Here is a 72,089-nt window from a genome sequence, read left to right as displayed (position 1 = left end):
CTGACTTTACAACATGAACCGTTACACTGTCCCCCCCTTACTGAATCCCTCGCCCCGAGGGATCACAAACAAAGTCCCTGAGGCGACCCGGGGGCCTTTTCCGTCTCCAGGGCCGAGTCGTCACCCCTGGCTATGCGCTGGGTCTCCGCCAGTGTAACAGGGACATGGCAGAAGTTGTCCCGAGTGAGTCCAGCCCACCACCCTTGCAGACTCAATGGTGTCATCTGCTTTTGGAGGGAGTGGAGCCAGGTTCCCCCGTCTGTGTTGCTGGGCTCCGCCGTCCGTACACGGGGCAATGCGGGACACAGGGGCAAGGGTCTGCATCGTCCCGTCTACGCAGACCCTGGGCCGTTTCCCTGATCATCAGCCCGCCTAGGGCACCTCACGCTGATGTGGCCAACCTGGATTCACTTGAACCGCAGATCTCACAGCAGGTCCACCGCCATTGTGGTCACATCCTGCGGGCCCTCCAATAATCTCCCTCTCCAACGCCAGCTCCAGCGCCTCCTGCAGAGTGCGGGGGTGCGCCAGCTGGGTCTGAACACGCAGCTCCCTGGGTGTTATGGCACGAACACCACCGCACCACCTCCGCACCACCCAGCCAGCCCTTTGGGTTTGGGTGCGCGTGCGTGCGTGTGCATGCTGCTATGTTGGTGTCAGACGGATGGACCACTCGGACCATCCAACCAACTCGCCCTCCTATCTAAAGTGCATGTTTTGATGATTGTGGGAGGAAGCCGGATTACCCGTGAACCCACACCTCAAGGGAAGAACATGCAAACTCCCCATAGAGGCCCCCCTGGAACACAAGGCCCCAGAGAGTTCTTTTAAATTTTTGGTTTGAAAGAGCCTCTACTTATAACCTAGGTTGGCTTGTTCTGTGACGTCAAGAGTCACGTCATTAATCAGCCTGCAGAAAGCCTCTGTACAGTCTCAACACGTTGTGACGTCACGCTCCGGCTCCAGTATGGTCTAAAACCGATGGGAGGTGGTGCACACATAAAGGTGCTCCTAAGTTGTGACATCACTAAAGCAGTCCACATTTCAATGCTTTAATGAGCCAAACTTAAAGAAAGCTTGTGGTGAACGATCAGCTACTTAGAGGAGCTTACCCATATTATAGAAGATTATTATTAATACTGTGAGCCATATCGATAAGTGAGATGCTATTATTTGACGGCATCTTATAATGATGTGTCTGAACCTAATGATGTTTCTCACAGACTGGGAGGGGCTAAGAGAGTTTAGTGCAAATCAAATAAATGTCTTTAAAATAATAAACAACAACATAACATCAAACACGACTGCAAGATGTGCTCCAAATTATTTAGACTGGCTGTGAATCATATTTTGTTGAGCATGAATGGGTGACCTGTGTATAGTCACTGAACTATTTCACAGTGAGGGCAATAAACTGATGAAGTAAACAAACAAAGTATAGAGAATAAATACATGTGTAACCTCCTGCCTGATAAGAGGGGGACACGTTCTGTCCTTAACAATGTCCGAACATCAACAGAACTTTCCATATCTTTCATTATTCATACATTGGCACACCTGGCTCCACCTATACTGTTACAGTTCTGAATTACAAACAAAATATTCAAAGCAAACAGATTTCTCAAACCGAGATAAATGAACAAGTAAAGCCCAATTAGCTCCAAACAGTATTATCTATCTTTGTAAATATCTCTTTAGTCTATGTTTCTATAGGCTATATGTTGGTTTGCATATTTTGTACCTGTGCTTCCGTGCGCGTGTATCTGTGCTTACACGTACAGCTATTTGGTTGGATGGTCGGATTCGTCCGTGCGCGCGCGCACACACACACACACACACGCACACACACACGCACACGCTGCACTCTATGTTGGTGTCCGATAGACGGACGAATCCAACCACCCAACCAGCCCTGTGTGTTTGGGTGCGCGTGTGTGTTTCGTCTGGTTGGTTACATGGTCGGATTCGTTTGTCCGCCTACACACACAAGCTGCAGGCTGCAAGTTATGTTGGTGTCAGACAGATGGACCACTCGGACCATCCAACCAACAAGCCCTGTGTGTGTGTTTGTGCAGGCTGGTTGGTCTGACGGTCGGATTCATCTGTCCGTCGCACACCAACATAGCCTGCAGCCTGCAGCGTGTGTGTAGGCTCCAGGCTGCAGGTTATGTTGGTGTCAGAGGGACGAACTACTCCGACCATCCAACCAACTAGCCCTCCTATCTAAAGTGCATGTTTTGATGATTGTGGGAGGAAACCCACGCCTCAAGGGAAGAACATGCAAACTCCCCATAGAGGCCCTGACCCCCTGCAACTCAAGGCCCCAGAGAGTTCTTTTTAATTTTTGGTTTGAAAGAGCCTCTACTTATAACCTCGGTTGGCTCGTTCTGTGACGTCACGAGTCACGTCATTAATTAGCTGCGCGTGCAGAAAGCCTCTGTACAGTCTAAACACGTTGTGACGTCACGCTCCGGCTCCAATATGGTCTAAAACCGATGGGAGGTGGTGAAGTAAACAAACAAAGTATAGAGAATAAATACATGTGTAACCTCCTGCCTGATAAGAGGGGGACACGTTCTGTCCTTAACAATGTCCGAACATCAACAGAACTTTCCATATCTTTCATTATTCATACATTGGCACACCTGGCTCCACCTATAGTGTTACATTTCTGAATTACAAACAAAATATTCAAAGCAAACAGATTTCTCAAACCGAGATAAATGAACAAGTAAAGCCCAATTAGCTCCAAACAGTATTATCTATCTATCTCTGTAAATATCTCTTTAGTCTATGTTTCTATAGGCTATATGTTGGTTTGCATATTTTGCCCATGTGCTTGCGTGCGCGTGTATCTGTGCTTACACGTGTATTTGGTTGGATGGTCGGATTCGTCCGTGCGCGTGCGCGCGCAGACACGCACACGCTGCACGCTGTGTTGGACTGCGGTCAACGACAGATGAACGAATCCAACCATCCAACCAGACATGCGTGAAGTTGGCCCCCACCCCACGCAAAACTTCGGGGTCAGGTACCTGATTTTTGTCGTCTCCTTGGTTTGACTTGTCAGTTAACAGGTGGACGGAACAGGACGGGCTTTCTTGTAGTCGTGATGCAATGATGGAAATAAAACTGTTTTAATAACAATAATAATATTAAAATAAAGATACGGTGAAAAACCAATTCAGTATACATAAATAATTATTTTTTTAAAAATAAATAAAATATAAATAGAGCTACAAAAGGTTTTGAACTCACAGTGACAAAAATAAAATAAAAAAGCTGGGAAAAAAACTTTGAATAAGAAATGATGAGTTAAAAAATTAAAATGACGTGATGAAATAAAAAATAAATATACGGAAATTATTATTAATGTATAAAAGAATAAAAGGAAACTAAAATAGTCAATAAAAGGATAAACTCAAACGGAAATCAAAGTGTGCCAATGTCACTACTTGTACGAATTCTTTTCTGACTTAAGGGGGTTCTGGTCCTCAACTGGTGAGTGGGGCCCGAAAGTGGCTCATGACCATGGACTGTAAAATGACCCATGAGTGGATGGCAGGAATGTCCATATCGCGAGTGGCTCCTGTTTTCTTTCATTAACGAGTTAATTTCTTGAGGAAAAAAACCCAGATTTGACTTAATGCATGAAAGCCGGAGTGTCAACCCAGAGATAAATTATAATAATAATAAAAACAGGAATGTAGCGGTCACAGGAGAACACTGTACGTTTGTCTGCTTAGGGGTCAGTACTTTATGTAAATGTCATTAAAATAACTTTTGTTGTTTGAACAAATACGAGAGGGTCGATTTGTCCCGTAGAGAGTGGTTCACACGAAACACATAATCAACTACTGACTTTACAACATGAACCGTTACACTGTCCCCCCCTTACTGAATCCCTCGCCCCGAGGGATCACAAACAAAGTCCCTGAGGCGACCCGGGGGCCTTTTCCGTCTCCAGGGCCGAGTCGTCACCCCTGGCTATGCGCTGGGTCTCCGCCAGTGTAACAGGGACATGGCAGAAGTTGTCCCGAGTGAGTCCAGCCCACCACCCTTGCAGACTCAATGGTGTCATCTGCTTTTGGAGGGAGTGGAGCCAGGTTCCCCCGTCTGTGTTGCTGGGCTCCGCCGTCCGTACACGGGGCAATGCGGGACACAGGGGCAAGGGTCTGCATCGTCCCGTCTACGCAGACCCTGGGCCGTTTCCCTGATCATCAGCCCGCCTAGGGCACCTCACGCTGATGTGGCCAACCTGGATTCACTTGAACCGCAGATCTCACAGCAGGTCCACCGCCATTGTGGTCACATCCTGCGGGCCCTCCAATAATCTCCCTCTCCAACGCCAGCTCCAGCGCCTCCTGCAGAGTGCGGGGGTGCGCCAGCTGGGTCTGAACACGCAGCTCCCTGGGTGTTATGGCACGAACACCACCGCACCACCTCCGCACCACCCAGCCAGCCCTTTGGGTTTGGGTGCGCGTGCGTGCGTGTGCATGCTGCTATGTTGGTGTCAGACGGATGGACCACTCGGACCATCCAACCAACTCGCCCTCCTATCTAAAGTGCATGTTTTGATGATTGTGGGAGGAAGCCGGATTACCCGTGAACCCACACCTCAAGGGAAGAACATGCAAACTCCCCATAGAGGCCCCCCTGGAACACAAGGCCCCAGAGAGTTCTTTTAAATTTTTGGTTTGAAAGAGCCTCTACTTATAACCTAGGTTGGCTTGTTCTGTGACGTCAAGAGTCACGTCATTAATCAGCCTGCAGAAAGCCTCTGTACAGTCTCAACACGTTGTGACGTCACGCTCCGGCTCCAGTATGGTCTAAAACCGATGGGAGGTGGTGCACACATAAAGGTGCTCCTAAGTTGTGACATCACTAAAGCAGTCCACATTTCAATGCTTTAATGAGCCAAACTTAAAGAAAGCTTGTGGTGAACGATCAGCTACTTAGAGGAGCTTACCCATATTATAGAAGATTATTATTAATACTGTGAGCCATATCGATAAGTGAGATGCTATTATTTGACGGCATCTTATAATGATGTGTCTGAACCTAATGATGTTTCTCACAGACTGGGAGGGGCTAAGAGAGTTTAGTGCAAATCAAATAAATGTCTTTAAAATAATAAACAACAACATAACATCAAACACGACTGCAAGATGTGCTCCAAATTATTTAGACTGGCTGTGAATCATATTTTGTTGAGCATGAATGGGTGACCTGTGTATAGTCACTGAACTATTTCACAGTGAGGGCAATAAACTGATGAAGTAAACAAACAAAGTATAGAGAATAAATACATGTGTAACCTCCTGCCTGATAAGAGGGGGACACGTTCTGTCCTTAACAATGTCCGAACATCAACAGAACTTTCCATATCTTTCATTATTCATACATTGGCACACCTGGCTCCACCTATACTGTTACAGTTCTGAATTACAAACAAAATATTCAAAGCAAACAGATTTCTCAAACCGAGATAAATGAACAAGTAAAGCCCAATTAGCTCCAAACAGTATTATCTATCTTTGTAAATATCTCTTTAGTCTATGTTTCTATAGGCTATATGTTGGTTTGCATATTTTGTACCTGTGCTTCCGTGCGCGTGTATCTGTGCTTACACGTACAGCTATTTGGTTGGATGGTCGGATTCGTCCGTGCGCGCGCGCACACACACACACACACACGCACACACACACGCACACGCTGCACTCTATGTTGGTGTCCGATAGACGGACGAATCCAACCACCCAACCAGCCCTGTGTGTTTGGGTGCGCGTGTGTGTTTCGTCTGGTTGGTTACATGGTCGGATTCGTTTGTCCGCCTACACACACAAGCTGCAGGCTGCAAGTTATGTTGGTGTCAGACAGATGGACCACTCGGACCATCCAACCAACAAGCCCTGTGTGTGTGTTTGTGCAGGCTGGTTGGTCTGACGGTCGGATTCATCTGTCCGTCGCACACCAACATAGCCTGCAGCCTGCAGCGTGTGTGTAGGCTCCAGGCTGCAGGTTATGTTGGTGTCAGAGGGACGAACTACTCCGACCATCCAACCAACTAGCCCTCCTATCTAAAGTGCATGTTTTGATGATTGTGGGAGGAAACCCACGCCTCAAGGGAAGAACATGCAAACTCCCCATAGAGGCCCTGACCCCCTGCAACTCAAGGCCCCAGAGAGTTCTTTTTAATTTTTGGTTTGAAAGAGCCTCTACTTATAACCTCGGTTGGCTCGTTCTGTGACGTCACGAGTCACGTCATTAATTAGCTGCGCGTGCAGAAAGCCTCTGTACAGTCTAAACACGTTGTGACGTCACGCTCCGGCTCCAATATGGTCTAAAACCGATGGGAGGTGGTGAAGTAAACAAACAAAGTATAGAGAATAAATACATGTGTAACCTCCTGCCTGATAAGAGGGGGACACGTTCTGTCCTTAACAATGTCCGAACATCAACAGAACTTTCCATATCTTTCATTATTCATACATTGGCACACCTGGCTCCACCTATAGTGTTACATTTCTGAATTACAAACAAAATATTCAAAGCAAACAGATTTCTCAAACCGAGATAAATGAACAAGTAAAGCCCAATTAGCTCCAAACAGTATTATCTATCTATCTCTGTAAATATCTCTTTAGTCTATGTTTCTATAGGCTATATGTTGGTTTGCATATTTTGCCCATGTGCTTGCGTGCGCGTGTATCTGTGCTTACACGTGTATTTGGTTGGATGGTCGGATTCGTCCGTGCGCGTGCGCGCGCAGACACGCACACGCTGCACGCTGTGTTGGACTGCGGTCAACGACAGATGAACGAATCCAACCATCCAACCAGACATGCGTGAAGTTGGCCCCCACCCCACGCAAAACTTCGGGGTCAGGTACCTGATTTTTGTCGTCTCCTTGGTTTGACTTGTCAGTTAACAGGTGGACGGAACAGGACGGGCTTTCTTGTAGTCGTGATGCAATGATGGAAATAAAACTGTTTTAATAACAATAATAATATTAAAATAAAGATACGGTGAAAAACCAATTCAGTATACATAAATAATTATTTTTTTAAAAATAAATAAAATATAAATAGAGCTACAAAAGGTTTTGAACTCACAGTGACAAAAATAAAATAAAAAAGCTGGGAAAAAAACTTTGAATAAGAAATGATGAGTTAAAAAATTAAAATGACGTGATGAAATAAAAAATAAATATACGGAAATTATTATTAATGTATAAAAGAATAAAAGGAAACTAAAATAGTCAATAAAAGGATAAACTCAAACGGAAATCAAAGTGTGCCAATGTCACTACTTGTACGAATTCTTTTCTGACTTAAGGGGGTTCTGGTCCTCAACTGGTGAGTGGGGCCCGAAAGTGGCTCATGACCATGGACTGTAAAATGACCCATGAGTGGATGGCAGGAATGTCCATATCGCGAGTGGCTCCTGTTTTCTTTCATTAACGAGTTAATTTCTTGAGGAAAAAAACCCAGATTTGACTTAATGCATGAAAGCCGGAGTGTCAACCCAGAGATAAATTATAATAATAATAAAAACAGGAATGTAGCGGTCACAGGAGAACACTGTACGTTTGTCTGCTTAGGGGTCAGTACTTTATGTAAATGTCATTAAAATAACTTTTGTTGTTTGAACAAATACGAGAGGGTCGATTTGTCCCGTAGAGAGTGGTTCACACGAAACACATAATCAACTACTGACTTTACAACATGAACCGTTACAGTGTCCCCCCCTTACTGAATCCCTCGCCACGAGGGATCACAAACAAAGTCCCTGAGGCGACCCGGGGGGCCTTTTCCGTCTCCGGGGCCGAGTCGTCACCCCTGGCTATGCGCTGGGTCTCCGCCAGTGTAACAGGGACATGGCAGAAGTTGCCCGAGTGAGTCCAGCCCACCACCCTTGCAGACTCAATGGTGTCATCTGCTTTTGGAGGGAGTGGAGCCAGGTTCCCCCGTCTGTGTTGCTGGGCTCCGCCGTCCGTACACGGGGCAATGCGGGACACAGGGGCAAGGGTCTGCATCGTCCCGTCTACGCAGACCCTGGGCCGTTTCCCTGATCATCAGCCCGCCTAGGGCACCTCACGCTGATGTGGCCAACCTGGATTCACTTGAACCGCAGATCTCACAGCAGGTCCACCGCCATTGTGGTCACATCCTGCGGGCCCTCCAATAATCTCCCTCTCCAACGCCAGCTCCAGCGCCTCCTGCAGAGTGCGGGGGTGCGCCAGCTGGGTCTGAACACGCAGCTCCCTGGGTGTTATGGCACGAACACCACCGCACCACCTCCGCACCACCCAGCCAGCCCTTTGGGTTTGGGTGCGCGTGCGTGCGTGTGCATGCTGCTATGTTGGTGTCAGACGGATGGACCACTCGGACCATCCAACCAACTCGCCCTCCTATCTAAAGTGCATGTTTTGATGATTGTGGGAGGAAGCCGGATTACCCGTGAACCCACACCTCAAGGGAAGAACATGCAAACTCCCCATAGAGGCCCCCCTGGAACACAAGGCCCCAGAGAGTTCTTTTAAATTTTTGGTTTGAAAGAGCCTCTACTTATAACCTAGGTTGGCTTGTTCTGTGACGTCAAGAGTCACGTCATTAATCAGCCTGCAGAAAGCCTCTGTACAGTCTCAACACGTTGTGACGTCACGCTCCGGCTCCAGTATGGTCTAAAACCGATGGGAGGTGGTGCACACATAAAGGTGCTCCTAAGTTGTGACATCACTAAAGCAGTCCACATTTCAATGCTTTAATGAGCCAAACTTAAAGAAAGCTTGTGGTGAACGATCAGCTACTTAGAGGAGCTTACCCATATTATAGAAGATTATTATTAATACTGTGAGCCATATCGATAAGTGAGATGCTATTATTTGACGGCATCTTATAATGATGTGTCTGAACCTAATGATGTTTCTCACAGACTGGGAGGGGCTAAGAGAGTTTAGTGCAAATCAAATAAATGTCTTTAAAATAATAAACAACAACATAACATCAAACACGACTGCAAGATGTGCTCCAAATTATTTAGACTGGCTGTGAATCATATTTTGTTGAGCATGAATGGGTGACCTGTGTATAGTCACTGAACTATTTCACAGTGAGGGCAATAAACTGATGAAGTAAACAAACAAAGTATAGAGAATAAATACATGTGTAACCTCCTGCCTGATAAGAGGGGGACACGTTCTGTCCTTAACAATGTCCGAACATCAACAGAACTTTCCATATCTTTCATTATTCATACATTGGCACACCTGGCTCCACCTAGTGTTAGATTTCTGAATTACAAACAAAATATCCAAAGCAAACAGATTTCTCAAACCGAGATAAATGAACAAGTAAAGCCCAATTAGCTCCAAACAGTATTATCTATCTATCTCTGTAAATATCTCTTTAGCCTATGTTTCTATAGGCTATATGTTGGTTTGCATATTTTGTACCTGTGCTTCCGTGCGCGTGTATCTGTGCTTACATGTACAGCTATTTGGTTGGATGGTCGGATTCGTCCGTGCGCGCGCGCACACACACACACACGCACACACACACGCACACGCTGCACTCTATGTTGGTGTCCGATAGACGGACGAATCCAACCACCCAACCAGCCCTGTGTGTTTGGGTGCGCGTGTGTGTTTCGTCTGGTTGGTTACATGGTCGGATTCGTTTGTCCGCCTACACACACAAGCTGCAGGCTGCAAGTTATGTTGGTGTCAGACAGATGGACCACTCGGACCATCCAACCAACAAGCCCTGTGTGTGTGTTTGTGCAGGCTGGTTGGTCTGACGGTCGGATTCATCTGTCCGTCGCACACCAACATAGCCTGCAGCCTGCAGCGTGTGTGTAGGCTCCAGGCTGCAGGTTATGTTGGTGTCAGAGGGACGAACTACTCCGACCATCCAACCAACTAGCCCTCCTATCTAAAGTGCATGTTTTGATGATTGTGGGAGGAAACCCACGCCTCAAGGGAAGAACATGCAAACTCCCCATAGAGGCCCTGACCCCCTGCAACTCAAGGCCCCAGAGAGTTCTTTTTAATTTTTGGTTTGAAAGAGCCTCTACTTATAACCTCGGTTGGCTCGTTCTGTGACGTCAAGAGTCACGTCATTAATTAGCTGCGCGTGCAGAAAGCCTCTGTACAGTCTAAACACGTTGTGACGTCACGCTCCGGCTCCAATATGGTCTAAAACCGATGGGAGGTGGTGAAGTAAACAAACAAAGTATAGATAATAAATACATGTGTAACCTCCTGCCTGATAAGAGGGGGACACGTTCTGTCCTTAACAATGTCCGAACATCAACAGAACTTTCCATATCTTTCATTATTCATACATTGGCACACCTGGCTCCACCTATAGTGTTACATTTCTGAATTACAAACAAAATATTCAAAGCAAACAGATTTCTCAAACCGAGATAAATGAACAAGTAAAGCCCAATTAGCTCCAAACAGTATTATCTATCTATCTCTGTAAATATCTCTTTAGTCTATGTTTCTATAGGCTATATGTTGGTTTGCATATTTTGCCCATGTGCTTGCGTGCGCGTGTATCTGTGCTTACACGTGTATTTGGTTGGATGGTCGGATTCGTCCGTGCGCGTGCGCGCGCAGACACGCACACGCTGCACGCTGTGTTGGACTGCGGTCAACGACAGATGAACGAATCCAACCATCCAACCAGACATGCGTGAAGTTGGCCCCCACCCCACGCAAAACTTCGGGGTCAGGTACCTGATTTTTGTCGTCTCCTTGGTTTGACTTGTCAGTTAACAGGTGGACGGAACAGGACGGGCTTTCTTGTAGTCGTGATGCAATGATGGAAATAAAACTGTTTTAATAACAATAATAATATTAAAATAAAGATACGGTGAAAAACCAATTCAGTATACATAAATAATTATTTTTTTAAAAATAAATAAAATATAAATAGAGCTACAAAAGGTTTTGAACTCACAGTGACAAAAATAAAATAAAAAAGCTGGGAAAAAAACTTTGAATAAGAAATGATGAGTTAAAAAATTAAAATGACGTGATGAAATAAAAAATAAATATACGGAAATTATTATTAATGTATAAAAGAATAAAAGGAAACTAAAATAGTCAATAAAAGGATAAACTCAAACGGAAATCAAAGTGTGCCAATGTCACTACTTGTACGAATTCTTTTCTGACTTAAGGGGTTTCTGGTCCTCAACTGGTGAGTGGGGCCCGAAAGTGGCTCATGACCATGGACTGTAAAATGACCCATGAGTGGATGGCAGGAATGTCCATATCGCGAGTGGCTCCTGTTTTCTTTCATTAACGAGTTAATTTCTTGAGGAAAAAAACCCAGATTTGACTTAATGCATGAAAGCCGGAGTGTCAACCCAGAGATAAATTATAATAATAATAAAAACAGGAATGTAGCGGTCACAGGAGAACACTGTACGTTTGTCTGCTTAGGGGTCAGTACTTTATGTAAATGTCATCAAAATAACTTTTGTTGTTTGAACAAATACGAGAGGGTCGATTTGTCCCGTAGAGAGTGGTTCACACGAAACACATAATCAACTACTGACTTTACAACATGAACCGTTACACTGTCCCCCCCTTACTGAATCCCTCGCCCCGAGGGATCACAAACAAAGTCCCTGAGGCGACCCGGGGGCCTTTTCCGTCTCCAGGGCCGAGTCGTCACCCCTGGCTATGCGCTGGGTCTCCGCCAGTGTAACAGGGACATGGCAGAAGTTGTCCCGAGTGAGTCCAGCCCACCACCCTTGCAGACTCAATGGTGTCATCTGCTTTTGGAGGGAGTGGAGCCAGGTTCCCCCGTCTGTGTTGCTGGGCTCCGCCGTCCGTACACGGGGCAATGCGGGACACAGGGGCAAGGGTCTGCATCGTCCCGTCTACGCAGACCCTGGGCCGTTTCCCTGATCATCAGCCCGCCTAGGGCACCTCACGCTGATGTGGCCAACCTGGATTCACTTGAACCGCAGATCTCACAGCAGGTCCACCGCCATTGTGGTCACATCCTGCGGGCCCTCCAATAATCTCCCTCTCCAACGCCAGCTCCAGCGCCTCCAGCAGAGTGCGGGGGTGCGCCAGCTGGGTCTGAACACGCAGCTCCCTGGGTGTTATGGCACGAACACCACCGCACCACCTCCGCACCACCCAGCCAGCCCTTTGGGTTTGGGTGCGCGTGCGTGCGTGTGCATGCTGCTATGTTGGTGTCAGACGGATGGACCACTCGGACCATCCAACCAACTCGCCCTCCTATCTAAAGTGCATGTTTTGATGATTGTGGGAGGAAGCCGGATTACCCGTGAACCCACACCTCAAGGGAAGAACATGCAAACTCCCCATAGAGGCCCCCCTGGAACACAAGGCCCCAGAGAGTTCTTTTAAATATTTGGTTTGAAAGAGCCTCTACTTATAACCTCGGTTGGCTTGTTCTGTGACGTCAAGAGTCACGTCATTAATCAGCCTGCAGAAAGCCTCTGTACAGTCTCAACACGTTGTGACGTCACGCTCCGGCTCCAGTATGGTCTAAAACCGATGGGAGGTGGTGCACACATAAAGGTGCTCCTAAGTTGTGACATCACTAAAGCAGTCCACATTTCAATGCTTTAATGAGCCAAACTTAAAGAAAGCTTGTGGTGAACGATCAGCTACTTAGAGGAGCTTACCCATATTATAGAAGATTATTATTAATACTGTGAGCCATATCGATAAGTGAGATGCTATTATTTGACGGCATCTTATAATGATGTGTCTGAACCTAATGATGTTTCTCACAGACTGGGAGGGGCTAAGAGAGTTTAGTGCAAATCAAATAAATGTCTTTAAAATAATAAACAACAATATAACATCAAACACGACTGCAAGATGTGCTCCAAATTATTTAGACTGGCTGTGAATCATATTTTGTTGAGCATGAATGGGTGACCTGTGTATAGTCACTGAACTATTTCACAGTGAGGGCAATAAACTGATGAAGTAAACAAACAAAGTATAGAGAATAAATACATGTGTAACCTCCTGCCTGATAAGAGGGGGACACGTTCTGTCCTTAACAATGTCCGAACATCAACAGAACTTTCCATATCTTTCATTATTCATACATTGGCACACCTGGCTCCACCTAGTGTTACATTTCTGAATTACAAACAAAATATTCAAAGCAAACAGATTTCTCAAACCGAGATAAATGAACAAGTAAAGCCCAATTAGCTCCAAACAGTATTATCTATCTATCTCTGTAAATATCTCTTTAGCCTATGTTTCTATAGGCTATATGTTGGTTTGCATATTTTGTACCTGTGCTTCCGTGCGCGTGTATCTGTGCTTACATGTACAGCTATTTGGTTGGATGGTCGGATTCGTCCGTGCGCGCGCGCACACACACACACACACGCACACACACACGCACACGCTGCACTCTATGTTGGTGTCCGATAGACGGACGAATCCAACCACCCAACCAGCCCTGTGTGTTTGGGTGCGCGTGTGTGTTTCGTCTGGTTGGTTACATGGTCGGATTCGTTTGTCCGCCTACACACACAAGCTGCAGGCTGCAAGTTATGTTGGTGTCAGACAGATGGACCACTCGGACCATCCAACCAACAAGCCCTGTGTGTGTGTTTGTGCAGGCTGGTTGGTCTGACGGTCGGATTCATCTGTCCGTCGCACACCAACATAGCCTGCAGCCTGCAGCGTGTGTGTAGGCTCCAGGCTGCAGGTTATGTTGGTGTCAGAGGGACGAACTACTCCGACCATCCAACCAACTAGCCCTCCTATCTAAAGTGCATGTTTTGATGATTGTGGGAGGAAACCCACGCCTCAAGGGAAGAACATGCAAACTCCCCATAGAGGCCCTGACCCCCTGCAACTCAAGGCCCCAGAGAGTTCTTTTTAATTTTTGGTTTGAAAGAGCCTCTACTTATAACCTCGGTTGGCTCGTTCTGTGACGTCAAGAGTCACGTCATTAATTAGCTGCGCGTGCAGAAAGCCTCTGTACAGTCTAAACACGTTGTGACGTCACGCTCCGGCTCCAATATGGTCTAAAACCGATGGGAGGTGGTGAAGTAAACAAACAAAGTATAGATAATAAATACATGTGTAACCTCCTGCCTGATAAGAGGGGGACACGTTCTGTCCTTAACAATGTCCGAACATCAACAGAACTTTCCATATCTTTCATTATTCATACATTGGCACACCTGGCTCCACCTATAGTGTTACATTTCTGAATTACAAACAAAATATTCAAAGCAAACAGATTTCTCAAACCGAGATAAATGAACAAGTAAAGCCCAATTAGCTCCAAACAGTATTATCTATCTATCTCTGTAAATATCTCTTTAGTCTATGTTTCTATAGGCTATATGTTGGTTTGCATATTTTGCCCATGTGCTTGCGTGCGCGTGTATCTGTGCTTACACGTGTATTTGGTTGGATGGTCGGATTCGTCCGTGCGCGTGCGCGCGCAGACACGCACACGCTGCACGCTGTGTTGGACTGCGGTCAACGACAGATGAACGAATCCAACCATCCAACCAGACATGCGTGAAGTTGGCCCCCACCCCACGCAAAACTTCGGGGTCAGGTACCTGATTTTTGTCGTCTCCTTGGTTTGACTTGTCAGTTAACAGGTGGACGGAACAGGACGGGCTTTCTTGTAGTCGTGATGCAATGATGGAAATAAAACTGTTTTAATAACAATAATAATATTAAAATAAAGATACGGTGAAAAACCAATTCAGTATACATAAATAATTATTTTTTTAAAAATAAATAAAATATAAATAGAGCTACAAAAGGTTTTGAACTCACAGTGACAAAAATAAAATAAAAAAGCTGGGAAAAAAACTTTGAATAAGAAATGATGAGTTAAAAAATTAAAATGACGTGATGAAATAAAAAATAAATATACGGAAATTATTATTAATGTATAAAAGAATAAAAGGAAACTAAAATAGTCAATAAAAGGATAAACTCAAACGGAAATCAAAGTGTGCCAATGTCACTACTTGTACGAATTCTTTTCTGACTTAAGGGGTTTCTGGTCCTCAACTGGTGAGTGGGGCCCGAAAGTGGCTCATGACCATGGACTGTAAAATGACCCATGAGTGGATGGCAGGAATGTCCATATCGCGAGTGGCTCCTGTTTTCTTTCATTAACGAGTTAATTTCTTGAGGAAAAAAACCCAGATTTGACTTAATGCATGAAAGCCGGAGTGTCAACCCAGAGATAAATTATAATAATAATAAAAACAGGAATGTAGCGGTCACAGGAGAACACTGTACGTTTGTCTGCTTAGGGGTCAGTACTTTATGTAAATGTCATCAAAATAACTTTTGTTGTTTGAACAAATACGAGAGGGTCGATTTGTCCCGTAGAGAGTGGTTCACACGAAACACATAATCAACTACTGACTTTACAACATGAACCGTTACACTGTCCCCCCCTTACTGAATCCCTCGCCCCGAGGGATCACAAACAAAGTCCCTGAGGCGACCCGGGGGCCTTTTCCGTCTCCAGGGCCGAGTCGTCACCCCTGGCTATGCGCTGGGTCTCCGCCAGTGTAACAGGGACATGGCAGAAGTTGTCCCGAGTGAGTCCAGCCCACCACCCTTGCAGACTCAATGGTGTCATCTGCTTTTGGAGGGAGTGGAGCCAGGTTCCCCCGTCTGTGTTGCTGGGCTCCGCCGTCCGTACACGGGGCAATGCGGGACACAGGGGCAAGGGTCTGCATCGTCCCGTCTACGCAGACCCTGGGCCGTTTCCCTGATCATCAGCCCGCCTAGGGCACCTCACGCTGATGTGGCCAACCTGGATTCACTTGAACCGCAGATCTCACAGCAGGTCCACCGCCATTGTGGTCACATCCTGCGGGCCCTCCAATAATCTCCCTCTCCAACGCCAGCTCCAGCGCCTCCAGCAGAGTGCGGGGGTGCGCCAGCTGGGTCTGAACACGCAGCTCCCTGGGTGTTATGGCACGAACACCACCGCACCACCTCCGCACCACCCAGCCAGCCCTTTGGGTTTGGGTGCGCGTGCGTGCGTGTGCATGCTGCTATGTTGGTGTCAGACGGATGGACCACTCGGACCATCCAACCAACTCGCCCTCCTATCTAAAGTGCATGTTTTGATGATTGTGGGAGGAAGCCGGATTACCCGTGAACCCACACCTCAAGGGAAGAACATGCAAACTCCCCATAGAGGCCCCCCTGGAACACAAGGCCCCAGAGAGTTCTTTTAAATATTTGGTTTGAAAGAGCCTCTACTTATAACCTCGGTTGGCTTGTTCTGTGACGTCAAGAGTCACGTCATTAATCAGCCTGCAGAAAGCCTCTGTACAGTCTCAACACGTTGTGACGTCACGCTCCGGCTCCAGTATGGTCTAAAACCGATGGGAGGTGGTGCACACATAAAGGTGCTCCTAAGTTGTGACATCACTAAAGCAGTCCACATTTCAATGCTTTAATGAGCCAAACTTAAAGAAAGCTTGTGGTGAACGATCAGCTACTTAGAGGAGCTTACCCATATTATAGAAGATTATTATTAATACTGTGAGCCATATCGATAAGTGAGATGCTATTATTTGACGGCATCTTATAATGATGTGTCTGAACCTAATGATGTTTCTCACAGACTGGGAGGGGCTAAGAGAGTTTAGTGCAAATCAAATAAATGTCTTTAAAATAATAAACAACAATATAACATCAAACACGACTGCAAGATGTGCTCCAAATTATTTAGACTGGCTGTGAATCATATTTTGTTGAGCATGAATGGGTGACCTGTGTATAGTCACTGAACTATTTCACAGTGAGGGCAATAAACTGATGAAGTAAACAAACAAAGTATAGAGAATAAATACATGTGTAACCTCCTGCCTGATAAGAGGGGGACACGTTCTGTCCTTAACAATGTCCGAACATCAACAGAACTTTCCATATCTTTCATTATTCATACATTGGCACACCTGGCTCCACCTAGTGTTACATTTCTGAATTACAAACAAAATATTCAAAGCAAACAGATTTCTCAAACCGAGATAAATGAACAAGTAAAGCCCAATTAGCTCCAAACAGTATTATCTATCTATCTCTGTAAATATCTCTTTAGTCTATGTTTCTATAGGCTATATGTTGGTTTGCATATTTTGCCCATGTGCTTGCGTGCGCGTGTATCTGTGCTTACACGTGTATTTGGTTGGATGGTCGGATTCGTCCGTGCGCGCGCGCACACACACACACACACGCACACACACACGCACACGCTGCACTCTATGTTGGTGTCCGATAGACGGACGAATCCAACCACCCAACCAGCCCTGTGTGTTTGGGTGCGCGTGTGTGTTTCGTCTGGTTGGTTACATGGTCGGATTCGTTTGTCCGCCTACACACACAAGCTGCAGGCTGCAAGTTATGTTGGTGTCAGACAGATGGACCACTCGGACCATCCAACCAACAAGCCCTGTGTGTGTGTTTGTGCAGGCTGGTTGGTCTGACGGTCGGATTCATCTGTCCGTCGCACACCAACATAGCCTGCAGCCTGCAGCGTGTGTGTAGGCTCCAGGCTGCAGGTTATGTTGGTGTCAGAGGGACGAACTACTCCGACCATCCAACCAACTAGCCCTCCTATCTAAAGTGCATGTTTTGATGATTGTGGGAGGAAACCCACGCCTCAAGGGAAGAACATGCAAACTCCCCATAGAGGCCCTGACCCCCTGCAACTCAAGGCCCCAGAGAGTTCTTTTTAATTTTTGGTTTGAAAGAGCCTCTACTTATAACCTCGGTTGGCTCGTTCTGTGACGTCAAGAGTCACGTCATTAATTAGCTGCGCGTGCAGAAAGCCTCTGTACAGTCTAAACACGTTGTGACGTCACGCTCCGGCTCCAATATGGTCTAAAACCGATGGGAGGTGGTGAAGTAAACAAACAAAGTATAGAGAATAAATACATGTGTAACCTCCTGCCTGATAAGAGGGGGACACGTTCTGTCCTTAACAATGTCCGAACATCAACAGAACTTTCCATATCTTTCATTATTCATACATTGGCACACCTGGCTCCACCTATAGTGTTACATTTCTGAATTACAAACAAAATATTCAAAGCAAACAGATTTCTCAAACCGAGATAAATGAACAAGTAAAGCCCAATTAGCTCCAAACAGTATTATCTATCTATCTCTGTAAATATCTCTTTAGTCTATGTTTCTATAGGCTATATGTTGGTTTGCATATTTTGCCCATGTGCTTGCGTGCGCGTGTATCTGTGCTTACACGTGTATTTGGTTGGATGGTCGGATTCGTCCGTGCGCGCGCGCAGACACGCACACGCTGCACGCTGTGTTGGACTTGCGGTCAACGACAGATGAACGAATCCAACCATCCAACCAGACCTGCGTGAAGTTGGCCCCCCACCCCACGCAAAACTTCGGGGTCAGGTACCTGATTTTTGTCGTCTCCTTGGTTTGACTTGTCAGTTAACAGGCGGACGGAACAGGACGGGCTTTCTTGTAGTCGTGATGCAATGATGGAAATAAAACTGTTTTAATAACAATAATAATATTAAAATAAAGATACGGTGAAAAACCAATTCAGTATACATAAATAATTATTTTTTAAAAAATAAATAAAATATAAATAGAACTACAAAAGGTTTTGAACTCACAGTGACAAAAATAAAATAAAAAAGCTGGAAAAAAAACTTTGAATAAGAAATGATGAGTTAAAAAAGTAAAATGACGTGATGAAATAAAAAAGTAAATATACGGAAATTATTATTAATGTATAAAAGAATAAAAGGAAACTAAAATAGTCAATAAAAGGATAAACTCAAACGGAAATCAAAGTGTGCCAATGTCACTACTTGTACGAATTCTTTTCTGACTTAAGGGGGTTCTGGTCCTCAACTGGTGAGTGGGGCCCGAAAGTGGCTCATGACCATGGACTGTAAAATGACCCATGAGTGGATGGCAGGAATGTCCATATCAATAATAATAATAATAATAATTTACACTTTATTAATCCCACGAGGGGAAATTCAGTTTTTACACTCTGTCTAACACACACATAGGCCGAGATACACACTCATGCACAAACAGGGTTCTAGTGACATGCATTAATGGAGAGGTCTCAGAGTGAGGGGGCTGCCCACAGCGAGCGCTCCAGAGCAGTTTTGGGGTTCGGTGCCTTGCTCAGGGGCACCTCGGCAGTGCTCAGGAAATGGACTGGCACCTCTCCAGCTACCAGACCAGGTTCCGGACTTGGTCCGTGCCGGGACTTGAACCGGCGACCCTCCGGTTCCCAACCCAAGTCCCTACAGACTGAGCTACTGCCGCGAGTGGCTCCTGTTTTCTTTCATTAACGAGTTAATTTCTTGAGGAAAAAAACCCAGATTTGACTTCATGCATGAAAGCCGGAGTGTCAACCCAGAGATAAATTATAATAATAATAAAAACAGGAATGTAGCGGTCACAGGAGAACACTGTACGTTTGTCTGCTTAGGGGTCAGTACTTTATGTAAATGTCATTAAAATAACTTTTGTTGTTTGAACAAATACGAGAGGGTCGATTTGTCCCGTAGAGAGTGGTTCACACGAAACACATAATCAACTACTGACTTTACAACATGAACCGTTACACTGTCCCCCCCTTACTGAATCCCTCGCCCCGAGGGATCACAAACAAAGTCCCTGAGGCGACCCGGGGGCCTTTTCCGTCTCCAGGGCCGAGTCGTCACCCCTGGCTATGCGCTGGGTCTCCGCCAGTGTAACAGGGACATGGCAGAAGTTGTCCCGAGTGAGTCCAGCCCACCACCCTTGCAGACTCAATGGTGTCATCTGCTTTTGGAGGGAGTGGAGCCAGGTTCCCCCGTCTGTGTTGCTGGGCTCCGCCATCCGTACACGGGGCAATGCGGGACACAGGGGCAAGGGTCTGCATCGTCCCGTCTACGCAGACCCTGGGCCGTTTCCCTGATCATCAGCCCGCCTAGGGCACCTCACGCTGATGTGGCCAACCTGGGTTCACTTGAACCGCAGATCTCACAGCAGGTCCACCGCCATTGTGGTCACATCCTGCGGGCCCTCCAATAATCTCCCTCTCCAACGCCAGCTCCAGCGCCTCCTGCAGAGTGCGGGGTGGGTCTGAACACGCAGCTCCCTGGGTGTTATGGCACGAACACCACCGCACCACCTCCGCACCACCCAGCCAGCCCTTTGGGTTTGGGTGCGCGTGCGTGCGTGTGCATGCTGCTATGTTGGTGTCAGACGGATGGACCACTCGGACCATCCAACCAACTCGCCCTCCTATCTAAAGTGCATGTTTTGATGATTGTGGGAGGAAGCCGGATTACCCGTGAACCCACACCTCAAGGGAAGAACATGCAAACTCCCCATAGAGGCCCCCCTGGAACACAAGGCCCCAGAGAGTTCTTTTAAATGTTTGGTTTGAAAGAGCCTCTACTTATAACCTAGGTTGGCTTGTTCTGTGACGTCAAGAGTCACGTCATTAATCAGCCTGCAGAAAGCCTCTGTACAGTCTCAACACGTTGTGACGTCACGCTCCGGCTCCAGTATGGTCTAAAACCGATGGAAGGTGGTGCACACATAAAGGTGCTCTTAAGTTGTGACATCACTAAAGCAGTCCACATTTCAATCAGGAGAGACTTAATTAAGAATGAACAATTATTTATTACAATGAAATGTGCAACAATTGTAGAATGAAATGTGCGAAGTCTTTTGGGGGCTAGACTCCGTCATGACGACTTCATGAGCTCCGAGGGGTAGTGAGGCCGACGCGGGATAGGATGCCCCCCTGTGGAGTCTAGACACTGGTGGTGGTGAAAAGGATGGAGGCTGAGAAGAGGAGTGGGTTTCAGCCGGGGCCTGGACTCTGCTGAGCTGGAAGGAGGTGACTGGGGTGGAGGAGGGTTGCGGCGTATGCCTGCAGCTACAGGATGACTGGAAGAGAGAGAGTTTTTAAACTATTGACAGCAAGCCATTGATTGGTAGAGAAAGTTCGTGGCAGAGTCTGGTTGGTTAATTCCAGGATGATACACGCCCATGATCACCTGCTTGCCAGAGAGAGATACAGGTGGTAGTAGGGGGTGTGGTTTAAGAATGAATGAAGAGGTGAATGAATGAAAGAATAACACCAGTCTTCCTGTCTGAACTTACGCTGAGCTCCATTTCAATCAGGAGAGACTTAATTAAGAATGAACAATTATTTATTACAATGAAATGTGCAACAATTGTAGAATGAAATGTGCGAAGTCTTTTGGGGGCTAGACTCCGTCATGACGACTTCATGAGCTCCGAGGGGTAGTGAGGCCGACGCGGGATAGGATGCCCCCCAAAATAAAGTGAGAAAGACAAAGGTAGAATCATTATAGGTTTTACCTTATGGCTGCCTGGAGTCTGTGGGAAACATTTATGAGTTAGATGATGAACATTGATTAATTGTTAAATACGATCAGAGAGTATTCACCCAGTGTAGATATTGTATGGTGACTTACCTGATCATGCGCCAGTCTAGGTTCTCACCTGACGTGGCTTTGCATGACCCTTTTAAGCTGCCCTATAGTCGTGTGGCACGCATGTTGGGCTCGCCGGCCGCAGACAAGTAGCCCGGCACGACTACTGTACCTGACCTATAGCCATCTGGCCCGGCGTGTAATGGATCTGACAGACCCGACACGTGGCCAGCATGACTGCTAATCTGCCCTGTAATCGTGTGACCTGCATGTAGGGTTCAGCGACCGCTGACATGTTGTCCGGCACGAAAACGAGGACTGACCAGCCGCCAACCGACCTGCGCATCTAGGTCCGTTTGACCGACACGTGGCCTAGAAGACTGCTAGCCGCCCTTAGTCATGTGGCCCGGCACGTAGGGTTCAGCGACCGCTGACGTGTGGCCCGGCATGACTCTTAAGCCTACCCTGTAGCCATCTGGCCCGGCGTATCCGGGGTCTGCCGAGACCCGATACGTGGCCAGCATGACTACTAAGCTGCCCTGTGGTCATGTGGCCCGGCATGTTAGGTTCGGGACCGCAGACATGTGGCCTGGCATGACTCTCTAATCGTCTGACATAGTAGCCATCTGGCCCGGCGTGTATTGGATCTGTTAGACCCGACACGTGGCCAGCATGACCGTGAGAAGAATGAAGACTGTAAACGTGACGCCCGTGATTTAGAAGGAAGTTAGACTTAACCTTATAAAACATCATGAAATACACCACCACCAGTTATATGTTTTCTTACCATTTGATAGCGCTTTAGTCATCTTTGGCTTACCGAACCGCCAGATATCTGGACGAATATAGGACTGGAAGTCAGGGGAAGATCATCCGAGTTGTCGAGGAGAAAAGAACACCTGGATTGACTGCTGATGTGGAGCCGACTATTCTAATGGAATTAGCTGAATAGCCATGAACTTAACTTAGTGCAATGTGATTCAATCAGCCAGCGCAAGCAAGCTAACCAGAGCTTCATGAGCGAGGCAGCATACTCAGAAATTCTTTTAGGTGCTACCATGGCAACATGCGTGGAAAAATAGCTGTAGATGTTAAAGTCATGAAGAAGTGATTATGAAACATTTGTAATCGTTAATGATGTAGAATAAAGAAATACAAGATGCATAAAAATAGGAGTCGAATCTTGATGCTCAGGAACCTGTGATGACAAGGTTGAGATGCTGCAAAAAGCAAACCATGTTAGCATCCTTGGTACACATGTAACTGCTGACGAAGTTTGCAGGTCCAGGAAGGTCTGAACGAATTGAAGACCAAGATATGGAATTTCAGTTTTATGATTGATGATTAGGATTGTATTGGACATGACTTATAGCAATGAATGACCGTCCTGCTGCCATGATGACTGAGTTCTCGTTGCTGTTGCGACTGAACGATTAGGATGCATTGTACAACTGAATAGTTGTAACCTGATTTATGACAAAACAGACGAGTTCATCAACAAGCGTTTACTTGGATTAATAACAGTTTACAAATCTGCAGTCCATGCTGAAGCTGAGACAGATTTGACTGAGACAGAATTTTCGTAATGTGCAGACCCACCGAGTCATCCGATTTGTGTTCTGATTAACCTAAATGTAAATGGCCTGTAGACAATCATGCCGATGCAGAGTGTAGTTCCCCCCAAAACCTAGAGGGATGCACTGAAATAAGATGAAGGTTTAGCATTGACTTTATGAGTAGACACAGCCCGCTGGAATTGATGTTAGAGAGACGCGATTGTAATGCGACCCGCTGAATGAGGTCAAATTACCATGACTAGTATGAAGGGGCTAAAGTACCTTTTGCTTAAATAGTAAGTTAGTGATTTCTGATTTACTTCGGGATTACATATTCTTGCATGAGTTAAAATCGGTCTGCGGAAGTTGCTTCCGACCACGTGCCAAATAGTGTGCCTTAACTGGACGACCACCTACTGTTTGTACTTGCAACGCTTATAATTGTGATGCAGGTCGATTGAGCTGCTGGTTGGTATGTGTGGAGAAGCCAGAGCTGGGAGCTATGAGCAGAATCCTATATGGCTGGTTAGCCACACCTCATTGACTGACAATATAGTGAGAACTCCATGTGTGCTTTAATCTATGATTATCATCACCACCTAAATTAGGTTCAACACGCATGCTAAATCACTTATACTTTAGCAGTAGTAAACTACTCTGTGCGGACTCATTGCTGAATTAGAGAGAGCTCTCACAGGTTTATCTGCCAGCCGGACAACTGCCGGAGTGAAATGACATTCAATTATAACACAACTATTTTTGAATTACCGCGATATCTGGCCATTACCTGGTTTAAAGACTGAATTAGAACATTTTTAGAGTGCATATAGCAGAGATCGAGTATATCCTGTGTACTTGTCTCTCTTAGTCTTGCTGTCCTCCAAGAGAGCAACGCCTGAGTCCCGCTAACTCTGACGATGACTGAGCTGTAATTACAGGATCTACATTTGGTTTACGAGGGCTGCCCAGCCGCTAGTCCCTTTGTGCATGAAGTTGTTAAACTGCAGATTTATAGACAGAAAAACACTACGCTCGCCATTAAATTTGAATGTCTTGAAACATTTAAGATTATGGTAATGTTCAGAATTATGCAAAGTGGGGCTATAAGCCTACTCGGGTGCAACTGCTAGCCTGTTAATGTGACGATGCAGTTTGAGTTGTTTTGGATTCATGCTAATGCCCGATGGCGACATCTAGTGGATTAGAGTGACCATCCTTCTTCTGAACGAAGCACTTGAAAGTCTGTAGAGACTTCTTTGTCTGCATTTACATTTTATCTGCATTTACGTTTTGAAGTATTTCAGCATATCCCATTCAAGTCCATTCTAATTGATAGTGTTTGCATGAACTAGTCAAGCTGCGTCAAGTTTGACCCTCCTTTAGCAACATGTATTCGAATACATGTTCCGTAACTTGAAATCAGATTTAATTTGGGTGACAAACGAGGTAAATGATCATGCCAAGTATGGCTTGTTAGATCAAACATATTACTCATAATTGATTAAATATGAATTAATTCCAGACGTCATAATGCAAATCCTCACAAGTATTTATGCCGCCCTAGTATGACTAAATCTGATGAACGTTGAAAAGACACAGCAATATGTTGAATATACCCAGGCATAAGTAAAATAAAAATAAAATGGACTACTAGCCTGTTCATGCTGGAAACATATTCTTGAATGACTGGCATCCGTGCTATAAATAAATTAATAACACCCTGAGTAAACGAAAAGTCTAACAAATCCCGTTGTGCAGTGATTAAAGGGGACTTCTAAAGAGCTTCTCTGACAGATCTGAGTTTAAATGGTTAAAGGAATAGAGCATGAAAATTGGTTCACGAGAATTACGCTTATGGTGTAACATATATGATTATTCCTACTGCTAAGATGCCATTAGTTCACTACTCCGACCGTTTATTTAAATAATTGAAAATCGTTTAAAACGAGAGAGGAATGCATTTGTGATCGATGCCACGAGCCCCGACGCACGTGAAGCTGAGCAATTAACTGATGAGCAGATTGATCAGCCGATCTAGCAGAATTTCATACATGACTTATTGGGCCGAGTGGCTGACTGACGTGATACTGTGTGAGACATTACATGAAACGAAAGTAGTCTTTCTCAGCTGATGAGAAAAACGGAGGAATATGCGCTGTGGCTGCAGCTCGTTGTAACCGGGCATTCCTGAGTATGCAGGCTGATCACCTGCGCTGTCACACACGTGAATTTGCGTAAGGGGCCGGGTCGTGATGAACCCATTAACGCATATAAATAGTTTTGATTAGTAAACCACGGTTTAAGGATTAGCCCGAAACAGTAATTATGTGTTTTCTCGAGTTATTGTGACATAAACAAGCTTAGTCGTGCCAGCCATGATGCCCGCTTCCTTACGAAATAAAAGTTAACAAGAATGTGCCTGAGACCGCTGTAAAACATGATGACGTTTTTCTCTGCCTGTGACACCGAGCAGCGGAGGCCAGCAGCTGCGTGGATTAATGCAGCATGAACATTATTCTTGAAGCAGGCTGTATTTTGAGTGAGAATGCCGTCACAGAAAAATGAAATTTAAGCGACTGTGAGAGACATGATGCAGCTTTGAGGTAGTTACCGAACTTCACAGATTTTGGATGATGAGGTTGCTTCCTGCTCCTGCGTGTCCTTTCATTGCCCGTGAGGCTGAGGTCATTCGAGTGGAGATGACTTTCTCCTTTTTGAGTTGCATCTGATTTAGGCAGCGTCTCTCGCTACCCGCAAATTCAGCACGAAGAGCATATTGCGGCGTATGCCTGCAGCTACAGGATGACTGGAAGAGAGAGAGTTTTTAAACTATTGACAGCAAGCCATTGATTGGTAGAGAAAGTTCGTGGCAGAGTCTGGTTGGTTAATTCCAGGATGATACACGCCCATGATCACCTGCTTGCCAGAGAGAGATACAGGTGGTAGTAGGGGGTGTGGTTTAAGAATGAATGAAGAGGTGAATGAATGAAAGAATAACACCAGTCTTCCTGTCTGAACTTACGCTGAGCTCCATTTCAATGCTTTAATGAGCCAAACTTAAAGAAAGCTTGTGGTGAACGATCAGCTACTTAGAGGAGCTTACCCATATTATAGAAGATTATTATTAATACTGTGAGCCATATCGATAAGTGAGATGCTATTATTTGACGGCATCTTATAATGATGTGTCTGAACCTAATGATGTTTCTCACAGACTGGGAGGGGCTAAGAGAGTTTAGTGCAAATCAAATAAATGTCTTTAAAATAATAAACAACAACATAACATCAAACACGACTGCAAGATGTGCTCCAAATTATTTAGACTGGCTGTGAATCATATTTTGTTGAGCATGAATGGGTGACCTGTGTATAGTCACTGAACTATTTCACAGTGAGGGCAATAAACTGATGAAGTAAACAAACAAAGTATAGATAATAAATACATGTGTAACCTCCTGCCTGATAAGAGGGGGACACGTTCTGTCCTTAACAATGTCCGAACATCAACAGAACTTTCCATATCTTTCATTATTCATACATTGGCACACCTGGCTCCACCTAGTGTTAAATTTCTGAATTACAAACAAAATATTCAAAGCAAACAGATTTCTCAAACCGAGATAAATGAACAAGTAAAGCCCAATTAGCTCCAAACAGTATTATCTATCTATCTTTGTAAATATCTCTTTAGTCTATGTTTCTATAGGCTATATGTTGGTTTGCATATTTTGCCCATGTGCTTGCGTGCGCGTGTATCTGTGCTTACACGTGTATTTGGTTGGATGGTCGGATTCGTCCGTGCGCGCGCGCAGACAAGCACACGCTGCACGCTGTGTTGGACTTGCGGTCAACGACAGATGAACGAATCCAACCATCCAACCAGACCTGCGTGAAGTTGGCCCCCCACCCCACGCAAAACTTCGGGGTCAGGTACCTGATTTTTGTCGTCTCCTTGGTTTGACTTGTCAGTTAACAGGCGGACGGAACAGGACGGGCTTTCTTGTAGTCGTGATGCAATGATGGAAATAAAACTGTTTTAATAACAATAATAATATTAAAATAAAGATACGGTGAAAAACCAATTCAGTATACATAAATAATTATTTTTTAAAAAATAAATAAAATATAAATAGAACTACAAAAGGTTTTGAACTCACAGTGACAAAAATAAAATAAAAAAGCTGGAAAAAAAACTTTGAATAAGAAATGATGAGTTAAAAAAGTAAAATGACGTGATGAAATAAAAAAGTAAATATACGGAAATTATTATTAATGTATAAAAGAATAAAAGGAAACTAAAATAGTCAATAAAAGGATAAACTCAAACGGAAATCAAAGTGTGCCAATGTCACTACTTGTACAAATTCTTTTCTGACTTAAGGGGGTTCTGGTCCTCAACTGGTGAGTGGGGCCCGAAAGTGGCTCATGACCATGGACTGTAAAATGACCCATGAGTGGATGGCAGGAATGTCCATATCGCGAGTGGCTCCTGTTTTCTTTCATTAACGAGTTAATTTCTTGAGGAAAAAAACCCAGATTTGACTTAATGCATGAAAGCCGGAGTGTCAACCCAGAGATAAATTATAATAATAATAAAAACAGGAATGTAGCGGTCACAGGAGAACACTGTACGTTTGTCTGCTTAGGGGTCAGTACTTTATGTAAATGTCATCAAAATAACTTTTGTTGTTTGAACAAATACGAGAGGGTCGATTTGTCCCGTAGAGAGTGGTTCACACGAAACACATAATCAACTACTGACTTTACAACATGAACCGTTACACTGTCCCCCCCTTACTGAATCCCTCGCCCCGAGGGATCACAAACAAAGTCCCTGAGGCGACCCGGGGGCCTTTTCCGTCTCCAGGGCCGAGTCGTCACCCCTGGCTATGCGCTGGGTCTCCGCCAGTGTAACAGGGACATGGCAGAAGTTGTCCCGAGTGAGTCCAGCCCACCACCCTTGCAGACTCAATGGTGTCATCTGCTTTTGGAGGGAGTGGAGCCAGGTTCCCCCGTCTGTGTTGCTGGGCTCCGCCGTCCGTACACGGGGCAATGCGGGACACAGGGGCAAGGGTCTGCATCGTCCCGTCTACGCAGACCCTGGGCCGTTTCCCTGATCATCAGCCCGCCTAGGGCACCTCACGCTGATGTGGCCAACCTGGATTCACTTGAACCGCAGATCTCACAGCAGGTCCACCGCCATTGTGGTCACATCCTGCGGGCCCTCCAATAATCTCCCTCTCCAACGCCAGCTCCAGCGCCTCCAGCAGAGTGCGGGGTGGGTCTGAACACGCAGCTCCCTGGGTGTTATGGCACGAACACCACCGCACCACCTCCGCACCACCCAGCCAGCCCTTTGGGTTTGGGTGCGCGTGCGTGCGTGTGCATGCTGCTATGTTGGTGTCAGACGGATGGACCACTCGGACCATCCAACCAACTCGCCCTCCTATCTAAAGTGCATGTTTTGATGATTGTGGGAGGAAGCCGGATTACCCGTGAACCCACACCTCAAGGGAAGAACATGCAAACTCCCCATAGAGGCCCCCCTGGAACACAAGGCCCCAGAGAGTTCTTTTAAATGTTTGGTTTGAAAGAGCCTCTACTTATAACCTAGGTTGGCTTGTTCTGTGACGTCAAGAGTCACGTCATTAATCAGCCTGCAGAAAGCCTCTGTACAGTCTCAACACGTTGTGACGTCACGCTCCGGCTCCAGTATGGTCTAAAACCGATGGAAGGTGGTGCACACATAAAGGTGCTCTTAAGTTGTGACATCACTAAAGCAGTCCACATTTCAATGCTTTAATGAGCCAAACTTAAAGAAAGCTTGTGGTGAACGATCAGCTACTTAGAGGAGCTTACCCATATTATAGAAGATTATTATTAATACTGTGAGCCATATCGATAAGTGAGATGCTATTATTTGACGGCATCTTATAATGATGTGTCTGAACCTAATGATGTTTCTCACAGACTGGGAGGGGCTAAGAGAGTTTAGTGCAAATCAAATAAATGTCTTTAAAATAATAAACAACAACATAACATCAAACACGACTGCAAGATGTGCTCCAAATTATTTAGACTGGCTGTGAATCATATTTTGTTGAGCATGAATGGGTGACCTGTGTATAGTCACTGAACTATTTCACAGTGAGGGCAATAAACTGATGAAGTAAACAAACAAAGTATAGATAATAAATACATGTGTAACCTCCTGCCTGATAAGAGGGGGACACGTTCTGTCCTTAACAATGTCCGAACATCAACAGAACTTTCCATATCTTTCATTATTCATACATTGGCACACCTGGCTCCACCTAGTGTTAAATTTCTGAATTACAAACAAAATATTCAAAGCAAACAGATTTCTCAAACCGAGATAAATGAACAAGTAAAGCCCAATTAGCTCCAAACAGTATTATCTATCTATCTTTGTAAATATCTCTTTAGTCTATGTTTCTATAGGCTATATGTTGGTTTGCATATTTTGCCCATGTGCTTGCGTGCGCGTGTATCTGTGCTCACACGTGTATTTGGTTGGATGGTCGGATTCGTCCGTGCGCGCGCGCACACACACACGCACACACACACACGCTGCACTCTATGTTGGTGTCCGATAGACGGACGAATCCAACCACCCAGCCAGCCCTTTGTGTTTGGGTGCGCGTGCTTGCGTGCGTGCGTCTGTCCGTTTACACACACACACACACACACACACACACACACATGCTGCAGGCTGCAGGTTATGTTGGTGTCAGACAGATGGACCACTCGGACCATCCAACCAACAAGCCCTGTGTGTGTGTTTGTGCAGGCTGGTTGGTCTGACGGTCGGATTCATCTGTCCGTCGCACACCAACATAGCCTGCAGCCTGCAGCGCGTGTGTAGGCTCCAGGCTGCAGGTTATGTTGGTGTCAGAGGGACGAACTACTCCGACCATCCAACCAACTAGCCCTCCTATCTAAAGTGCATGTTTTGATGATTGTGGGGGGAAACCCACGCCTCAAGGGAAGAACATACAAACTCCCCATTAACTTAGTGTTAAATTTCTGAATTACATACACAATGTCTAAAGCAAACAGAGATTTCTCAAACAGAGATAAATGAACAAGTAAAGCTCACGTAAAGTAAAGTAAAGCACGCACGCACGCACGCACGCACACACACACACGCTGCAGGCTATGTTGGTGTCCGACGGAAGTACGAACAAAGTATAGATAATAAATACATGTGTAACCTCCTGCCTGATAAGAGGGGGACACGCTCTGTGTGAGGGTTAAAAAAAGGTCCTTCAAAGAGGCTCTGGGTACACTGTGAAACTGGATGATCTGGATCATCTCTCATGGTGCGTTGTACACAGGTTTGTCTTGCAGGACCTGAACCACACTGTGATACAACTGGCCAGGACTCTGTCCACTGAGCCTCTGTGAGCTGGAGAGGATGGGTCTCCATCAGTCTCCCTGGGAGGTGGAGACGTCCTGACACCAGGTGAGGTCGCCAGAGAGGTGCACACTGAGTGACGTAGTGCTCCTGACTCTTTCTGCTGTGGAGCCTATTTGCTGGAGTATTAAATAATCAAACTATCTATCTATCTATCTATCTATCTATCTATCTATCTATCTATCTATCTATCTATCTATCTATCTATCTATCTATCTATCTATCTATCTATCTATCTATTTCACAAAGTTCCTCCTGAGATCTAGATAGTCCTTCAGAGGCCCCATTGGTCAACGTTGACATGACAGAACTTTTAGGAACTCCTGAAATCTTTTAAGCTTCATCATCTCTTTTCATAATATTCTATGTCTTTGTTTTTTGTTTTTGTTTTTGTTTTGTTTTTGTTTTTTTTTGTGTGTTTTTTTTTGGGGGGGGGTTGCACAATGGACAGAAATGATATGTGTAAAATTAAAGTCTCAATAAATCATTTCAACAATTATGAATACAAACATTTATGATCTCTTTGATTATAGACTAAATGAAACACATTTGTCTCATACATAGGCTGTACAAAACATGGACGTATAATCTGCATTCACACTGTATGTAAAAATGACCTGGATCAGATTTTTTGCTCCCATGTGACTCAGATCAGATTTTTTTTTATGGCAGTGTCAACAACAAGTCGAATGAAATCTGATCTTCTCAAATCTGATTTGAGCCACTCACATGCTGAGTCTGATACAGGCCACATTAAAACATTAAGGAGATCAGCCAAGGGGTATTTAGAAGCAGAACCAGCAGGCCTTTCTTTTACCTGATAGACTTTTGTATTTAGGGTTGTTCTTGCTGTTTGCTATACATTTCTCATTTTCGCCTGGCTGCAAACCAATTTTCTCTTTCAGGGAAGGAAAAGAGCTGCAGCTGATCAGCAATCATATCTGTCATGACCCAATCATCTTATCTTTCATGAAATATAAATGGACGAGTCATACAAATTCACCCACTGCACCATGTGTGCCAGTAAAGACAAGAACACTTGCTTGTGTGTTCACTGCTGCTGTAAGAAAAGAGTGTTCTCGCTGTGTTGGGCCTTCTCATTTGGAGCCACACTCAAAAGGATAATCAAGGAAATGCATTTTTTTTGGCTTCATTTTTCAACATCGAAGGTTGTTGCTTGATTGTATGTCTTTATTGTGTCCTGCAGAAGCCACACATGCACAAAAAACGTAAATGTCATAAATGTCAGTTTGATTTTCTTAAGATTATTACTTTATTGCAGGGGAAACATTGTGGATGTATGTCCACTCCAGGCTTCTGTAGTTTCCACATTTCAATCCTTGTTAAATGTAACCTTTACAATTAAGGGATTATAACATTGAAAGGTCAAACGTTTAAAATAAAGGCCATGTCTGTAAGCAGCACCAGATATGCACGCGGCACTTCCTCTTTAAAGCCCACCTGGTTTAATTAAGAATTCAATTACCTGTGCGTCACGTGACCAAAGCACCTCGTCGCCCACTTGCGCAGCTGCCGCAGCCTCACTGAATGCCACGCGTTGTTTTTTTTTTTGTTCCTCATTGTTGTTTTCTACGCTCGACGTGTCGGACCGGTCCGTCAGGTTTCAGCGGGGCAGAGCAGGTGAGGCAGCGGGGGCAGGAAGGGCAGGAAGGGCGGGGAGCCGCCGAGGAGTTGTTCACAAGCAGGAAGAGGAGGATAACATGGTGCGGTGACAAACTGCACGGACACCGACCAACAACAGGATTCAACCTCTTAATATCAGACTGCGAAGGAGACGGAGTAAGTCTAATTTAATGTGTGCGTTGGTATGTTAAAATGTGAGCTTGTACGTTTAAAGGTGATTTTTAAAACGAGTCGACAGGTAAACGTCTCACCTGAGCGGCCTTCCCTCTCTGAAGAGACACACCTGGCTGCTCGGAGTTTCGGGTTGAAAAAGTTCAATTTTATGTCTTTTGTTTTTGTTATCAGATTAATCACAACTTCCTGGATCCCCTTTCACATTTTTACTGATTCGTGTTATCGTAAACGCTTTAAATTGTTTTCAGTCAAACTCAGTGCTCAGACTGTCATTCACTGGGACCTGCAGTCTTTTTAATGTCTGAAAAGGACATTCAAATTAGCAACACATTCAGTGTACAGAAAACATAGAGTTCCTATCTTTCAGATTAAATCACTGTCAATCTTAAATCTTTATAAACTAAAGTAAAAAAAAAAAAAACACCGTTGAACTTTGTAAGGGTTTGGGTTACAATAAAAAAATCTGACATTTTAAAGAAACAAACGCTTTAAAGTGGGCCCATCTCCTCCAATTTAAATCGTTTTTTTTCTCTGTATTTGATGTCGTGAAGCAGCAGGGTTTTATAGTCTTGGAGCTGCTGTTTTTACTTTGGCAGCTGCATTGTGATATAAGGTCATTTGATAATTTTTCCTATTGGAGTGAGATTTCACCCAGAGTGCCTATCACTATTCATAAACTTTAAAATCTAAATGTGTGTGTATATATATATATATATATATATATATATATATATATATATAAAAACTATGACTGTGTTAAGATGTTTAACCGTGTCCAACAAACTATCATAGAAAATCAGCCAAGATAACATTCAGAAGATTTCATGCAATAATGTTAATAGATAATATATATTAAACATAAACGTGCATTAAAAACTTACTAGATTCAACATTTGTGGCGGTTTTGTCATCTAAGGACGAACACAAGACATTTGACTGATGCACAATGTACAACAGTTAAACAGCATAATTATGGTTGTATTTGAATAAAATGTCTTAGAACAGATTTAAACTTGCTTGCAAACAGACTTAAAATGAGTATTTTAGTTAAATCTGCTCTGTTGTTCTTCAGTTTTGTCATTCCTCACAGGCCTTGATTAGCTTGAATGACGTTTGAACACTATATGCCAACTGATGACGGATACAAGCAGACAACTGTAGGTTGCAGTTTCACAACACAAACACTTGTGGATGTGGGTTTAAGTTGAGTTGAAGCTAAATTCTGTTCATATTTGTTGTCTTAATGGAGACATTCAAATGAATGTTTCCGTAAAAAGAGAAACATTATTAAAGATGACTCTCCCGTTGGATATTTAGTGTGTGGGTTATAGAAGAAGTGGATTGTGCTAAAGAGACATTTTCAAACGTGCATTCTTGAACCTTTCTAGAAAATTGCATGCAGTCTGTCTCTGACATCTTTCTGACTGTCAGTGTGACCCTGTCGGACAGTAGCAGTGATCTCAGCAGCAGGACATGATGTAAAAAAACAAATAAAAACAGCTTGGAAGTGGCAGAACCGACACTATAATGAGGTTTTTTTTTTCTTTATATCAATGCAACGGGTAGTTCCATTCTCTCAGAGAGGCAGGAAAGAACAAAATGGCTAACAGAAAATGCAATGCACAGGTAGAGTCACTGTTCATAGTTAAATTCTGCAATTTTAATTTTTAATTTTGTCAGGTCAACCTGGCAAATTTTCTATGACTGGCAGGAAAAAATCTGGATAATGTTAAAATAAAAAATGTGGCTAATTCACAATGAAATGTGCATGTGTGAAAGTAGCTTTGGAGGTGTTTTCTATGAGTCATCTCTGATGGAGTTTTTGCTCCATCAAAAGCAAACTAGAAATCCTTTGCAGCCACTTCATGGTCTAAGAATAATCAATCTTCACTTATGAAGAAACTCATCAAGAGTTTATGGATGCAGCATCAGCTATGGCACACCGTTCGTCGTGCCTGGTGTTGTTTGTGAACACAGTGACGGCTCCTGCACGCGTGTATCCCAGCAGCCCGGCTGTTTTTCCACAAACACACAGTGAAGCTCTCATTCTGCAGACGAAGCAGCTCCCTTTGATTATGGAAATGTTCGTCTTCCCATGAAAAGGGTTAAAAAGGAGATCGACGACTGAGGATTTGAATTGTGATTTCAGAGGCAAATGTATTGAAGGTGCAGACGCAGGGCAGCTGCTTGAAATGTTTAGAGGACATAAGAAGTCGTTTAATGGATCTTTCTTTATTTTCCTTTTAAAGGGACAGTCCAATGTTTGTGCGTATATGGCTCCTGACATTTAACAACAAAGAGCTATAAAGCCTAAACCAGACTGTTTTTATTTTAGGGCCTATAAACCGACCACTTGTGTTTGAACCGCTGGGCTGTTGGTCATGAAGCCGAGCTGACAATAGAGAGGTATCATGCAGTTGTTTTAGTGATGCTGGTGGGATGGGTTGGGTGATGAGTTTAAACAAAGCACAAGTTTAAAATCTTTTAAAAACCATACTGTATTCTTGGCATGTGGATGGAGGAGTAAAGGTTGTGTTGGGACGTTTAAGTTTTTTAAAGGAGTGTTCCTGTTTATTTTGTAACACTGGGTAGATATTTGGATTGTATGTAGAAAATAGATAACATCATCCGATATTAGCTTATCCATTGACTTTCTGTATCGGCTACTTTTACAGCAGATATGACAAAGTTACGAAGACTATTTAATTTTGACTTCCACTAATACTTTGTGTGTGCATGTTGGTGTGCAAGCTTGTCCTTTTAAAGGTCTAGCCTATTCTTCTTTTTTTTATTTTTTTAATGTGAAATTAAATTTTCAGCATTTTATGGGATTGTACTGCAGATTTCGTTGTACTGATACAATGACAATAAAGACAATTCAATTCAAGTTATTTTTCAGAAGCAGAGTGCGCTAACTTGAAAACAAGAAGTATCATTACTCCACAGTGTCAGGCAGTGATGCACGTACATGGATAGTTACTTTCTAGTTGAGTGACCATCTTGTCTTAGTTATAAATATTTTTCTCAAATGTTTCATAACGGCATTTGAGGGGTTAACAAAATACATGTAGATATTTATCTTTACAGATAGATTTATTGGTATCGGATTATTTCTCTCCCTATTATCGGTTTCAGGATCAGAAATCCCGTACAGGTCGGGCCCGAGTTTGATATGTTTATATTTCTTTATCAGTTGAGTTTAAGACAAAGTAAAGCTATTTACACTGATTCATAACAAACTAACTAACTACACCCAACCACAAACACTATTGATGGAAACTTTTTCCACTTGAAGCCCTGCTGAGGTTTCAGTACCACATAAGCAAACGAGGATTTAAATAGAATTTGAGTAGGGATGGGAGTGTGTGTGTGTGTTGAGGAGGGCTGCATGATTTCATTTTGTAAACAAAGTTGTCATGCATTGAGAGTTCAGCTGATGTAAAACTTAACATCTGCTGCCGTAAACTGAAACCAGAGCGCACACACAATTGCAAAGTCAAATCCAGCAAATGTCCCAAGAATATTTGAACTTCTTCTTGTTCCGGCAGTGCTGGTGCCTTGCTCAGGTGTTCTGGCAGTGAGTGTTGAGTTAGCTGCAGAGGACTGACTGACTTGACTGTCTGTGTCTGGTTTCATTGTCTGGACTCCAACTGTGAGGAAAACACTGAAGACCTGACTCATTAACCTTCATTAAACTGCACTTACAGAGCCAACGCTCACACACTGCTTCTCTAAGTGGAACAATTAACACGATAATACAAAAGGAAATTATTGGATTGGTAAGCAGAAATTGAATTTATTCAATCTCAGGATCAGATATGCAGATTATTTTACCAGCAGCTTCAAAAAAAAGGTCTGATAGTTTACCCCCTTAAGAATTTTTGGACGGTCCCTTTGAGGCCTTGAGTTTAGCATTTTTGCTTTCGTCTTCTAATCTCTTGAGCTTTTCGTCTCTGTAAAAAGCACAGCTCTTTATTTCCCGATTCCTACTTTCATGTTCTGCATAAAAAATCCAGAATCTGTAGGGAGGCAAGACGTGACGTAAAGACAATGACTCAGAAGACGCAACAGAGCCCGCTTCACCACACTGTAAAGAGCCTTTAGATTTTTCTAGATTGACAGAAAAGAGGGGGGAACTGGTGCATACATTTCTCCTGATTGAATCTGGCTGCATTCATCAGCTTACCTGAGCTTGAATGTGGAAGAAAAACGAGGGCAAGCAGTTGATAAAATGAAGCTGTTTGAGCTTTTCAGTGTGAAAGCAACTGAGTTTGGATTTAAAGACGGTCATGATGCCACTGTTTTTAATTTTATTGTCAAAGCAGCTCAAAGGTTGTATCAGAAGTTCTTTGTAATACACCTCCCTCCTGCGGAGGTGGAGATCTAGGCTACTTGGGTGCACATAAATGTACCAATGTGGCCCTCCAGAGTATGATCTGTGTGGGAAACAATGATGTAAGTTCTGAATATTGATAATAAACTTTATTTATACAAAGTGCTTTACAGGATAAAACAACAGAGTCATAAGAGTTAATCATAGGAGAGAGTCACTATTAGTAAAAACAACACTAAAACATAAAACATGATCATAAAAACCCCGACTTTTATTGCATGGTAAAGTGAATCACCTGATAGTGACGTGTGGAGGTCAGTTGGTTTATGTTGCTCCACTTGTTGTTTGTCCAGCAGAGAACAGACTCCCGTTGTTCCTCACCTGTTGATTACAGAGATCAGCTCAGAGGGATTTCCCTCAGGTGCTGCAGAAACCCGACCCCGCTTATTGATGGCATCTTTTCTCGGCCGGCAGGTCGCTCAGTAACCAATACCGTCTCCTGCTGCGGCTCAGATCGCTGTCACATCAGGAACTCATCCAGAACCTCATAAACACGTTTCAGCTGTTGCTTCATTCATGTCTGTCAGTTATATAATTTCTGTTTAGGATGTTTGTTTTTTTGGCACATTTTTAAATATAATCTTAGAATGAACACTGGATACTTCACTCCTCTCAGATAAATGACCTTAACCTCTGCAATGAATGTCTTATAGTTAATATTGTGGTAAAGTATTTTTGTGATTATAACAAACTTTAGAACAACTGATTTTTTTTTTTTTTATCTTGATGACTTAGTGAATAATGATACACTTAAAGTAAAAGTAAACAAGTTGAAGAGATTAAAACACTGTTAAGATTTTAAATCCAGATCAAACCTCTTGAGTCAACACGGCAGGTGATTGAACACCCTGCTGTGACTGACCAATCGGAGACATTCAGCTCCAAGCTCTATTGGCAAAAGTTTCTGGACCTGCATAAAGCACATAACCCCCAGCAGGGTCTTTTCAAGAAGTAGTACATTTCTACCCTGGTAGATCTGGTGGAAACGGACGTAGTTCCTGAAAAAGACCATAGTTCTGGGGTCGAGTTCCTCCCGTCCTTCCTGAACTAATTTGGACAGATGTGTTTCTCCTCCCTTTGCCCTGATTATTGAGAAGATTTGAACATTTTGTTTCTTTTGAATGAATAATAAATAGTTGCTGTTATGCTTCAATTACTCTAACCTCTAAAAATATACAAAGAACCAAACTTTGTAAAAATAGCATTTTCAGCTGTTTTCTTTATTTCCTCCGCATGTTGTCTTATTAAAAATGAATCTTTTTCCTCGTTTTTCCCCCTCAGATGTTTTTCAAAGAGTTACTGTTTTCTGGTGAGAAACTGGCCCGGGGATCTCTGAGATATTTTGACATGTGTCTGCTTGTTTCTGTTCCTGTCTGTTGGGAGTCTTGAGGCGACGACCAAAAACGTATTTTAGAGGTGAAAAATGAATCGACTATCAATAATGAAAATGAGCTGTTTGGGGCTGGAAAGACTTTTCTGTGATGCTCCTTGCCAGGTGCTGAGTATTTGCAGCTTTCGAGTTCATGAACCTAAAAACAAGGGATTTTTTTTTTACATTCTGTGAATCATGCAATACACACACCTGTGTATATATACACAAACAGGATCCTATGGACACTATGCACTATAGGGGAGATGTCAGAGTTAGGGAGGCACTGCTGAGCTGATTTGGGGGGGGGATACCAGACAAATTTCTAGATTTCTGGTCTGCACTGGAACCCGAACCGGCAACCCTCCGGTTCCTATCTCAGGTCCCTACGGACTGAACGACTGCCGCCCGCTAAGAGAAAAAAGATAACCAGCAGCTGACAATCAATTGTGAAAGTATAATACTTTAGATTGCAATTCAATGGATCTGAAAGTTTTTATTTTTTCTTACTGAAATTCCTGTTGAAAGTAGTTCAGTTACAAACTGTCCTTGTATTTATTTTCATTGTTGAGATTGCAGGACATTGATGATTCATCGTTGATGTATTTGAGGTGCCTATAACAGTGATACAGTTGTTTGCAGTGTTGTATTGTTCATATACAGAGTGTATTAGGGACTCACACTAGGTTATGTGTACCGCGCCTATGCAAGCGTCACACCTAAAGTCCAGTTTATTTGACTAGTGAGTCCACCTGTCTTGTAAGCTGAGCGTGCTTCATGTCCTGTTTAACGATATGTACCTGAGGTAACTCAGGTTAGACCTGGAGCAGTGACAGTGCAGACCATTTTGTCTGAATTAGGAAGTTTCAGTCTTTGCATTTGTTTGAGACTTTTGCCTGTGATTTTTGACTTTCATAGTCTCGTAATGTGCTGCACGTTTTGTTTTATTTAAATATAAATCATTTCTGCCATGTGTCTTTGGGCACGACACTTAATCCTGAATTGCTCCCGCTGCTTCTTCCGCAGCATGTGAACGTGTGGACATAGCAGCGTCTGCTGTCAGCGTGTGAACGTGTAGCTGTGACAGGCGCTGCTAAAGCACTTTCAGTAGTCCGAAGACGAGACTTAAGTCCATTCACCATTTATCACTCTGAGAATATGAACAATAGAATAACATCTAAAGATCTTTTTGGAAAAAAAACTTTCCAAACATTCAAAGTGTCAGAGCCGACGGAGGAAATAAAAAGTGTAACAGATGCATTTACGCAAATCCAGGCGGGCTTTTCAGTGTTTTGGTTCCTGAACAGTTTAGTGTCTGAACCCTCCTCCACACCTGAGCGAGCGCTGAACCTCTCCGTCCTCTCAGGTTTCACTGCCGTCACTCAGGTATGTTCTCCTCTGTCCCACTCCGGCTACCCTTCCCCCTTCACTGCTCTTTTGTCGCCATAACAACGCCACGGGCCAGTCACCAAACTGGTTTCCAGAGAAGCCTCGAAGCCCTGCTGCCGTTATCTGATTGGTTTGTCTGAGAGTTTTCTCCTGTGGGGGAGTTGACTCTTTTTATTGAGACATCTTTTAGCTGTGTGAGGACATTGTTATTATGGTATTTTACAACTTTATTCACAGTGTCCCTGAATAGTAAAAACTTGATGTTTACTTCTTTTAACAGCTTTATCCTTTAAAGATACAAGATGTGGATTTTTAACACTAAAATATCTCAGCTTTCAAGCAGGGTTGGTGATTTCCTGACACAAATGAATAAGTTGTGTTCTGAAAAAGCAACAAAGAAAATCTGTCATCCGTCGCAGAACGTACGTGGAGGTTGGTCAAGAGCAACTCTTTGGTTATGATAAAGAGGCGACGCCACACTCGGCCATCTTCGCCATAGTTCTTTGCAATCTGCTTGATGTGTCAACGCCTTAACGGAGCATCAGTGCTGAACAGAGGTGATTCAAAGGTGTGCTAAGAGTGGTGGTTTTCTTCATAGTACATGCAGACAATGCATCACCAAAAGCTCTGATAGACAAATACAAACTAGAAAAAAAATGCAAAATATGTCATGGAAAATAAGCTGCCGAAATTTTGAATCCACCATGATTATAATCAGGAAGACGTTAATGTTGGATATCAAGCTGCCAAAAAGGAAGAGCTTTATCAAGGCTTTTCTTTGAAATCAGAACAGTTAGGAGTTGTTTTCTAATCATGACTTTCATGAGCTTTTTCTTTCTCTCGTTGGCTGTGTTATTACACGTCCACTATTTGACAGAAAGCGATGCACAGCTGAAATCCGATCATGCTGAATAGTTTTCAGACCAAGTGATGAAAGCCGTCCTTACACCCTTCAGTGGCAGTGTGTTGTTTTTTTTATCTCCGTTTCGCAATCAAGAGAACGTGAAAGATCTCCTCGTGATAACAGGTTTCTAAAAGAGCGTGAGCACCAATGCAGGTGTGACGCACTGTCGTCAAAGGTTGTGTACTCCTTTGGCGTGGCCCCTTGTTTCGCTTTATGTTGACGACTTTGAGCGAGCATTAATCTTCAGATGTGGGCGGCAGATGTCAAAGTGTTTTTTTGTTTGTTTTTTTTGGAGTCCAATTTGACTCAGACGGGTACGCAAACGTGTTACTGGACAACTTAGTTCGTCGTTTAATAGACAGTCTTTTCTTAAAAACAACTTTAATTTGCCTTCATTAGATAAGTCAGAGAGAGAGAGGGGGGGACGACCGACAGGGTCGAGGTTGGGTTTCAACCAATCATTATTTGTATAGAACCAATTCATAACAAGTGTTATCTCGATACACTTTACAAAAGAAATGACAGGATAATATCCTGGCGTTCCTGTTGTCCACACTTTGTTGCTGCCGAGGTCGGAGCAGGCCGTGTATGAACGAGGATGGTGGTTGTTATGGGGACGACAGTCCGATGATGGTGGCTGGGCGTCGGTTGGTGGTTGGGACGACACAGTCCGAGTTGTTCTATTATTTATGCTATATTATTCTTTATATTGTTACTTTCTGTTAAACCTGCTACATTTTTATTTTTATTTTTACTTTTATTGTATATGCTGCTGGAACCTAAATTTCCCGAGGGAGTCATCCCAAAAGGACCAATAAAGTTCAGTCTAAGTCTGGTCGCTGCAATGAGGACTGTGGCGCAACATAGCCGCTAAGCTATCCGGCGTCCCTGAAGAATAACTTCTGGTTCTAGCTTTCAAGAAGGATTCTTTTTTTTTTCTCATCCATAAATGTTCCAGTTTTTGTCACTGGCCATCTTGACTAGTTGCCTTTTGGAAAGAATCCACACAAAAAGCATCATGTTTGTAAACCAGAAACTGCTGTTTCATTTCTCTATCCACAGCCTCTATTGATTATAAATACCGGTTCTACCTCAGGGAGTTGCTGATTTACTGCTTCGGTAGATGTGGTATTCTTTTGTGCGTTTGTTGGTATGCTTATGTTATTTTAGTTGCGTTTGATTAGGCTAACCCTCAGTAATGCAAAGACACAAATAACACAGATAGTTCTTTGTAGAATTGACCAGCAGCAACCAAGTTCTGTATGGTGAATAACATAATAACTTTATTTACTGTCATAGAGGAGAGAGTCACAAAGTACTAAGCTGCTTTTTAAAGCCCACTAGAGTCAGAGCATTCCTGAGTGTTGGCACTACAACCTCAAAAGCCCAGTCTCCCTTGGTCTTCAGTCCTGGCTGATCAGAAGACCAAAGAGATCTGCTTGGAGTTTAAGGTCGTAAAAGTTCTTGTGCCGGTCGATGCAGGGCTTTAGAAATCTGCCAATTTAAAGAAAACAGAATATGTGAGCTTTTGGAGGACCTGGTTTATAGTGTGGCTGCAGCATGTTGTACTGATGGCAAAAAGTGAGTTAGAGTAATCCAAAGGAGAAGAAATGAAGGCGTGTATAACCATCTCCATTTGAGCTGTGGAGACAGTAAACGAAACGCTCTGTCCACTACATTACTCTCTTCAAAGCCACTAGACTCTACTGACACTCAAGGTCAAGGTCTGAATGGACGTTTCTTTACCGTCTGTAATGTTGTCAGACACGTACTAAGCAGCACTTTGGTCCGCCTTGGCTGTTATAAATGTCCTATATAAATAAAGTCGACTTGACTCAGACTAACTTTGAGTCTGTCAGTTGTAAAAACAAACATTTCTGTCCTTGTCTCTGTATGTGCTCCCCCCTCCTCTCTCTCATTCATGTGCAGACTTGTGCGACAGTGCAGAGCTCCTTCAGTCAAACCACAGTTCTTTTTCAAATGAAGACAGATCACTTCCTTTAGTTTTCACAGTCATGGTCTCGTTGGACTTTTCCCCCTGGCTGTATACTAGCAGCTTAGAGCAAGTGCATGAACATATTTCTAAAGTCAGGGAGCCGCCCATAAGAAAAACACAAACTATATTTAGAGGTGAAAAGTATTTGCAATGAATGTAACGCTACCGCCTCTCTTTGAGTCCGGCCGGCGGTCTTCCTGTCCGTCTTGTTCAGCACTCTTAGATTTTGTTTTGTTCTTGTAAACGGGACTAATGAACCTTAGCAGTGCTAACCGACTCCTCTGCATCATTAAACTTTAAGAGATAGGAAGTAGGAAGGTGCCAACCTAATATTGGCTCCTGCTAATCCAGAGCTGTCTGGGGGAAGCTGCAGTGATTTCCAGTGGAACAGAGGATTTGATGTTGTGTATGTCAGGAATGAAACCGACTTGAAATGATCATCGGACAGTCGATTTTTATTAAACGGTAACATTTCTCAAACCAGGCCGACATTCCTGTGTCTTCAAGTTCATGTTACAGTTGCTCATATAAAGGATCAGACTGACAGTATAGCTGACAGGACTTTTGGACCCCTTTGATTGGGTTGTTTTGGTAACAGAAATATGGGAAATATAACAACATTGGGTTCTTCAGTGAAAGATATAATTGATTTATGGCATAAAGCACTTGTACGTCGTAAAGCACGGGAACAATCAATTATAAATAGATAAACTTCTGTGTGTGTTATGGCAGTAAAAAAAACGTGTGACCTACTTAATTGTTATTAAATACTTTGGCGCCGTGGAACCTGCTATCACAATACAACAATCATAAAACATGTAAAGAATCATTGGTGAGTGGTTCATCCGGCTTTTCATGATTGGACACCTGATGAAAGGCTTGCATGGCGACGAGGCCTCTGCATCAACATACTTCTGCATATTTAAAAAACCAGACCCCAGGTTGAGTTCCCAGTCCGACACGTCAGGTGTCACATTTCTTCTAAAAATAGGCGATAATTGGTTTAAAAAAAAAAAAAAGCTCATGTTGATCGTCTGATTGTACTGAATCCTGAGGACAGGGTGCGGTCACATTCCTGCATAACTCTCTTTCAACATGACACTCAAACACGGAAAGACACACTGCAACGTCATCGTCACACATGCACCGTTTATGGGATTTCTGGAGATTAGTCAGAAACTGGCCGGTCAAATCAGATAATCAACTTTTGAACACTATTCCCTAATCCTGTCAGGTTTCTGTACTGGTGACGAGGAGAATCTTTATGGCACCACATGTTTAACCTATTTACAAGTTTAAGTAACCCATCAGTGTGTGCAGAATAACCGGACTTTAAACTCTAATTTATAAACAGCTAGAAATGATCGTCTTCCATTATTCACCTGATCAGTTTTCTTTTATGTGCTCCTACCTGATGGACATCTAGTTTTCTTTAAAGGTCAGAGACATGTTGTGTTCATTTCAAACCTGTTAGACTTGATGCCAGTGTGCTTGCTGGTAGCCTTCTATATTTATCTTTCCACTGGCAATCAACTTGACTTCAGTTTTCCACCCATCAGAGTCTGAGGCTGGTTTTATTTTATGGTCAGGGTCCAACCTCCAACCCATCTGTTTATTCATTTGATCAAATAAAAATTGAATTTACTCATCAACTCAAATTTTTTTTTTTTTTTTTTTTTTTTTTTTTCTTCCAGAGATACGTAAGGTGCTAAGATGAGTAGGCGGCGAGTAAGCTCCCGTGGGTCCCTGGAGCCTGACGATGAGGTCATGCCGTACAGCGACGATGAGACGGATGACGAGCTGGACGCGAGCTCCGAAGAGGAGGAACCAGATGAGCCGCCAGGAGCCCCACAACCCCAGGTGGAAGTAAGACCCAGCGGTGAGTCACTGACGGTGTTCGAGTAAACCTTTTTAACGCATCCAACACAAAGAGAGGTCCAGGTCCTGCTAGCGTGGCTCAAGGTTGCACCAGATGCTCTGCCTGATTGATTATTGTCAATGTTTTACATCTTGTATGTGAAGTGTTTGAAATGCCGTTTTCTTTATCAGAGTTGGGCTGGAAGGTGAAAGCCAACGACCGACCTTACCACCACCTGCCGGAGTTTCAGAAAAAAGTCTTCCTGTGCTTCAAGAAGAGCAGATACTCTGTAAGTTAACTGTTGACATAAAGCTGCAGATTTAAAGAGCACCTCATATTCTGTTCCTGTAACTAATCCTGAGCAGAGCTGAGCGTGGCGGACACACCTTAGACAAATAGTGAAAAAGTGTGTCGTCTGTTTCGAACGAGCCAGTGTTCAAACCCTTCAACAACCACAACTGGACGGGGCTGTCGCCATCGCTCCTGCCAGGCCTTCTGGCTCTGCAACCAGGATGTAAACAAACTGAGATCATCCCAGAGGAGCAGGACTGAGGGTGTTTAGAAAATTTAGATAAAAATGTATGCAAGCTGTGTCATGTTAGACTGGCATATCTACCTTTATTTGGCACGGCCATGTGGATTCCTCGCGTTCCTACCAGCGTCACCTCTCTGTTTCTGCTGAGTCATTCCTGCTTCTGATAGAGCTCCCTGAACCTCTGACGGGACGTTTTTACCAGTCTAATGAGATCTTTTCCCTGTGACAGCACTTTCATGTTTTACACCATGTGCTTTACATGAGATGTAAATATCAGATAAGAGAAAGCTAAAGCATGTAAATGAACGTTTGATGTTACACGTTTCATCGTAAAGCTTTCATACTTACTTTAGATGTCGGCTTTGATTGGTTTCTGAACATTTTGAGACTATTTCTCTCTTTTCTATTCTTGCATTAGCCTAGCATATAAATGAAACTTATAGATCATGAAGTTCTTCTGTGTTTTTGAGTTCTAGCTCATAGCTGGAACGCTCAGACTCGCTGGCGTGACTTTGTTTTTTTTAGCAGCTGGTGAACAGGAGTGTTTCTGGAGAGAAGGCTTTGTGTCGTCAGTCTTTGTGGAGGCTGAAACCTGATCAACTGAGCCGACCTGTATCTCACTAATAGTCACATTAGACACATCAGCGAGACTCTGTGGGACTGAAACCAGAACATTTTAAAAACAACTGAAGAGTCTTCGAACTAACAGGCCTCTCAGAGAGAGCAGGAAAAGGTAAGGGATGTTTTTTAGCCATCCCTGCCGCCGAATCAGTCTTTATCTGATCAGATGGTTATCTGTAATGAAATGCTGCTCTGTCTCATTACTGACAGACATACAAACTGGGTCAGTGTCTGCATGGTTAACTAGGACTCAGACTCGATTTGAAAACCCCCTTGTGTAAACTGGTTCTCAGTTTTCAGGGGAGAAACTCAAATAAACAAGTCAAGCAACACCGATACCATCCTATTAGTTCAGTTTCAATAAAGGGAAATGTTGAAACAACCTCAAAATATATATTGTATACAATAGTTTAAAGTTGATTTGAACAATTTTGCTGTGGACGGAGATCAGAGGGTTGACCTCAGCTGAAATACAGCACCCTTTCACTCCTGACACCCACGATAACAGATAACCGCCCCCCTCTGAGGCTAGTGTGGCTTAAGTTGGTTATGATATCTTCATCTATTATTTAATGAAAACGACCAACAAGGATTGAGTTAAGTTTTCACTTTCAGAGAATCATGCCGATATGAAAAAATAGACTGTTAAAACTGACCTTGGTCCATTTAAAATCATGTGCCTGTCTTTACGCCGTGCACAAGAATGAGGAAATGCAACAGATGGTACCGTTAGCAAGAAGCAGACTGGACTATCAAACGTTTTGCACAACTTGCTCACGTCACAACGTTATAACTCGTGTTGTAATCGATCAAATTAAATTGTACCAAATCGAGATTGCAATGAATTTTCTCTATATTTTAATGAACCATCCCTGAATAGAATCGTAGCTGTTGATAATTGTCTTGTAAAAGGGAGACGCACACACACAATCCTGTGTTCTGCTGTCCTCTCTTTTTAACACATGGATAACAATCAGAGGGCAGATCTCCTGCTCGTCCTGCACCGTGACCAAACATATTAAATCTAGCGTTTGAGAAAAAGTCTCGACTTGGACAACCTCCTGCTGACTGCTTCACTTGACACTGTTAAACATTATCCAGCATTGAAATGAAAACAAAAATCGATCTTAAATGGACAATCCAGGTGGAAGATGTTTTTAGCATAAATGGCGGAGAAATCATGTAACTGTGTAGAGTTGAGTTGCACATTTTCTGATGGCCGTCTGCTTTGTGTTTGTCTTCAGGGAAACGCCATCAAGACGTACAAGTACAACGTCCTCACCTTCATCCCCCTGAACCTGTACGAGCAGTTCAAGAGAGTTGCCAACCTTTACTTTCTGGCGCTATTAATCTTACAGGTATGCTAAAAAAAAGACAGGAAGAAGTGTTTTAAAATGAACTTTAAATCAAAAACTGACTTAAATTGTGTTTTTTTGTTTGTTAGGTTATTCCAGATATTAGCACTCTGCCCTGGTACACCACTCTGATTCCTCTGGTCGTGGTGCTCGGAGTCACTGCCATCAAAGATCTGGTGGACGATCTGGTAAGAGATGCTCACAAACAAGATCAGGTTTTGATTTTGTCTTCAGGGAATCATTCATCAGTAGGACCCTGCTACGTTAATGTGAATGTGTTTTTGTTTTTAAGGAGGATATAGATGATGATGTTTGAGACGTTTTCTTTAAAGTAGTTTGAAGACAGGAAAGTGAAGCCATTGGACACGGTCTTTAAAAAAAAATATGTGAAGTTGTATTCTGAGTTTTATTTTCTTCCAGGCGCGGCACCGGATGGATAAAGAAATCAACAACAGGAAGTGTGAGGTCCTTTTAGATGGAAGGTCAGAAGTCACTTTGCTATTAGCTTTGATTTGTTAAAGAGAAATCAAGAACATTCTCAGTAAATGTCTTTGAGTCCTGACTGTCAACAATGAGTGAGAAGCTCGAGTCCCGCTGGATCTACTGTTGTCAGAGCTGTGTTTACACGTGTGTATAAAGCAGATTTAGTCAATTCGGCAATTCCAGTTGAGCCAAGGTCAATTTAGCCAGCGGCTTCTGTCTTTGTGTGAACGTGTAGAGGCGCTGGAGGAGAGCGGCGGTGTCGTCAAACCGTTTGTTTTGGTTTAATGCTGTTCTGCAAGGGCGACATCTACTGGATCAAAAAGTCGCACATTCTTCCTTGAATTGCCCCCCGGGGATAAATAAAGTTTTTTGAATTGAATTTTTAAATAATACTTTTAAAGTTGAAAATCCTTTCCAGACAGCTAGCTGGGTTTTTTCCCCCAACTTATCTACTAAAAGATAGAAACATATTTTAAACCCTCCACTGCAAAACGAAATGTATAATGTCCTTTAACTCTTTGTGTGTCGTATGTGAGGCGTATTACTCTACAACTTTAACATCTTTGCATATCATAAAAATAACTGTGGTTGAATTCTCTTTTGCTTCAGGTTTCAAGAATCAAAGTGGAGGGACGTCGAGGTTGGAGATGTGGTCCATCTAAGGAAGAATGACTTCATCCCGGTATGTCATTCAACCTGACTGACTGCTGCACACGAGGTCAAACGGCTTCTGTAGTGCAGCATATCAAGCTAGCTGTAACATTGGTCGACCATCACTGCACATTCGCTTTCAGTTTCATGTTGAGTAAACTTACTGTGTAAAAGTAGCTCAAATTGAGCACTGAGGACCTCACAAAGTCAATTAATGGGTTTGAGAAAAATGAACACCTCTGAACTGACGTGATGAAATCCAAGGCTTTTACAGGTCGAGTTACAAACTATTAACTTGAACTTTAATGAGCAGTTTTTATGCTTCAAATACTCTAATAAGCCCAGACAGCAAGTCATTGAAAACACAGGACTTACTTGTTTTTGATTGAGACCATTAAAACAATTTGCTGTAAAACATTTCATAGTGATTGAAGTGTTTTTGAAATGGGTAGCTGTTACAGCTCCTCGACGCCAAACCTAAAACTAAGACAGAAATGCACCAGAATCCGATGTTTTTTCAGCTGTGCGGGTTGAATATCACATTTTTTCTGATGCTAATGTTTTCATGTTGTTCAGGCGGACATCCTGCTGTTATCCAGCTCTGACCCAAACAGCTTGTGCTACGTAGAAACAGCCGAACTCGACGGGTAAGACTTCCCTCTCTGGTCTCTCTAAACCACCAAGAGAAGAACTTTATTCTTTTAGTTGAATGAAAACTCACAAAAAGCCGAACACAGAGTTAAGTTGGGTCATGCACGTCTCCTTTTACAAGATGATTTGATCCATGAATCTTCTGGAGACCTCTGCTCAGTACAACACGTCGCCTGCAGTTGTCTTTCTGATAGCTGAATCCCTGCGTTTGCAAACGGACCTCCCGCTCTTTCAAGCATTAAAAGGAGGAAGCCCAGAGCAGACTACAATACAGTGCATTATCTTGACCCTGTTACACTTCTGTTTCCTGATAGGATACAAAAGATTCTTCACATAGTTCGTAGTTGATTTGCTCCGATAAGTTTTTGTTTGCTCCGTGGTTTCTTACGAGGTCAGTCAACATCTTACTCATCGATCAGCAGAGAGTAAATATGTAAAGAGCTTCTGGCCTCTGCAGCGGAGTTTGCCCACGTGGCGTGTTGTACAACGATAAACGCCTTTAAATCAAACAGATCAGGAAGAATAATGAACATATTTACTTTGTTGCAGCTAAACTGAAACAATACCACGTGTGCTCTTCTCATTGAAGTCTGATCTATACGTTTTTAATTAAATGATCTTCTTTTACTGTCTAGTGCAGTTTCAACAGATGGCTGTTTCATCCTGTTCATTATGATTACAAATAAAGAGTGATTGATTTTTCTCGGGGTTGAGTTGACTCAGTAATCCATAAAGCGTTTAAATCTTACTTTTGAAATCATCATTTTCCAAAAGGTTTTTTTTAAGTCCAGATTCTGTGAACTTGAATTTTTGCGAACATGACTCTGGACTGACTGTGTGGCTGCTTTTGAGTCAGATAGAGCCACAGCACTCTGAGATGTCTCCATAATGGAGGCAGAGATTGATTATACTTCATGTCCACATTGTGTACGTCTGCTTGTGTTAGATAATGAGCATCTGTACCGTGCTGAATCACACTTCTTCCAAGAAGCAGGAAAGGAGTTCTCACATTCACTTATTGTTAATTCACATAAACGAACTTGACTCTGTGGGTGAAACATGTTCGGGCGTCTCACAGGATGCTCATCTGAGTGCGCCCCTTATTTAGCTTCCTTTTGGGGTTTGTATCTCTGTGCTGTGAGTTTGTTCTCGTCTTTCCTCTGCAGAGAGACGAACCTGAAGTTTAAGATGGGACTGCGAGTGACTGATGAGAGGCTGCAGCATGAACGAGAGCTGGCTGACTTTAACGGTGAGAATAGTTCAAACCTACGCGATACGTTCGTTTAGCCACTTGAACTCACTTTTTACCACTCGGGCACAAATTCACATAAAAACAAGAAGAGATTCTGTTTTAGGATATGAACATTTTGTAAAGTGGTTTTGATTTATACCAAAACAATTTAGAGAATTTCCGATTCAGGACTTTAAAGCTTGCTGGACAGGATTAGCTTTAAAGACAAAAATCAAATGTGCACACAACATACAAAAAAGCACACAGAGCAGAAACGGTTTCCCTTTTTAGTGTAAATGATTAATAGTTCTGATGATCACTTTCTCGTCTCCTGAAGCTCTGATCGAGTGCGAGGAGCCGAACAATCGCCTGGACAAGTTTGTGGGGACGATGCTGTGGCAGAACGAGCGTTACCCTCTGGACCTCGACAACATGCTGCTCCGAGGCTGCAAGATCAGGAACACGGAGCATTGTCACGGACTCGTCATCTTCGCAGGTGTGCACTCTGAACAACACGGGCGCGCGCCGCACAGCGTATCACGAGAGGAAAGATGGATTTTTATACCGACCGGTGTCAAATGTATCTTCCTGGTTTGTAATGCACGGCTGTAATATTCAGTGTTAGAGATCATGTTTTGGGCTTTGATGCTCTTAGAGTGGATAGTAACGAGGATGAGATGGGGAGAGGGGAATGACAGGCAGAGAGACGGAGTGGAACTGGGGTAGCCTACTTTTTGAATAAAGCCTCCGTACATGGGGTCGTTGACGTAACTGCTCGGCTCTTTGACGTCCACTTGACACCCATCTTCAGACTCTTTATCAGGTGACATCCCCATAATTTAAATAAAGCAACAAAAAAATGCCCCAAATTCTCCAGTTTGAGCTTCACCAGTGACGGAATGTACATTATTATTATTATTATCTTTTAAAATCAATGTTTCTGGAATATATGGTGCTTCAGAATAATACATGTGAAGACTTCTGACTTTGTCAGCTAAATAAAAGTGAAAGTCGCCTTCCTCATCAACCCTCATTCCTTACAAGTGTCAGATTCAGTTTGATTGTGTCTGATTTTAAAAAAAAAAAAAAAAAAAAAAAAAAAAAAAAAAAAAAAAGTCAATACATTTTTTTTGCAGGAGCTGACACCAAAATCATGAGGAACAGTGGAAAGACGAGGTTCAAGAGGACCAAGATCGACGAGCTGATGAACTACATGGTTTACACAGTAAGTCCTGACAGAATCCATCCCGGTCTTATTTCTTCCTTGTCTCCTGTGTAACCGTGTTCCTGTCCCTTCTCCGTAGATCTTCGTGCTGCTGATTCTGGTGGCGGCTGGCCTCGCCATCGGTCACACCTTCTGGTACGAGGAGATCGGCTCGCAGGCCTGGTATCTGTTTGACGGGAAAAACCACAACTCGTCCTATAGAGGCTTCCTCGCCTTCTGGGGATACATCATCGTCCTCAACACCATGGTGCCCATTTCCCTTTATGTCAGGTCAGTAAGGTCGAACCCGATACCTTTATGGGAGGAAGTTGGGACGTCGTCTTTGGAGGCTCTTCTGTCTTAACCTCTGTGTGTTTTGTTCTCAGTGTGGAGGTGATCCGCCTGGGTCAGAGTAAATTCATCAACTGGGACCTGCAGATGTACTACGCAGCGAAAGACACACCAGCTAAGGTACGTCACTGCTCCCATCCTCTGTCCCAGCTTCATCATTTAAATCCTAATAACACACATTAAATCCAATATATCAAAGATTTTAACCTTCTAATTAAAAGGCATAAAATATTTAATCTCTCTGTCATCTCGTAGTAAGAAAGAAGGACTTGTTCCTAAAGATTAGCAGTCATACTTCTCCCTGAGCGTCCTTCAGCACCCTTTCATAAAGTCTCCTCTGTGCAGGCTCGAACCACCACCCTGAACGAGCAGCTCGGGCAGATCGAGTACATCTTCTCCGACAAGACGGGAACTCTGACGCAGAACATCATGCAGTTCAAGAAGTGCACTATTGCTGGACGCACGTACGGTACGGATCTTCTGTGTTTCATCGTTACATGTGAAACAGACTTTTTTTTAATTCCACAGATGACCCTGCACCAAGAGAGAGGTTTTTTACTTTTAAACAATGAGGAAGAAAACTAGAGACGGTGAAACGTGAAGGTCAGAATAAAAAGAGAAATTAAGATGGCGCCACCTGCTGTCTGTTTTCCTCCATTACTCTCCACACCTAACCAAAGGGTTAAAGTTGTATCTTTATTCCAGACCTGCTGGAAGCTTTCGACAGCGTGGGTTGATATTATTCAAAGCGGAACAAAGTCTAAAAATCAAACTATTTTCTACCGAGTTGAGAACTGAAAACAGAAACAAACCTACCTGACATGTTAGTTTGTGCAAAAGTAAAAAAAAAAAATACACCTTGAAATATAGAAGGAAAAAAGTAAAGGCATGTCAACAGTTACTGAGGAAATGAGACAAAAAAATAAACTTTAAAAAATGCAGAAATTGAAAGAGTTAATTAATACATAACACAATACAAAAGGATCAATTATTTATATATGTATATATATATATATATGTATGTATATATATATATTATACATTTCTTTATTTATAAAAGTACATTTATCTTTCATTGAAGCATTACATTATTTTTGAATATCTCATGTATTTTTTTACTTCCTGATTCTTTTCCATATTGCTCTTCAGGTCAAGCTGTCAATCATCGGTTTTGCGAGGAAACATTTTCCCTTTTTTATTTTTTCACTTCTTAACAGATAAAATCTTTTTACGTCACTTTTAAAGTTAATTCTTAATTTATAAACGACAAATAAACATTTTGTCCAGAGCTCGGCTTTATGTGCAGTAGTAGAGTAATATATATTTGTGTAAATAGACTTGTAGCTTGTTCCCATTTTTTTCCTATTCTAAGATTTCTGACATTTCTTTGTAGGTGATCCGACCACCGCTGAAGGCGTCACGCTGGACAGAGGAAGGGTAACGTATAACATAAAATCACTTTCACTTTGGAGCAGATATAAGAAGTGGACGTACTCAGGACAGTAGAAGAGTCAACAGGAAAATGAGACTCTGAGTGAGGTCACACACTGAAGGCAGAGGCCGCTATCTCAGTAATAACTGATCCCCATTCATACACACTCGTGTGGCGCTGATCGACCCTCTCACCTTGGAGGAATACAAATGTCTAAATATGATACACGCCGTAAAAAAGGGGAACATCCTACAAGATCAACTACGTCCACTTCTTATAAACAGTCTGTGTCACTAATGACAAATAAAAAAGAAAAAAAAAGGAATAATTCATTTATTTTGAGAAAACTGTTTCTCCTGCTTTTTGCCTTTAGCCCGTGGACTGGGGCTGGAACCGGCACGCTGACAAAAAGTTTGACTTTATGGATCACTCGCTGGTTTCCTGCGTGCGATCCATGAAGGATAAAGACGCCTCGGAGTTCTTCAAACTGCTCTCCCTCTGCCACACCGTCATGGTGGACAACAAAGACGGTAATCTCTAAAGCCTGCTGTTTGTGAACCTTAAGGGGACTCTGACCTGCTTTAAGAGGCATTTCCTGTCATGAAGACTACTGCACAAACCCCCCTGTAAATATGGCTCCTCCCCGTCTCTCAGGTGAGCTGATGTACCAGGCGGCGTCTCCTGACGAGGGCGCTCTGGTGACGGCGGCGAGGAACTTCGGCTACGTGTTTCTTTCTCGAACGCAGGACACCATCACCATCCACGAGATGGACCGGGAGATGACCTACGAAATGTTGGCGCTGCTCGACTTCAACTCGGACCGCAAGCGCATGTCCATCATATGTACGAGTGCACACACACACACACACGCACACGCACACACAAAAGTTGTACATGTACATGCTAGCATTGTGTGGATAGATGTAGATGTAGCCTCTTGATTTTAAAAAGTCATGCCATTATTGAAGAGTGTTAAATGTGCAGTCTTTCTGATGGCCACCAGGGGGCAACGAAAGAACACACTAGAAGAGACTCACAATGCCTTGTAAACACAATTCTTGATTCAAACATTCATAGTGGATGCTTTGACTCTCTCTGTTTCAGTGAAGTTTCCTGATGGTCGTATCCGTCTGTACTGTAAAGGAGCCGACACGGTCATCTACGAGCGACTCTCCCCCGACTCCAGACACAAGGAGACCACACAGACAGCTCTGGATGTGAGTTCTTCGTACCTGTAAAAAGAAATGTTTGCATGCATGTTTCTTCCACTGGAAAGGATCACGGTCTTTGTTTTGTGCTTCAGATCTTTGCCAACGCGACATTGAGGACGCTGTGCTTGTGTTACAAAGACATCAGCGCAGCGGAGTACGAAGCCTGGTCACGAAGACACAAAGAGGCTCAGGTCGCAATGTCTGACAGAGACGCTGCTCTGGACCGCGTGTACGAGCAGATCGAGAGCAACCTGATGGTGAGTGCAGCCCAAACTTAGTGTGACAAATAAACAAACAAAAATTTGGATCCAGTTTTGCCCTAAAACTGAAAAACAAAATTGACAATTTGTTGAATTTATTTATTTATTTATTGCTAATAGTCTGATTTTTTTTTTTTGGATTTTTTTTAATTTATTTTATTTTTTCCCTAAATTTTCTGTGAAAAAGCGAGCAGAGCTTTATAATAAATCAATGAAAGATAAACATGGGAAGGAGAACTTGACCAGGATATTGACTGGTTTTACTGTGGCCAGTTGCACTGAACTGTGTCCTTAAAAATGGTTAATTGCAAACCCTTTCTCTTCCCTCTTCAAGCTGTTCTCCCTGATTTCAAAGTGCTAGCTAGCCCATAAATCCTGTCTGTTCATGTAGCAGTATTATCGTAATGTGCACGATTGTTAAAACTCTTAAAATCATCATTGATATTCTTTACGTAGCTTATTAGTGAAACATCTGTAAAAGCTGGAGTCATTTAGCCTTAGCGACATCTAAGAGACTGTATCCCTCCTCCCAGCTGATCGGGGCGACCGCCATCGAGGACAAACTGCAGGAGGGAGTGCCAGAGACCATCGCCACACTGGCCAAGGCTGACATCAAGATCTGGGTCCTGACTGGAGATAAGAAAGGTACCATCACTTCAGACCAAGCACAGACCTCCAGTGTTAAGGCAATTCCTAGAGTGTCCGAAAAGGCTAACGGGCTAACACACCGCTTTTAAAAATGACGACAGCAAAGGGCCCGCCATCATGGCGCCTGTCGTAGTCAGGCTTCAAGAGTCCCTTTCAGTATCCAATCATCATGTAACAACATAAATACATATTTATATCCAACTCAAGCTCTTTAAAATACCAGATCATTCTTGGTTGACATCTTTAAAATAATGCTGCTGTGAAAGGTTAGGAGTTGCTTCCTCCTCGATCTGTTACTGATCTCCCAAAGTCATGATTTCATGCGTTCAGACGTTCCCCTTTTACCTTTATCTTTAATATGTTTGATCTTTTCCCAGAAACGGCCGAGAACATCGGATATTCTTGCTGCCTTTTGACAGACGACATGCAGATCCACTACGGAGAAGATGTTAAGTGAGTTGATTTTTTAAATGTCTCATTCAGCCGACTGGTTGAGCACGCTCCTCTCTGACTGTCTCTGCTGTGTCTCTGTGTCCAAGTGAGAAGCTGAGGACGCGTCAGACCAGCAGGAGAAACGAACCTCAAGCACTCCGCGGCAGGAAGAAGAGACCCAAAGAGCCGTTCTTCAACATGCCTGGCAAAAACGCTCTCATCATCACCGGAGGATGGCTGGTGAGTTCCACTCAGGGCGTTTCTGTTTCTTAACCTGGACTCTATTTTAATTATTCTAATTTACTTTAAAGCCATTTTCACACGTGCAGTCCTGAAAATGTCTTTAAGGGGGGGACGTAAAAATAACAACGATGCTGTATGTATAGCTTTAAGGCATCACAGTCAACTAAAGAGTGGGGTACAACAGAAAACATGATGTTAAATTACGGGCACAGATATCGTAGAAGTCGGATTTCTACTTTTCTGACCAGCCAACATGTTGGATTGTGCTCATTTTTTTTCCTTTATCTTCATCTCAGAACGAGATTCTGTATGAAAAGAAGAAGAAACGCCGTCGCCTTCGTCTTCGCCGCCTAGGAAGGCGACCACCCCCCGCCATCCCTCAGGACGGACAGCCGATGGACGACTTGGAGAAGGAGATGAGACAGGTAAGACTAAACATGAGGCATCTGATAAAGTTGAGTTTTCATTGCGTCATGACGATCTGCAGAAGGGGGGTGCATGATAACGACCACGCTGTGTCCGCAGATCGACTTCGTGGACATGGCCTGCGAGTGTGAGGCGGTCATCTGCTGTCGCGTCACGCCCAAACAGAAAGCTAACGTGGTGAGTTTGGTGAAGAAGTACAAGAAGGCTGTGACGCTCTCCATCGGCGACGGAGCCAACGACGTCAACATGATCAAGAGTAAGGACACAAAGAAACTCGATTTAAAAAAAAATAATCATTTTGCATCGAACGAGTAAATCTAAACTTCCCTGTCCTCTTTCCTTCCAGCTGCAGACATCGGGGTGGGGATAAGCGGTCAGGAGGGGATGCAGGCCGTCATGTCCAGCGACTACGCCTTTGCCCAGTTCCGTTACCTGGAGCGCCTCCTGCTGGTGCACGGACGCTGGTCCTACATTCGAATGTGCAAGTTTCTACGTTTCTTCTTCTTCAAGAACTTCGCCTTCACACTCGTCCACTTCTGGTACTCCTTCTTCAGCGGATACTCCTCACAGGTCAGCAACACCGCCGCCTTAGGCCAATAATTCAGTCACATGTAATGTAAGGCCTAATAAAGCCCTGATACTAACATCCCAATTTGATTATCATAGTATACCAAAAAGGAGTTTACATCAGTCGAGTGTTGGTTTGTATTTTAACAGACAAGTCTGAGAAATGTGTATTTGTTATTATACAAAAAGCACAACAACAGGATCAACATCAAGACGAGTGACAGAAATACAACACAAGTCTTTGTATGTTGATAGTCTTGATCATGCACAGAGAGAGACAAACACGTTGGTCTCTAGCTCTACAAAAACAGAGACTCTGTGGTTAAAAACAAAGTGCTGAAGTTTTGTCCAGTGCTTCTCATGCTCAGGACCTTTACATATCATTATCCTCCTCGTCTAAACCCCTGATTTAAAATGTCTTTCTTCTCATGGAGCTGCTGACACACTGAATGTTTTCCCTTCCTGCAGGTCGCCTATGAAGACTGGTTCATCACCCTCTACAATCTCTGTTACAGCAGCTTACCGGTTCTCCTCGTCGGACTTCTGGACCAGGTAGGAAGCAGACGTAGTAGGGATGTAACAGGAAGACACTGGTTTGAAATGCAGAGATTCCCATTTTTGGGAAAAAAAAAAAAAACATGTTGACTTTGGGCAATGGTTGCTTCGGACTTGGGTTGGGAGCCGCACGGTCACCGGTCCGAGTCCGGGCTCTGAACCAGCAACCTCTCAAGGCTCAGAGTCCCTCTCTTCTCTCCTGCAGGATGTCAACGATAAACTCAGTCTGAAATTCCCAAAGCTCTACCTTCCAGGCCAGCAAGGGTCGTTGTTCAACTACAAGAATTTCTTCATCAGTTTGTTCCACGGCATCTTCGTCTCGCTAATCATCTTCTTCATCCCGTATGGAGCCTTCCTGCAGACCATGGGGCAGGACGGAGAAGCCCCCTCCGACTACCAGTCCTTTGCTGTCGTCACCGCCTCCACGCTCGTTTTCACCGTCAACCTGCAGGTCAGTCGCACGCTGGCCTCCGCAAAAGTGACGGCAAACACTGAGGGCGTTTGATCTTTTTCCCAGTGCATGAAGGAATTACTGAATAAAAGAGGAATATTATTGAATGCTCTCAACTTGTTTTTAAGTCTTGAATATGAAAATGAGAACATGTGATACTTTAATCTCGATTTAAGATCATCTCCACCCTTCAGATGCTCCACAGGTAGCATAAGACGGCATGTTTTTAAAGGTCTATAATGTATGAAATGTTCTTTTGTTGTGTGACTAAGCTGCTGACTTTCGTCCTCTTTGTTTGTTCAGATCTCTCTGGACACCTCCTACTGGACCTTCGTTAACTGCTTTGCAGTTTTGGGCAGCATAGCCATCTACTTTGGCATCATGTTTGACATCCACAGTGCCGGGATTCACGTCATCTTCCCGTCATCGTTCACCTTCACGGGTCAGTCATCACACGTTCACCACAGTGCTGCAGGGAGAAACAAAAGAGTACAATTATCTCTGTGAATTCAACATTTCGAGGTTTAGTCCTTTTGTGCAAGGTTCTACCTTTTGAACAAAATCACCATTTTTTTGGTAAGCGTTAAAACTCTCAACACCAACCTAGAAGTGCACAATTCTAGTTTCCAGTAAAACGCAGACAGTCGTTTGTTTGATTTCTGCAGCGATACTGTTCACCACGTTTGACCATTTTGACTTCTCAGTCCTTCAAAAAGCAAAACATGACAGAATTTAAGCATGACCTCAGAGGCAAACTGTGCCGTATGAAACTTGATGAATTAACTGCAGAGTAAAATACAGACTCCGCCCTCTCTCTGACTCTCTAAATGTTATTATTTTTTTTTTTATAGGTGCAGCGTCGAACGCTCTGCGCCAGCCCTACCTATGGTTAACCATCATCCTGTCAGTGGGCATCAGCCTGCTGCCCGTCATCTGCATTCAGTTCCTCCATAAAACCATCTGGCCGTCCGTAGGAGACAAGGTGAGACCTGGGAGAGACGAGCGAACAAACTGACCCTTAGGCTGCAGAAATCTCACCGACATCAATTAAAAAGTCAAATTAAAACTTGTGATATTCGGAGGTTACTGTAGAAGTAACACTTACTGAAGAACAAAATATCTATAAAACAAGGCTGTGTGGAGGAAGACGAACTGTCATATAGTTATTTTTCTACGTGTGTCCTCTCTGACATCTCTATGTGCATGCTGTCAAGAAGAAGACGAGAATCACTGTCAGAAGACACAACAAGACTTACGTCTTTCCTTTTTTCCCATAATCCTCCAGGTCCACAGAAACAGGAAGAAGTACGAGCTGGAGATGGAGGAGGAGGAGAGGAGGAAAAAGGTGCCAGCCTTCCAGCGTGGCCGGCGGTCACGTCGCTCTGCCTACGCCTTCTCTCATTCCAGAGGCTACGCCGACCTCATCGCGTCCGGGCGGAGCATTAGACGGCGCCCGCAGCCTGGCGGAGGGATACCGGGCAGCATCAGAGAGGCTCCCCAGAGAGAGGCTGAGAACATCTAAGAAGGGCTGAGCGGGAGAGATGGAGCATTACTGTGGTCAGAGGGGTCGCACGTATTCAGGAAAGTGGACATGTCTTTCTTTTAGTCATGCAGAAACTCCTCCGTTTATTTCTGCTCCGGTCTGTGATCCTCTGTGCCTCCTCTATGTAGACTCTTTGAAATAAAAAAATAAATAAAAAGCTCACCGAAGAGATGACCGCCGTTAATGGGGTTCGAGGTCATGCAGTGAATGTGTGACCGACTGTTGTTTAACTCAGGGTCTTTTAAAATCAATGCCTTATTTTTACTCCCTTCCCCGAACCTTTTTTTGCAGCTGGATGACGAGTCGCAGCTTTTTTCATTTTAAGCACAAAGTCTAGAGAGCACTTCAAGTGTCAATACAAATCCTTGTCAATTAGTCCGTTAGCTACATGATATCAGGCCGCAACTTCTATAAATGCGAATCCACACGTTCTCCTTCAGGTTAAAACGTTTTTCGAATCCCCTTTTAATGTTTTATTGTCCGTGTTGCAATGTTACTTTACGAAGCTATGCAAGGTGGCTGGATGTGATAAAATGTGTTAATTTAAGATTTAAGTTGTGAATACTGTTCCGTTTGTTTTTCTTTTTGCTTTATCAAATGTCACGTGTCCTCACAGATGGGTTTTGTAGTCTCTTATTTAAAGGACTACAACTTTTTTCTCTACAGTCTTTAAAGGCCTCTTTCAAACTTGTCTAACTTGATGTTGTGTACCTCACTTTTGTCGTGTAAATACTCTATAAGACTTGCATGGGACATTACGTTGTCTTCCTTCAGCAGAAAATATTTTTTGTGTTAATAAATCACTAACTGTAAGTTTAAGGGCTCCTTAGCTAAACGGGGAAATAAACAATGTTTCTCCACATTTAATTAAATCTATGAACTTCATTCTGTAAGTCTCTTTTAAATATTAGCTTCTTAAAAGTTGATATCCTGAAAAACAATGATGAGATATTCCTTACGTGTGATTATGGTTGTTCACAGCTATCCCAAAGATGTTCTTTTCCGTTGTTTTAACCAGTTATGATGCTGCACAGAGTTGAGCCAAAATGGACACATTCCTGTTCTGACTGTTACCGTATGCAGACGATGTCTTTTTATCTCTGAATGAATGGAGGCAGTAAATGATGACTGTTGATGTGATGGGTTCAGCAGCAGTTTGCACTCTGTCTTATGACGGTGTTTTATCAAGTGGTTGTTAATAAATGCCAAAGGCACATTTGGCAATCTGAAATGCGTTTATTTCTTAATGGCTGTGTTTTTCTCAATGTTTGTATAAATGTCATTCTTTTAAAGTTGACACTCAAAATATACTTCAAAATGTTTCTGTCTCTGTCTGCAAGCTCCTCAACTATTAGAATAGTCCATCCCCTCCGTCTTCTGCCTGCTCAAGGTTTTCAGTAAATGTGTGCTCAAACGGGCCGTTTGAAGACTTTCCCTTCATGACATCACAAGGGGGAATAGCCCCTCCCCCATGGAGCCAGAAAGCAGCGAGTACACCCGAGCCCTTCCAGAGAGGGGGCGTGGTCAGGCCGCTCATTTGTGAAGCTCTGAGAATTTTAAATAAATTAAAATAAAATTAAAATAAAATGGCACCCTTAAAACAAGTTTTTAGTGGTATGGAAGTACCTATTCCCTGAATTTCCCTCGGGATCAATAAAGTATCTATCTATCTATCTATTACCTTTGCTGAAACATCTTTTAATTTATTAAAGGAGTCAACCAAAAACTAAAGATGTAAACTTTAACCCCTTTCATTTTCTTATCATTATATATATATATATATATATATATATATATATATATATATAAAGTATTCAACTATAATTTACTCTAAATATAAGATAATTATAAGACGGTCAAATTCTCAAAGTAAAGAATAATTTTCCTCTTTCTCTGATTTTTCTATTTCCTCCTGGCTCTCGTCAGTACAAAGAGGTTATGAGAAAATGTAAGAATTATTTTATTTAGAAGTTTTATAAGTACTATTTAAAACTATAAATCAAATGCATGTTTAAGTGCAGTATAAATAATAAAAATGTCCAAAGAACATACACCTTGATGTAGCAGAAGTTATTTTTAAAGGGTCTCTCCTTCATGTTTAGTGGACTAAAACTAAAGAATTACTGGATTACAGTAATCTCTACAGATACTGTAAATCTAAGTTAAGTCATGTCATTCACTGTCTGAAAATGGATCCACAGTTCAAGTTAAACAAATTCAAACAATGAGAAATATAGGAAGCACTTTGAGTAGTTACAGTTCATGTTTAAATGTTGAGTTTGTTGCACAAAACGGTCCAATCATTCTCATATATGTGGTTGCTATATATAATTATTGTATTTAAATGTTTATTCTTCAGTCGAAGTTTGAACAGAGAAGCACAAGTCCTTGTTCAAAGGTTTTCTGAAGAGGCATTGCTTGAAAGGTTTTCTGAAAGCAGTACCATTTATAGCCACTGGGTGTCGCTGCAGGACTGTTTGTCTCTTTCAGCTGGCTCTGATTTCTGACTCTTCTCTCAGTCTGGAGTTCAGCTGCAGGAGCAGAGCGTCTCAGAGCAGCTCACATCTGAACAGGTTGATGACTTTTTATTTCCCTCAGACATTCATCCATCTTCAGACGAGTGCAATTTAAGAAGCAGATATTTGTTTCTGTCACAGCATGCACATCTGTACATGCACAATGGCATTTATATATATATATATATATATATATATATATATATATATATATATATATCAGGTTCTATTTAGCAAAAGCTTTGGTTTGTTGGTTTATTTATCTGATCACATTTAAAAGAAATCAAATCATGAGCAGAATGAATCAGAAATGTGTATAAAATAAGAGAATTATAAAATCAAGCTCCCATTCACAGCCACAATGACACATACAACACTTTGTATGCAATCACAACACTAAACATAAATCAAGTAAAGTTCAGACTTTAACACTGAAAACCACAGATTCATTATTTAGAATGATAACTACTTATAGCACCTTTAAAAGAAAAATACAGATGTTTACAAAGTGCTTTGACGGACAGGAAGTCAGGATGACAACAGAACAGACATCATCAGTCAAACAGAGAATACAGAAATCATATAAATACAAATAACAGGATTAACAACGATAGAATAGGCTGGTCTCAAAAGCAACACAATGAAAGACAATTAAATGCAAAATCAACTCGATGATCACTACAGATCAAAACTCAAGGAGAAGAGGGACGGCAGAGGACAGATTTAAAGCTTTCTCTTAAAGATGGAGTGACAAAAGAAACAACAGGGACATCATTCAGGAGCTGCAGGAAGCTCAAACAAAGTCAAATGTTTTAAAGCAAACTTTAATCTAATGGTTAAAAGGGAGTAAACAGGCCTCTGTCAAAAAAAGGATTCATAGGAAGAAAGTTTAATCCCACAAATGTTCTCTGTTCAAGGACATGAAATACATGCACATTGGTCTACTTGGAGGTCAAAAGATGTACCTCACCTTGGTCAACATGTTCTACTCTTCACATGATCAGGATTCAGGTTTTGTCTTGTTCACCTGAAATGATCCGGCTCCAGGAAGTGCTAACAAAATAAACATGTAAAATATTTTGAATAACGCAGAAAAATATTCTCTCATATTTCAGGTGATGTTCTCATGTGGGTTTTCTTTTTATAGGTTTCGACATTTAAAAAGAGACAGGAAATAAATATTCTCAAACAGCAAACCACCTAACTCTCCTGGGTCAAAGTCCTGACTCTTTAAAACAACCTCTACCAGGCGTCTGTATCTATCATCTGTGAGCGTCTGAACCTGCAGCACATGGGTCAAATCAGCTGAAGATGACTTTTATTTGGTCTCCACTCATTTCTTTCTGTTGCTGCTAAAACAAACAGCCTGAAATGAAGAGGAGTCACAGGAGCATCAGCAACATCTCAGGTCTTCCTTCGCTTTCAAAAGATCCCAAAATACAGAGTTTAAATAATTTGACTCATGTTTAAAACCAGCGGCAGAAATATTTCAAAAATCCTGCATGAATGACTCCATCAGGTTTTTTTATCCAGAAGTTGAAACTGTATTCGATTCATCCCTACAACCAATAAAATTACAGCTGTAACACTGCTAACAGCATGTTAAATCACCTTTTTTTTTTGGCCGCTATCTCTCAGTCTCTCTGTCAAATCTGCATCAGTTCCACATCGGGAGCCTGCGGGCGGACTCAGATAATGCTCTCCATATTTACAGAGGCAGGAGGATTGGGAGGTTTTTGACTAGATCCCATTTGTGTGAACCTATTAGTGCTGAGCGCCCTGAGCTCCCTCTGATACGCCTCTGAGATTAGGCAATGGTATTACTGTAAGAGGATCGACTCGCCTCGAGGTGAGGGCCGAATGTACGGAGAGAGAGAGAGAGAGAGAGAGAGAGAGAGAGAGAGAGAGAGAGCGGAACACACACAAAGACTGTAACATGCCCGCATAGATAGGACCACACACTCTAAAAAAAATAAAAAAAATCAGGTCCTGGCAGAGAGAGCGGGAAGAGATACAGGAAGCAACACACACACACATGCACACACTCAATGAAAAACAGACAAACACAAATAAAAGCATGCACTTGCAGTGATAACTGTGGTGATGACAGAGGAAATGTGAGCGTGTGTGTGGCCTCTGACGTTTGTTAGAGATGTTAAAATGAGTCTAAAAAAAGAGAAAGAGGAGGTAGTTCTTCACATGGAGAAACTTTGTCTAATGCCACATGAAGGTTTTATTCCATCACAATCAGAAGTCCTCGTCAGGTGATCGTTTATACAGCCACGCCTCCCGCTCACTCCAGTGTTGGAGCCTTTAAATAAACACAAAAATCCTTTTCTTTTACGACACATCATAAAAGCTGATAGAAAGTACAGATACAACGGTGTCAAACTTTGGATTGCTGCCAAATGACTGTTTGGTTCGTGTCCCTAAACTTCAAACTTTCATCATTTAAGTCTCCTGCTTGTCACAAGCTATTCTCATTTAGTTTAGCCGCCCGCGTCTTAGTGCACATCCTGTCTTTCCCATCAAGCACCCCATCTCTGTCACATGTTGGAAGTGCAACAAAATAAACAGGTGGCTAACATTGCTTAAAGGCAAGGTTGGTCTTTTAAAAAAAAAAAAAAACTAGCATGATTTTCAAAGTAGCATCGTCTCCGTTCTTCTTCTTCACCCAACCCCTCCCCTCTGAGCTCCCTCAAAAGCCACGCCCCCTCACTTACACGCAAAAGCACCATTGATCCGGAAGCGGATTTCAGCCCATGCTTTGCTTTGTTCATGGAAGGGGAGAACGCACGTTGAAACAAGGAGGCGTGTGATTGGTTCATCAGATTGATACCTCGTGGCAGACATTGGTCAACGTTTTCACGGGTTTACAACATGCTACAGATGACGGATAGTCTTTGCTTTGTGTCAGAGGAGTTAACGTTCAGACAGTGACGCACCAACGTAGTGCCTGAGCTCCACAACAGTGTGTAGAAATGAAGCTAGACGGGTGACTAAATGTGTCAGAAAGAGGCCACTGACATGATTGATGCTACATGTGACAGACACAAACATGTTTGTAGTGAAGTTGAAGTTGAGTTATTTATTGCACGTCTGTTATTTGGGATACTGGCTGGGAGGTCCGTGGTTGCACCCGCAGGACCATCCTTCGGTCCTGGGGGTGCAGGGCCTTCTCCACTGCTGCTCAAACATTCGAGACTCCACCACATTCACCTCCTTCAAGAAATCCATCAAAGCACTGCCTACAACCACTGACTCGCTTTAAAGATTTAATAAAAAGAAATAAACGTTTTGAAATACAAAAAGTTGTTGTTTTTTTGGTCATTCAGCCCAAATTTGAAACTCTAAGAATTTCAATTAATTTTGAGGAAATTAAACTGAAAATCATGAACAGAAATAAGATCCAAGTTGTACAGATTAGATTATTGAAGATTTTTTAAATTAGAATGAACAATTTTGGAAAGCTTGTGCAGCGATTTGCATATTCCCTGCTTAAATGTTTCTACAAATGAAATTAGGTGTGTGTGTATGTGTGTGTGTGTGTGTGTGTGTGTGTGTGTGTGTGTGTGTGTGTGTGTGTGTGTGAGAGAGAGAGAGAGAGACAGTGAAGAGGACGGTTGACATGGAGGAAGTCACAGCTCGTCCCGCTCTCCTCTCTCTCAGCAGACGGACAGAGCACCGCGTCATAATTTATGCCTTAAAAAGCATGAATTTTTCAGCGCACAGCGGCAGGGATGGCACTTCATGTTTACGACAATCATTTCCTTAGTGAATGATTCATGTGGATGTGGAGCTTATGAATCTTTCAGGGAACAAACAGAAACACTGATGCTCAGAGCTTGAGACTCCGTCGCTGCTCTGACAGCCAAACTGAGATTCTGGGATCTGAACAAACAGAAGAGAGAGTGTGGGAATAAAACCCTACCTGTCTCCTCCTCATGTCTTTTTTGTGTGTGTGGGGGCATTTCTGATTCATGTGGATTGAAACATGATAATTTGTCTATTTTTCTCATCGGTCAGTGTTTGAAGTGTATTAAGCTACAGCTTCACTTTAAAGCGTCTGCGTTCGTGCATATAAAAACATGTATTTCTAATGAATGCAGAACGTGGAGACAGGGATGGGTGTCCATGTCTCCCCCTGCTGGATGTATAACCGTGTCTTCCTTCTTAAGAAACGTTTGCCGTCGAATGCGTTTCACTCAGCTCAAGTTCAATATCGAGCCTCGTGAGAAGCACGTTTGCTGCTATTGAATATGTTTGGCCTTTGTGTTTCAGTGGTTGTATTTGCATCTAGTTTCTCCTGATGGAAATCTTTTTTTGTCCCTGTCTGACACCAAAGTATTTAATCTCAGCTCGAGAAGATGAACTAGAGGTTTCATCAATGCAGCTTGTTAGTGGGATATATTTACTGATCAACTGATATTGAGCTAATGTTTTTGGTTTTTTGGGCCTTTATTTGATAGGACGGGAGATAAACAGGGAAGACACAGAGGAATGATATGCAGGAAAGGAGCCACTGGACGGACTTGAGCCTGGGCCGTCCTGCTCCTTACAGTTGGTGCAACCGAACCGCTAGGCCATCAGCGCCCCACAAAGTTAAATCTTTGAATGACCTTTGAGCATTTCCAACTCCAGGTTACATGTGAGCTGCATGAACAGGTCCCTCTCACCTTTTGATTCAACTTTGTTGTCTTTCTTCGTCCCATGCCGGGTCGACACAACCCTCAACGCTGCCGTCGTCTCAGCTTCGCAACCAGACATTTAATCTGACACTCTTTGCAGCAGCGTTGCCACATTTTGTCTGCCGCCGCCGGTCCATCCAAACGGCTGTGTTTCAAGTTTTTGATATTTCACTGCTAAGCATGTCAGTAACTATGAAACTGGGTTATTATTAGTTAAAATAAAAATGTTGGCCCGGCCACTGTCACCCTGATATTCACTGTTGCTCCTCGGCTCAGTGGAAGCATGTCCTCCTTTAACAAAAATCACATTTATCTGTTGCCTGGAAGCTGCAGTCGCCTGGTGGAAATCTTTCATCTCGTCTGTGTAGTGCCCTTCAGAGGGCCCTGCCGGCTGTTTGGATTTCAGCCAAGGTTACTATAGAAACACACAGAGGGAGAAGTGCAGAGGAACTGGAAAGGCTGGCTCATGCTAATGGAGAACACACAAACTGAATCCCACCATAGAATCATGCACAATTTAAAAATGTTAACAAAAACGTTAAAACCTCTCCTCATGGTTGGTGACTGAATAAACCGTCTGAGGTTATTAGGTGTAAAAGCTAGTAAAAGCTAATCCACTGGTGGATACTTTAACTCACAAATTATGTGCACAAAAGGTTTTTTTTTTTTTTTTAAACTAACGTATAACATCTTTCTATTTGTGTGCTGATTGAAATGTAATTTAGGAGGAACAAGACAAAACAGTCCTTTTAAAAAAAACTTCTCAAGCCTTTTCACTTTTTAAAAGGTTTGTCTCGAGCTGATCAGAATAAGTCGAGTGACTCAAATCGTTTACAGACTGACACTCTGCGGGTGTGCGGGCGTGTGTGTGTGTGTGTGTGTGTGTGTGTGTGTGTTATTCTCTTTGAGGTGGGTTTGATCGTCGTGGCAGACACCTGCACAGATCACAGCTGAAAAATTGAAACTGTGTTGACTGGGAGAGTATGGAAACCAGAGAAGGTACCGACGAAGAGATGAATTAATTAAACTGCTGATCAAACGTATTAATTAAAATGTATGTTTGATTGAAGTCAACCACACCCAACGCGCTCAGCGTGCATATTGAATATAAAAAACACTGACATGAATAAATGCATGTGAGTGAGAGCGCCGGAGACCAGTGAATGAATGAATGAATAGATGGAGGGATGACTTAGTTCAGTCAATCAGCCTTTTTTTACTGATTTTTATACCGACTTTAAAAAATGAAAGTTCTGAGGTGTGACCTGAGGCAGAGAAAGGGGGCGGGGCCAAGATGTGAAACAAGGTCACTCCTGTGTTACAAAAAAAACAAAAAAAGGTCCCTGAATCAAAACTGTGCAGCTCACACTGAGGATAACTTGACTGTATTTTATTCTGAGCCGACGTGTTTGGCCTGTGAGCTGCGTGCTGCCTTTACTGTGTTTGACTTTGATCAAAGTGTTGGTCCGTCTGTGGGCTCGACTCCGATTGTGTAAAAATAAAAACACTGAAGTAAAAATGTCTACTTACCTGACAAAACAGTTCTTGATTTAGTTTAATTTTGTGGACATCATATGCAGTGAAAAAAGTTAAATCACAATATATTTTATCACGATTCTCGCAAAATGTTTAAAATCACAACAATATTGACTGAAGTATTGTGAAGAAATGATCCATTTAATGAGGCTGAAACTGGGAAAAAAACTTTCACATAATAAACATGTTTTGTTTTACACCATGAAAAATAAATACTCACATTTGTCTTTGTAGGATTTTAAGTATAACGTGTTATTCATGAGGCCTCCTCTTTGTTTCCTCTTTATCTTTAACCTAATTCCTCATAACACTTCAACTCCCATGGTGCATCTCACCCCCCCTAAGATTTATCATTTGACTTTCTATCATATTTATTATTAAACATTTATAATATTATGTCCCATTTAGTTTGCCAAAGTAAGCGCTCATTTTTAGCACGTGTGGCCCCACAGGGAATCGAACCCTCGCCCGGGCTGTATCAGTGCCTTGCTCTGCCGATTAGGAACAACGTAGCAGCAAACCGCCTCACCCAGGGGACCGAAGAAAGAACACATAAAAACATAAATAAAGAGACAAAAGGTGTGCATTTGAGCCGATAAATCAAACGGATACAGGATCATTATGTAAATTCTGACCTCACAGGGCAGTTTCACTTAACAGTGAGTGTGTGTGTGTGTGTGTGTGTGTGTGTGTTTACACACTAATGCATCTCACACATACACACACTCACACAGGAGACATCGTACGTCGTGCCAGCTGAGACCCAAACAATGAAAAAACAACAAATATTAAAACTATTCTCTCTCCTCCTGATCCCTCGAGGACACACTTTCCTCTCTCTCTCTCTCGCTCGCTCGCTCTCTCTCGCTCTGTTTCTTTTCTTTGACTTCTCCCTTTGGTTAACTCTTTCTTCATATTTAGATCCCGCTGTCTCAGATAGTTCTCCTTTCTGCACAGGGAGAGAGATCATGTTTCTTTATTCAGGATAAATGTTCTTGGTTCTTTAATAACATATTTGGTTTTTCTTACATTCCTATAAAGAAGAAAGATGGAGGACTGCCCAATTTTTTAATGTGCAAAGCAAAGCTGGTAATAGTGAGGAGTAGATTTGGGTTTATTAATATTTCAGACTTAAAGAAAAGATGTTTTAAGACCAAGAGGCAACCTCGGGTCCTGAAAAAGGAAGCCAGTGTTGAAGTGCAAAATCCTGCAGTCTATCAAGTGTCCAGTCTGTGAAAAAAAAAAAAAAAAAAGGTCTGATTTGATTTCATGAAAGATACGTCTTATTCTTCGTTAGGCATGAGGCTGACATGATTGACAGACGCTTAAACCCCGCCTCAGCTCCAGCTCTCAGCCTGTCGTTACCTTGACTGAAAGTTAATCTGAGACAGGATTTCCAACATGGCGGCTGCTGCTGCTGCTGATCCCCGAGAGCCCCCTGCAGGAACAGATGGCTGACGTCACTCCGTTAATATTTACTGTCTATTTAAAGGTATAAATAAGACGTCAAACTAGAGAAGGCTTTTAATTCTTTGGATATTTGTTGGATCCCGAGGGGGATACTTTTGTTCTTTCGAGGACAAGGAAATGACTGTCAGAATGTTTGCTTCATGTTCGTCCTGTTTTCTTTGAAATGCTGTATTCTGTCATCATGGCTGCGAACAGTAAGAAAAGACTTATTTGTATATCGAGGCCGTCACACCTTTCTGATCCTTTAATCAGACGTCTTCCGTCCGCACTTTGAGCGGCGAGCTGGTGAAGAGAGTGCAACGTTAATGACCAAATCTCAGCTGGATGAGCGTCGAACTTTGATCACAGTGTGAACACAAACATGGCTTTAAAGAGATTATGTTGCTCTGTGTCAGCCACAAATGGATGTGTGTTATTAGCACGTCCTCACATTGCCAATAAAAGATCAAGTTTTACATCATTTTCACTTTTTCCTTGAGGCTGGAAAAATGTATATTTTTGAAAAGGACAAAAACAATATTCACAAACTCAACTTGTCAATAGGTACGACTGTGTCTGATAGTGTAAATAATCTATCAGACATTTTTGTTGTTAACTCCACATTATTTTTTACTTATATCAGCTTAGCAGCATTTATCTGCTGAGCCAAAAACGCTCTTGTGTGATTTTCTGCTTCATTTGATGCATTTAAAGAGTGACAGACACACAGAGGCGGGATATTGCTGTAACCTAATAAAGGACAAATAATATGCAGAGATTGATGGTTCTCATCAATAATAATACTTTTGTCTAAAACGTGCAGAAATTACAGACAGATTGAGTTAGCAGCGTCTGTGTTTTCTGCTTTCATCGTTTGTTTTCTCTCTCTGCTGCTCGTGCGTCTCAAATCTCGACTCATGCATCTTTTTTGTGTGCGTCTGTTTTGGTCCTCGTTGGTGCAAAACATCGACGCTTCAGCAACAACTTTAGAACGGAGAAAAACATTTGTTGTGTCCAGAAGAAGCTTAGCACTCTTTTTGGAAGGGTCGTCTATTGAGTTGTACGATATTTTCAAGACGGTAAGATATGGGCAAAATGTTAAAGCCTCTCTGCATCCTCACAGAACCTTCATTTTGAAAATGTGACTCCCCACATGACAAAACATCCTGCCTTTAGCTCTTGTTCCACACTTGCATTAAACTCCTGATATTGTGTGTGCACACTACCAGCCCGAAAAGTTTCACTCGGAGTGTCTGCTGGCACTTGTATTTATTCTGCAGCACTACTGAATGAGCTGATGTGAGAACGCAGCGCGATATAAAGGGAAGAATTCCCCTCGAGCGGACAGGATGATGGGTGTTGTATATTTCATGTGACCGGTGCATGCTGCAGAGACGGTCTGCATGAGAACACTAATTCACTTCTACTTTACACTTTCTATTCATTAGTAAGTTCTCCGCTCTCGTGTTGATCGTGGGACGCTGTCGGACTTCACGTAGCATTTACATGAAGGCTAATATCGTCTTGTGGATTCTGTGGCTTGGTCCACCACGTCCACGTTTGGCCTTCTTTCATCATGTCTTGCCTCGGAGTGTCTCCCGCTGTGAGGTGCACGTGTGAACAAACAGATCAGGAGGACATGCTGAATCTGCTAAAGTCTCAAAATGAACTGGTGCTTTGCCTGAACTCAACAACTTGAACGTGTGTCTGTTCTGTAACACTGCTGGAAGGAGTGCAGCAGATTATTTCAGAAAGTGAGGCTTGTTTTCTCAAGGAGAATCCAGACTGCAAGTCAAACTGTGATGATGAAAGGATGAAAGTAGAGCTGAAGTGGTGACATTTCAGAAGATGAGTCTGGTTTTCGATAAAATGAAGAAAAAGTTTTCTTGTCTTCTTCTTTTCTATTATTTTGTTTTCTTGCACAAAAACCAGAATAAAACATAAACACATATATCCTGTTTGTCCTGCATCGTTTCTCAAAGCGCACACCATCGTTAACACTTCCTGCCCAATGTTTCAAATCTCTCTCTCTCTCTCTCTCTCTCTCTCTCACACACACACACACACACACACACACATGATCAGTGAAGGATGCAGAAACATGAAGCTCCTCTCTTTCCCTCTTCGGCACGTCAGAAGCATTTTGCCGGGTGATTAATCGCTGCGGCGAGCGTTGGAGCCCCGCGGTCGGCCCGGGGGCGTCGCCACGATCCTGCACCTGCCACTGTGATCCACACTGACCCCCCCCCCCCCCCCCCCCTCCACACACACACACACACACACACAGAAACACACATTCAGACACATAAAACAGCAGATAAATATACTAACAGAACATCCTTGTGCTGACATTGTGCATGGACGTTTCATAATGTCGACTTATTTCACTAAAAAATGCAAAAAAGACCACACACACACACACACACACACACACACACACACACACACTATTCTTTAATATTAAATGTAAATTCAAATAAAAACTATAAAATGAATTACTATAAGGTTAACAGTCCTGCCCTAGAAAAAAAAACAATGAGGGAAGATTACCATAATATTTAATAATTAGTAATTCTTATAGGCTGAAGGTTACGGTTAGGGCCTGTGTCCGCACACAATGCTTTTTGCGCTGGCATGATCATTTTCAAAATAAACCTGATGTAGTTCAACGTTTTCCGCCCTCAATGGTGACCAATCAGAATCAAGACAGGACGGGACAGGGGCGGTAAGAGACCCCAGTCTGACTTGTGTTTGAGGGAACCGTCTCCAGGTAGAGCTGCTGCTGATGTCAGGACACGACTTATATACCTCGTGTTCATTTCTTAAATTAAAGCAAGGAGCTTTCTAAA

The 72,089-nt window shown here is 43.0% G+C and overlaps 1 protein-coding gene across 1 annotated transcript; it reads left to right on the top strand.

The window, feature by feature from the left end:
- The first annotated feature begins 31,949 nt into the window (after window positions 1-31,949).
- On the top strand, window positions 31,950-60,282 carry atp8b1 (ATPase phospholipid transporting 8B1). The gene is made up of 30 exons (XM_079365214.1): window positions 31,950-32,274; window positions 44,038-44,222; window positions 44,393-44,490; window positions 46,602-46,715; window positions 46,802-46,900; window positions 47,133-47,194; window positions 47,805-47,877; window positions 48,423-48,493; window positions 49,664-49,746; window positions 50,066-50,224; window positions 50,865-50,953; window positions 51,033-51,223; window positions 51,319-51,403; window positions 51,629-51,752; window positions 52,677-52,720; window positions 53,089-53,245; window positions 53,370-53,558; window positions 53,820-53,932; window positions 54,019-54,183; window positions 54,720-54,831; window positions 55,212-55,287; window positions 55,374-55,506; window positions 55,806-55,934; window positions 56,035-56,191; window positions 56,282-56,505; window positions 56,971-57,054; window positions 57,263-57,508; window positions 57,812-57,950; window positions 58,360-58,490; window positions 58,794-60,282. The coding sequence occupies exons 2-30, from the start codon at window positions 44,057-44,059 to the stop codon at window positions 59,028-59,030; spliced, it is 3,750 nt and encodes a 1,249-aa protein (XP_079221340.1). The 5' UTR covers window positions 31,950-32,274; window positions 44,038-44,056; the 3' UTR covers window positions 59,031-60,282.
- Window positions 60,283-72,089: the final 11,807 nt, after the last annotated feature.

The sequence above is a fragment of the Symphodus melops genome, assembly GCF_947650265.1.
Source record: "Symphodus melops genome assembly, chromosome: 16".
Classification (NCBI taxonomy): domain Eukaryota; kingdom Metazoa; phylum Chordata; class Actinopteri; order Labriformes; family Labridae; genus Symphodus; species Symphodus melops.
Note: the sequence above shows the minus strand (reverse complement) of the source record. Positions and strands in the feature narration are given on the sequence as shown.

Coding starts and splice junctions, on each gene's coding strand:
- atp8b1 (XM_079365214.1), top strand. CDS start 44,057: ATGAGTAGGCGGCGAGTAAGCTCCCGTGGGTCCCTGGAGCCTGACGAT. Junction 53,933..54,018: donor CCACACAGACAGCTCTGGAT/GTGAGTTCTTCG, acceptor TTTGTGCTTCAG/ATCTTTGCCAACGCGACATT. Junction 57,509..57,811: donor TTTTCACCGTCAACCTGCAG/GTCAGTCGCACG, acceptor TTGTTTGTTCAG/ATCTCTCTGGACACCTCCTA.